This window comes from Triturus cristatus, chromosome 1_2, assembly GCF_964204655.1.
Source record: "Triturus cristatus chromosome 1_2, aTriCri1.1, whole genome shotgun sequence".
In the NCBI taxonomy this organism is placed as follows: domain Eukaryota; kingdom Metazoa; phylum Chordata; class Amphibia; order Caudata; family Salamandridae; genus Triturus; species Triturus cristatus.
Window position 1 is genome coordinate 719,819,962 of NC_140580.1, and position 72,089 is coordinate 719,892,050.

At 44.7% G+C, this 72,089-nt stretch overlaps 1 protein-coding gene across 1 annotated transcript; it reads right to left on the minus strand.

The window, feature by feature from the left end:
• Positions 1-22,851: 22,851 nt before the first annotated feature.
• Positions 22,852-44,389, minus strand: ERRFI1 (ERBB receptor feedback inhibitor 1). Its single transcript, XM_085608612.1, has 4 exons — positions 44,014-44,389; positions 29,041-29,236; positions 26,661-26,737; positions 22,852-25,645 (listed from the first exon to the last, which is right to left on the minus strand). Exons 2-4 carry the CDS (start codon positions 29,160-29,162, stop codon positions 24,471-24,473), a joined length of 1,374 nt encoding a protein of 457 aa, XP_085464738.1. The 5' UTR covers positions 29,163-29,236; positions 44,014-44,389; the 3' UTR covers positions 22,852-24,470.
• Between the last annotated feature and the right edge of the window lie 27,700 nt (positions 44,390-72,089).

Genomic DNA, 72,089 nt, shown 5'->3' on the forward strand with positions numbered 1-72,089 from the left:
TCTTATAGCTTTGGGGGCTTGAAATAGTCACAGTTGTACAGTGTTATGGTTGGTAGTTGCATAGGTATTGTCATTGGCCGCGCAGGCAAGGCAATGGGTGGGTGGTTAAAGTTGTAGTGGCCTACTGGTGAGGTCCCTGACACATGTTTTATTACAAATTAATCACTGCTCAGCACCCACCCCAGTACTCCCTCTCTTCCCCTATCACTGCTGTCCCTCACCCCTGTTGCATCAAATTACTTTTAAGGTCACAGATCATCTCTCAGCTATCTTCTCACAGTTTGACAGTAGCCCTCCTCTGTGCCCTCAACTTTCCCTCACACTCACTTCTTGCGTGTCCGCACTTCCCTTCAGCACTTCACATTTCTCCTCACTCCTGACCGCTTCAATCAAATTCTCTCACTCCCTTGCTGTACTTTCTCATCCTCTCATCTCTCCTCACCGAGCACACGGGTTGGACCCGTATGCTCCTCTTGGCCTGTGCCACTCTGCTTATTGTTCCCTAATTCAGGAAGGTATGAATTGTCTGTCTTGCTGTTTTGGTGCAGGCCACACAGTTATGGAAAGTGCACCCTCCTTTGCTTCGCTCCACCAAGAATCTATTATCCTTTAGGAAGATATAAAAACCTGGCTCTCTGCTCTGTAGGTCACCCCATTTGGGTGGTTCTCCTTCCCCTTCTGTATGTTTCTCATTTGCCTTCAGGCAGCAGATGGCTATTAGCCCCAGCACAACTTTTGGTAACAGTAGCGCACTACAAATGTAAATAATAATAGTAATAGGCAGAAGCATGAGAGCCACTAAACCCAACCTTCGCGGGGGCCTACACTCCCAGGCAGGGCTGGCCATAGCACTGGTCACACACGGCGCAACAGTCTTTTTTGGTGCCCCAACCCCCGTTTCCTCCTTCTCCATAAATTCCCTCACTACCACTCACCAGCAAAGCACCTCATCTCTCTGTAGCACCTTTCTGACAAACAGTTGTTTTTTATAGTGCTACTCATTGTTTACTCACACTCAGTTCTGTGATCTGTATAGTACATGTTCTTTGTAGCAGGCACATTAACCCACTGCACTGTGTGGATGAGAAGAGTGCCCATGTGAGTGCACGGTGAGCAATGCAACAGTGTGAGAGTAGGGAAAGAGGAGTGACTGCAGGGTGAGTGAGGTGACCATATGAATTTGGGTGCGGATGTAAGTGCGGAGTGGGACGAATTAATGCATGGTTAATGATGGGCTTGTTTGAGCGAGTTGCAAATTGAGCAGTGAGGGGGCAGGTGAATGAGGTGTCACATGAGTGCAGATGAGTAGTGTGACTGCAGGCTGAGGTACAGGGTGAACATCGCAAGTGCGTTGTGATTGCAGAGTGATCACTGTGAGTGCAGGGTGAGAGGGTGAATGGTGTGAGTGCATGGTGATCAGTGTGAGTGCATTGTGATCGCTCCGAGTGCAGGGTGAGCTTGAAAGTACGAGAATGAGAAGTGAGTTCTCTGAATGCAGGGTGCATTCCCAAACACTTGAAGTAACTCAGCATGTTATTGACGGCGGCGTAGGGTTTAAAGATATAAGTTAAACTATTGCTATTATGACATTAATCAGGGATCGAGGGTGGAGGAAATAAATAATACTGATCCTGCAACACACTTCCAGTCCTATGGTTAGGGTTGCCTGCTCGTTATTTTGATGTCCCAGATGGTACAAAAATAAGCAGTCACCTAAAGCTGTATATTTCAGCACTTATCTGTGCATACTTCGAACAGCAAATATAAATAGAAAGCACTTTTAATTGTGTTCTAGGGCTGCCTCACTGATCCATGACTGATAATTAAAGGGAACAAAGACAGAAAAGTCACATTACGAATGAATGCATACGAATTTATTTACAATCCCATTTAGTGTCAAGAGGAGGCCTTTGCAGGCTCTTTAAACATCAAATGGCTGGTATTTTCCTTCTTGCAACCCTATTTTTTATTCAGTGGCGGCTCCCCCATTGGGGCGTGGGGGCGCCACCTCACTGCTTTCTCGCAGTGCGAGAAGGCAGAAACATAAATGGTAATAACTACCACCATTTAAGTTTCTGCTTCTCGCAATGCGAGAAAGCAGAAGTGCCTGGTTGGGGGTGGGCGGTCCTGCTCGAGGGCAGGGGGGGGAGTGGCTTGCCCACTGTTGTGCGTATTTACTGTTTGGTCGGCCCTGGGGCCGACCAACCAGTCAGTATGCACAACAGTGGGCAAGGCACTGCCTGCCTGCTTCGAGCAGGACCGCCCACTCTCTCTTTTTCTCTATGTATGCTGCTGCATGCAGAAGCATACATAGAGAAAATGACCCGTGTGGGGTGCGCTCTGCTGCGCCTCACCAATAATAACGCTGCCATTGCAGCGTTGTCATTGGCGGAGGTGAGGGAGGGAGGTTGCCTTTCCTTGATGTCGATGACGAGGGCTGCAGGAGTCGGGACAGAACCTGAGGTGGCTGAAGGTAAGTTTTATTTTATATATTTTTTTCATTTAACCCTCAATTCAATGACATCTGATGCAATGGCCAGTCATCTACAACAGCTGACTTCATGGTTTGCATATTATGTAAGAAGGCTTGCTGCATGTGGTAACTGTTCCTGGTGTACACAGGTTTGCAGTTAAGCCACTTCTTTCCAGAACTTCTAAATACGCCAGCTGGGGGGACCTGTAACATGGACCTCATTTAACCTCTCCCGCCTCCCCCCCTCGACGACCCCATTTCCACCCCCCGTACCCCACCCGCCCGTCATGATGGACGCGGCCCGCAACTGATAGAAGTGCGCCTTATATTCTTAGGGGCAGATTTATGAGCCCCTTGCGCCACTTTTGCGTCACTTTTAACATGGGAAAAGTGACGCAAAAGTGGGGCAAGGGGCTCATAAATCTGCCCCTTAGTGTTTTTTCACTGTGCTGGGCCTCGCTTATGGAAAGCCTGCCACGCCACCCAATTGCGTGAAAGTGTGGGTGCCTGCTCGTGCATGTGCTAGAAACAAGCCTCAGAGGCTGCCCCATCTCATTTACAAGGCACAAATGCTAACTGCGGCAGCCTTTGCAAGTGCAGCAATAGCGAAAACCGTCAATCACCCGCTGTCTATCTCCGACCCTTTGTCCGTCCTGCAAGTGGAAATATGTCAACAGGAGCGCAAGAGAATACTAACACGGACACATTCAACCCATGGCACAAACAGAATCGATCACAGCTCCTGCTCCTCGCTGTGTTTCAGAGGAGAAGGCTGTGGTGTGGTTACTTGTTGTCTGTAAAATGTCACATCGCTGAAGGTGTGTGTTACATTTGCGGGATGATAAATGACAACAATTATGCCGACTTGTAAAAGTTCCCTCACTGTAGAAACGGCAGGTGATGTGTGCCGGCGCATCATTGCTGCGATCCCAAACGTGGATATTTAAGTCCACATTTCACAAAACATTCTCTTTATTTAGGTATTCATATATCTGTCAAATCAAACATCACGCCGTGCTGAAGGACTGGGTTATTTTTAAGACCCAGCGGTGCCAGGGAACAACACCTGAAACCTTCGTGGGTTACCTGTTCTGGCGTACCAAACACAGAGACACGGGACACTTCCAGCGACGTCAGAGATCAGCGTTTATTTACTGCAGGGATACAGAGGTCACAAGAAGTACACAACGTGTAGGTTCTCGGAGACTGCTTCAAATTCGTAGAAGTGGGTCGCTCCTTTTATACAAGTTTTTGCCATAGCACAGTATGGCGAACAAAGGTTACAACTCAGTTCCCACAATAAACTTCAAAGGGTCGCGTTCATGTTTCAGGGTGCCGGAACATAATTACACCCGTCTTGCCGGTTCCCAACTGTAAAAACATATTTCCTCCACAATAAACACATTCCATCCCAACCATAAACACATTAAGAGGAAGGACGAAAAACAGATGCAAGGAAAGGACAAGGATGGACAACAGGTTAGAAAAGAGTGTTAGGGGCAATAAGGAAACTTGATAGAAGGGTCAAAAGACCTCGTGTCTAATGTATGCGTGACTGAAACAATAGACCGGAGCGGCAAGATGAGCCTCGAGCGGGGCCATCTGCCTTAGTCGTGTCATTTCCCTCATCGTAAAAGTCACTTCAAAGGAACACGTGTCCTTCGTGTACGCTTGAGAGTTCCAGGGTCACGAAGCGGACAAAGCCCGTTCGCTGACTACCTGAGGGCAAGAAACAAAATGGATGCTGTATCTAAAATGGAACCCGAGGGTCCGGATGAACAAACCCAAAAACGAGACGAACCATACGTGGCTGCGTAGCGAAACTTCGTACACCCACTATGCTCGTCATTTGCGGTTCGTAGATACCAAACTCATCCATATTCGTCACTACTCAAAAAGTGCCGTCTCGTCTCACACGGAACCTCAGACGCTCCTTTTGCCCTCATGTAGGCAAGCACTAGTCACGATCGGAGTCTATGTCGATATTCATCAGATCGTTCAGCTGCTGCTGGAACATCATTCTATTCATCAATGTCTCCTTGGTAACAGATGGCCGCCTTATACACGTCGTAGCACACAGGCCACATAGGGCAGGACCACACTGTACACAAAGACAACACGTGAACAGAAACGCTACAACAGCCCCTACGATCATTAGAATCTCCCAACCCCAGGTTGACATCAGGCCCCAAAACCATCCTAGGAGCGTCCAATTACCTTCGTCCACGTGTATGGACTCGGAAATCTTGTGCAACTTGGAGATGGCTTGGTATACAGTTGGAGCATTGTCAGGAATAAAAATGCAACAACTCGAATGGATAATTTTACACACACCCCCTCTATCTGCAAGAACAACGTCTAGAACCATACGGTTCTGCAACGTCATTAGTCTATCCGCCTGTAGTTCAGCTGTTAGATTACCAAGGGCATTTGCAGTAATATTAGCAGTCGACTCAACCACACGGGTCAACTGTCTTAGGTTCCTACTATTAACCATAGGTCCCCAAAACGGCAAGAAACCCTTAAAGAAGTCTCCTGCTTCCTGACCAGCAGTATCCTCTTTGCTAATAACGCCTCTCACAACTCTGGTTTTGTGGTAGTCTGAAGCAACTGTGAAAGTTGGAGGTAAAAGATTCGCAATATAGCAGGTACCCGAAAAGTCGCGGGTAACCATGTATATGCGCGTTCATAACATACAAAATAGGTGCCCTTGGCAGTCAGAAAAACAGGGGAAGAGAGCATCGGTAGAACATACGTATCAGTGCAAGCACTGTTCCCAAGTTGTGCTCTCGGATTTCGACCCAAACCTTGCAAGCAGAAATTACCAAGGTGCGGTACAATCCATATCGGGGACGAGCTCTTAAGCTGTCTATTACCCACTGACGTACTATACTCAGCCTCGCTCAGATCCTTATAGGCCTGCACTTCTTCATCTGGAATGAGTGATGGGTCAAAAACATCTCTATCCAGATCCGCTATTGCTATGGCCAAAGGCTTGTGGTACGGCCCAGGACCGGAATTTACAGATCGTGGCTCTCGACTGGGGTAGGAATCTAGTGCACTACGGAACATAGTTTGAAATGCTCGAGCTGAACCCTGGGAGCTGTAAGGAAGAACCAAGTACGGAATACCCCTATCCATGGTGTGTGGCATTAACCCACATACCCAGCAATTGGTAGTATTCACCACCAACTGATGCTGATGTAGGAGTTGAACAAAGGAATTATTCATGAATTCCGCACGTCTAACCTGCTCATGTTGAGGCAAAGGATGAAAGGAATGTGGGGAGACAGTGGTGAGGGAACTTGAATCAGGAGAAAAAGTAGGTGAAACAGAAGGCAAAAACAACTGTACTCCAAAATACACTCCACCCACCAATAGCATAGATACAGTTAGGAACAGTAGAAATACCTGGAACAAAAAACATTTCGTTCGTACAATCCTCCATAGCTCTGATCTCTGTGCTGACACCCTTTCTTCTTCCACTAGCTTAGAGAATGCCATCCTCTACAAACCGTCCGTGACGTACTTGACGCACTTCGTTCTGAGTAGCAATTATCAATCCCCAGGAGTTCCCAGGAATCGACAAAAGTAACCAACCTAACGTCAGAAACCTGCTAAGCAGAAAGAAGTACCCGCACGGCCCTACGGTAACCCGGATGGAGAGGTCTCCCTATTACGAATCTCTTAGCAGTGGAAAAACACAAAAAAACTCAAAAAAAAGAAAGGATGTAATTGTTCGCAATATTCGTAACGTCAAAAAAAACAATTATACTACTAATTTTTATTAGTCCTTGAACGAAGAAAGTATCGACTTCTTCCAGGTTGAGTTTGCTCTACAAACAATTGTTCAGCTGGCGCAACAGTGTTCGATGAGGTGGACAACGAGTCAGACCTTGGGTTCTCTGTTACTGATGACTCCACATGTGAGTTTGGCAGGGACGAATCCTCCTCCACGAGTTGAGCGTCGCTAAACGGCACAAAGTGCAAAGGAGTCTCAGTTTCTGTAGCCAAAATCCCAGTCCTCACCCAACCGTCAGTTGGTAAGGGGATCGGTACCTTCTTTGTGTGACTGGCATGGACCCAATGTTTCCGGCCCTCCAGTCGAACCGCTGTCCTCGTTGTCAGCAAAACTTGGTATGGTCCAACGAATCTTGGCTCCAAGTTACGCTTCCGACCGAAGTTCCGGGTAACCACCCAGTCCCCTGGCCGGAGCTGGTGTCCAGGACCCTCTGTCTGCGCCGGTAGAGCTTCAAGGACCTGTTGGTGAATTAACCGTAGTTTAGTGGTCAAATCATGCAGATAATCAATCAACATTGGATACTCAAGACTATCAAAAGCCCTCGGCCTCGGGACACCCCAAATATTTGCAGGGCGGCCGAACACAATCTCATATGGGCTAAGCCCTACTCGAGAGTGTACAGTCGCTCTGGTCGATAGGAGAGCCAGAGGCAAGGCATCAGGCCATGACAGTCCAGTCGTAGCTTGGATCTTAGCGAGTTTCAGCTTCAGGGTACCATTGTACCCTTCAACCAAACCCGCTGCCTGAGGATGGTTGGCACTGTGGAATTTCTGTCGTATTCCAAGGCCCTTACACACACTCTGCATTACACTTCCCACAAACTCGCTTCCATTATCCGACCACACAATCCGTGGCATTCCGTACCTAGGAAAGTACTCCTTCAGCAGGATTTTTGCTGTGGACAGGGCGGTATTATCTTTAAGAGGATAGGCCTCGATCCATCTGGAGAACGCGCAAACCACAACCAAAACATACTTCAGGTTATTGCATCTCTCCATATGGATAAAGTCCAACTGGATAACCTCAAAGGGACAAGCAGGAGGAGCGAAATGACCAGGTGGAGTGGGAATGCCCTTTCCGGGATTGTGCATCAAACACACCATACAATTCTTAACCACTTTCTCGGCACACTTAGCAATACCATCATTCCTCCATACAGGAGACAAGAACTTGCATATTCCTTTCGCACTAATATGTGACAACCCATGAGCCATCGTCACAACAGCTAATACATACGCATCTGGTAACATCCACCTCTGGCATTCCGTCAGGTCAACCCAACATCCATGCGTATCCAGTCTCGCTGTGTTTTCTTTCCACTTGGTCTTTTCAGCCTCAGTGGCCTCGTTCTGAATTGCTTTCACACTCTCAACAGTATTCTCACACATACCAGTCTCCATCGGCCACCTTGCTGAACTCGTGACATACATTCGAGTCGCAAGATTCTTAGCCGTTTCCTTAGCAATCTCATCCGCGAACGCATTACCACGGCCAACATCATCCGTTACTTTCCGATGTGCACTACATTTCACGATCGCCACTTGTTTAGGCAATGTAAGTGCATCCAAAAGGTCATTCACAAGCTGCCCATGTTGGATCTTTGTACCATGCGATGTCATGAATCCTCTTTCTTTCCACAGTCTTCCAAAGTTGTGCGCAACACCAAATGCGTACTGACTGTCGGTAAACACATTCACTCGCTTTCCCTTAGACAAAACACACGCTCTCGTTAATGCAATTAATTCTGCCGCTTGTGCTGAATTCTGGTTCAATCTCGCAGTTTCCACAACCGTGTTCAACGTCACTACAGCATACGCAGTCGTCACATCACCATTCGGCAATTTGAAGCAAGAACCATCCACATACAAGGTACCATCGGGATTCATCAAAGGAGTGTTTTTCAGGACCACACGACCTTTTGTTTCCTCCTCAGTCCGTAAATAACAATCATGTGGCAGCACATCATCTGATTCCATATTAGTCGGCAACAATGTCGCCAGATTCAGTACATTACAACGTTTGATCTGTATGTGACTTGCCAAAAGGGTCAGCTCGTACCCGGACAACCTTGCACTCGTCAGATGTTGAGTCTTTGTCCGATTCAAGAGCGTATCAACTGCATGCGGAACCATCACTATGAGCATATTATCCATGACCAGACCTGCGGACTGTCGAATAGACGCCGCCGCTGCCGCTGTTGCCCTTAAGCAACTCGGCAACGCTCTAGCTACCGGGTCTAAGGTGGAGGAAAAATATGCACACGGACGCTGCTTATCACCAAATTGCTGCGTTAAAACACTCAACGCACAACCGTCCCTCTCATGGACGTATAATGTGAAAGGCTTACTGTAATCAGGAGTACCTAACACAGGGGCCGAACACAGTGCATCACGCAGTTCAGAAAAACTTTTCTGACATTCCTCCGTCCAAGGCAAAGGAGTTGAAACGTCCTTGCACGTGAGAGCTACCAATGGCTTCGCTAACAGTGAAAAGTTCGGGATCCACTGTCTGCAGTATGACGTGATACCTAGAAAGGCACGCACATCTCTCTGAGTTGCTGGCACAGACATTCGAACAATTGCTGCAATTCTTTCAGGGGTCAACCTCCTTCCCGCCTTTGACAATAAGTGACCTAGATAGGTTACTTCTTGACAACAATATTGTAGTTTGGAAGGTGATACCTTATGATGTAAGTCACAAAGATGCTGTAACAGTGACACTGTAGCTGTTCGACAAAGCTGTTCAGTGTCAGCAGCTACCAACAGATCATCAACGTACTGAATCAAGGCCGCACCAGCCGGTAATACAAACGCATCAAGTTGACTTTTAAGAGCTTGACTGTAGATCGATGGACTCTCACAGTAGCCCTGAGGCACGCGTTTGAACCTGAAGCTGCGACCACCTAATGAGAAACCGAACAAGTCTCTACTGTCCTCTGCGATCGGAATGCTAAAGAACGCATTCTTCAAATCAATTACCGAGAACCATGATGCAGTGGCTGGAATCAAAGTCAGTAAAGCAGTAATGTCTGGTACCACAGGAAACTGTGGGACAACAATTTTATTCACCTCTCGCAGGTCGATAACTAGACGATACACGGGAGGCTTGGAGGGATCCGTTCGTTTCAGAATAGGCAACACGGGACTATTGCACACATTACCCCGTGTCTCTTCAATAACATCTTTACCGATCAAATCGTAAATGATCGCTAATAGTGCCCGTTCACCATCAAGGGAAATACGATACTGGGGTATGCGCGGCAAGCGTTCACCAACTTTCAATTGAACAACATAAGGTGGAATATCCAGCAGGCCCACGTCGTTGGGACCTGACGCCCACAAGGAGGCCGGAATAGATCTCAATTCCGATGGGAGCTTATCAATCGATAAATACATAGGGGAAATCACGCTCTTACCCAACGTAAGCTCCACACCTGTAGGAGAACAGTACAAAGTTGCATGCAACCTTTTCAGCAGATCTAGGCCCAAAAGATTCTCACCACAACCAGTAGTCAAAATCAAAGGAGCCTTTAGCTCATGAGACCCAATCGTAAGGGGCAAAGGGCTTGAAACTGGATTGCTAACGGGGGCCCCAGAAAATCCAACGGAAACATTCGTTAAGCCAGTCAAAGGCGCGCCAGGGAGTTTCGAATGCATGATAGAACTTTTTGCTGCACCGGTGTCCAACAGAAAAGGCTCAACGACGCCCAAAGTGGCTACTGCAACATAAGGCCCTCTCTGATCAACCGGAACTGATACTTCTCCCTTCCTTTGTCTATGGCTGTCCTAGTAGATATCATCCGTATCAACATCACATCCAACATAGCGGTCATCAACATGATACTGTGCAGATCGACTGGACGGCGGGTCACGCCGATCGAAACAATTTTGCGAGTCCGCAGACGTTGAAAAACGGTCAGCCTGATTCTGAGTAACTCCACGACCTCTACCACGGGAAGCCTGTTGAGGGCCACTACGACCTCCTCGAGCCGACACACCATTGTTCCTATCACGGAGAACCGGACAGTCAAACTTCAAATGGCCCTCCCCACGACAATATGCACATTGATTATATCCCAACACAAAGCGAGGTGCGGGAGAGGCATTTCACGGCTGCGATCTAGAGAACTGTGATTGGGATCGATTTGGCTGCTGGGTATCACTGAAATTCGAACGCGGGGGATAGGCTTGCTGCAACAAGACCTTTGTTTTGAGATCCTTCGTTTTCTTATCTGCACGCTCACTTTCCTCCTTTTCCCTATTTTCGTAATATTGGGCCGTGGCCAATATTTGAGCGGTGGTAGAAACAGCCCACGAACTCTCAGAATTCTTCAATTTGTTGCTAAGCTCGGGCAACAAGTTCGATACAAACTTATCGACAAACAGCCGCTGACCACCCTCAGAACCCATGTCCTGACCACTATGATCAACAAACGCTTCCTCAAATCTCGTAAAGAAATCAGAAACACTTTCATCCCTCTTTTGCCTGCAGGCTGATAACTTGTCCCAATTAACGCGTATTGCTGGCATAAGCGTTTTCATGAGGGTAATTATCCTCTGAGGCAAATCCGCAATAAGCTGTTCAGGCTTAGCCCCACCGACTTGCAAAGCGTCCGCCGCCGTAAGGGCAGCCCAGTCACCGCCTAACTCGGCTACATGATTCTCGTGACGAATTTTCGCCCAAATCGGCTGAGGCACCACATTGCCAAACAACATGTCGATATCAGCCAAGTTCATCACAGTAGCATCCACCAATTGGGATAACTCCTTATAATAACCTGCGGGATTCTTACGGGGATCAGGCAAAGATTGCTTCACTTGCAAAACTTCCGATCGTTTCCAAGGGAGGTGTATCCACACTCGCTGGAAACGGCCTGGGACAGCAGGGACAGCAGTAGGATCACCTGGCATCCACACTGGGGGAACTTCTCGCATAGGGTATTGGCCAGGGTGTGCCATCCATTCTGCGGTCGCGTCTTTAAACAACGCACGAGGTTGCACTGTACATCGAAAGGATAACAAGCGTTCTAGAGCCTCTCGAACCTTATCACCTACTATCACACCCGTGGCGAACTGACGCTGTAGCTCGGAAACCTCAGGTGGTATATCATCGGCCATATCGTCGTCCCACTCCTCTTTCAATGACTTACACAATTCTTCGAACACAAATCGTTGCGTGGGCACATTAAACTGAGAAAACGTTTCAAACACTACACGTGGGGTGTATTTAACAGGGTTACGAATCCATCTACGTGCCGTTTTCACCAATGAGTCACATTCCCTACCATCAGGAAGCTGACTACGTCTTTGAGCGACATCTGAGAGAGTCGAGCCAAGTATCGGCCCAAAAAGCGGAGAATAAAGAGAGGCAACAGCGGTCAGGAGACGACTACGAACAGAAGGAGAAGAGGAAGAGGATGCAGACGCAGCAACAATAGGGGTGGAAATAGTAGAAGCCGACGCGGCAGCAGGAGTAGCGGGAACAACAGGCACTTGGAAAGGCGCAGTAGGGAGAGAAAGCGGAACGGGAGGATGCACGATCTGTGGCACAAGGGGATTTGGGAGAGCGGGAGGAACGGCGGGCTGACCGGCAGCCGCCACAATAGCAGGTTGGGGAAGGGGTGGATGTATGGGACCCATAACATCGGGAGCATAGGGAGGTGGCGATTTCAACAGATAAGACAAGAGCGAGTCTTCCACCGCATCTTCTCCTATTCTGTCGATATTAGAAGGTAGCACCGGATAACACTTATCCACTGCCATATGGTGAAGCCGAGCACTCACTTCCTGCTATTTCTCGTCTTTGTCTAACTGATACTGTTCTGCATTTCGCATCACCGTGATAACACCTTCTTTTTTATTTTTCTTATTCTGTTTGATTTCTTTCTGTTTGGCCTCTTTCCGCCATAACCGGAAGGAATCAAACATGGCCGGCCTAGCTTTCTTCTTAAACAATTTAGCTTCCAAATTATCCAGAACGGCAGCCTCGAAACTACCATGAGATGGCCAACTAAGGACGCCATCGTTTTTAGTGTAACGGACCCAATATTCATTATATATGATAGGACCCACGCCATGACGACTATAGAGCTCATAAATCGGAGTTCCAACCGGAGGTATCGGACACGAATCCTCCAGCCGGGAATCCATGGTACAACATTTGAGAAACCCAAACAAAGTACTACGGCCAGGCATCGTGCACACTAGCCAAGTATACAAACTTCAAGGGCTATCGAAGTACGATGTCCTCGCAAAAATGCAAGACCCTCGGTTTTTGGCAATTGCAATCGTCAAATAAAACCCAACAACTAAGAACCACGAATGCTATGGAACCATGCAAACAACAAAGCAATACTGGGAGCGACCCACAAATACTTAACTGAGAGAACACTGGCGTCACCAGGAAGGCCCGTCGATCGTCTCGCCGTACAAAAGGACTACGCCAGGCGCCAAAACAGGTCGACAGTCAGGGCATCGGTCCGTCGCAGCCGTCAGGAGGCGGGGATCTTCGCGGGAAAAGACGTCGGGCCACTTATTTCGACAACTGGATCGATGAAGCGGGGTGCACCTTCCCTCGGAGATTTCACACGAAGTTCCTCACGATCGTCGGGCTTTGGACCGGTACCGTTGATGTCGCCCCACGCTGGGCGCCAACTGAAGGACTGGGTTATTTTTAAGACCCAGCGGTGCCAGGGAACAACACCTGAAACCTTCGTGGGTTACCTGTTCTGGCGTACCAAACACAGAGACACGGGACACTTCCAGCGACGTCAGAGATCAGCGTTTATTTACTGCAGGGATACAGAGGTCACAAGAAGTACACAACGTGTAGGTTCTCGGAGACTGCTTCAAATTCGTAGAAGTGGGTCGCTCCTTTTATACAAGTTTTTGCCATAGCACAGTATGGCGAACAAAGGTTACAACTCAGTTCCCACAATAAACTTCAAAGGGTCGCGTTCATGTTTCAGGGTGCCGGAACATAATTACACCCGTCTTGCCGGTTCCCAACTGTAAAAACATATTTCCTCCACAATAAACACATTCCATCCCAACCATAAACACATTAAGAGGAAGGACGAAAAACAGATGCAAGGAAAGGACAAGGATGGACAACAGGTTAGAAAAGAGTGTTAGGGGCAATAAGGAAACTTGATAGAAGGGTCAAAAGACCTCGTGTCTAATGTATGCGTGACTGAAACAATAGACCGGAGCGGCAAGATGAGCCTCGAGCGGGGCCATCTGCCTTAGTCGTGTCATTTCCCTCATCGTAAAAGTCACTTCAAAGGAACACGTGTCCTTCGTGTACGCTTGAGAGTTCCAGGGTCACGAAGCGGACAAAGCCCGTTCGCTGACTACCTGAGGGCAAGAAACAAAATGGATGCTGTATCTAAAATGGAACCCGAGGGTCCGGATGAACAAACCCAAAAACGAGACGAACCATACGTGGCTGCGTAGCGAAACTTCGTACACCCACTATGCTCGTCATTTGCGGTTCGTAGATACCAAACTCATCCATATTCGTCACTACTCAAAAAGTGCCGTCTCGTCTCACACGGAACCTCAGTGCACATTAAAATTTTACAAGCTAAATATGTTATAGGCGCATAACCGTGCAGTTCCATTTTGGAGAGGCTCGTCATAGAGCTAACCTGCAGAAAATAGTCCACCCCAACAAAAACCGAAATAGAAACAGAAGTGCACGAGCCAATGTTATCAATGAGTCCTATGAGGTGGGATATTTGAAGGTTTCACAAAATAAATGACAGTGTGGGACAAACACCATGTGGGCGAGAACTCTGGTGTCTGCTGCTGTCTTGGACCATGGCATCATGTTGTTAACTTAGTATGTTTTGTAAATTTGACGCCTTACCACTTTTAAATGTCACCAGGCACCACTGTTTATATTTCTTTTCATAAAATGCATTCTAACACAATACTGCTGTAAATTATAAAATACAAATGTAAGGAAAAGGCAGAGTTGGGACCCAGGGCGTACTGGAACTAGAAAAAAAAACTAAGCCTCAGTAACCAGTTTACTAAAGGTATGTAAACATGCAAATGGTCTTTAACGACCTATGAAAAACTCAGGCGTGCCGGGCTTTGTTGGAGATAAGACTACAGACACAGCTCAGCGGAGCCCACAGCAGCTCGAGCTGAGACACACTACGGGGGAGGAGGGGGGGCTGAATCCCTTGTTGTCCGATGGGCCTGAGCAGAAGTGTGACCGGGAATGCGCGACCCCCTTTCCATCACTTCACGGCCCCCCTGGGGGTCGCGCCCCACACTTTGAAGACCCCTGGTCTAGACCCTTCTGACCTGAGCCACTGAATAGACCCATGGGGAGCCTTTATGCTCACTTTTGGACCCCATCTGGAAGCACCTAACCATAACTTTCTCACAGATGCATCTCAGTAGGTAGACAGTACCACAATGGCAAACAAACTGATGTGACCCATTCCACCCCTTGGTTCAGACTTTTGCCCTCAACCCAAGGTAAACACTGCCCATATGGACAGCAACCAACAAAGGCCACTGACAGCAATCAGTATCAGGAGCCAGACTCCAGGCCATCCACTGATAGCAAAAACAAATTTAGCAAAAAGTGGAGGCTAATGGCAAAAAATGTGGGAGTGACCATGTAGAGATGGCCATGTCCAACAACCAAGACCAAGGCGTAAAATTGAGAAATATTTTTGTCCCCTCGTTACTTCCTTTGTCTACATGAGATGCATTCTGCATCATACATAGAAAAAGGAAAATGCCTTTAAGGATTGTTTTTGTGCAGGAAGACGCCCTTTCTGCACATAAACAATACTGCTCATCCAGCCACCCATGCATCATGGTAGAAGGGTGCCTGTGTTGACGCTAGACTGGCAGCCATCAGAGGAAGCAGAAGTGTTCATTTCTTAATAGATGTGGAGTATTTCTGCTTCTTTATTTCACACAAAGCAGATCAGCAACTTTGCTTGCTGCCCTGAATTAAATGAAACCTTCGTAAATCTGCCCCTAAAGCCTTGTACTCACATCCTGAGTTTCTTTTTGTCAAAACATACTTGAATAAAATCCTTTACCTTAATGTTTGCATTTTCACCTTCTAAACCATCAACATGTATGCAAAAGGCACTGACTATAGAGGAACAAAAGTGCAGTTAAGGAAGAGTGAGAAGGGATTGACACTTGACTCTCCTAACACCTCGCAGTTGAGAAGGGTCAAAAACAGACTGTCAGTCTATTTCTTTTCAGGGTCACTAGCAGAAACTCCAGGAGAACTGACTCAGATATGCATTCTTTGGAATGCAATGAAAACTGGCCTCAATCTTAACGAGAGACTTTAACCTGCAATACAATCCAGTTTGCACAGATATTGTCTATGATCCAGGTCTTTTAGGCACTCTTCCCACAATAAATAACATCATGTTTTATTGTGCCAAATGCAAGTTTCCATCTTCAGGCGTGTAACCACATTCAACCTTTTGCCAGGTCTTCGTGTATATAATTAATTCTGGTGTCCTCAGTGAAAATGTTTGTCTTGCTCGTGTTTGCACACACACTTTCATGGCAAATGTCACAGTAGTCAAGTGGGGCATACAGTGGGCACTCATTTATTTAGTTGGTTGGAGATATCATAGATGGCTATGGTGATAATTTCCACTCGTTTGTGTTCGAACAAATACTTTTGTGTTTTACACATCTGGTTCTTCTTTTCTTGGAGATCAATGACTAATTTGAGCCGGTGGTTTCCAGGTGTGCAGCACTGGCACTTAATTGTTAACAAGGCACTTATGATAGTTTGCCACTTGGTGGTGCTGTTTGTGTAATTTGGAGATGAACGCAACAGTTATTTATTAGTTCAATATACATTAAAATGACTAATACTTGCCTCCAAAGTCAACATTATAGCTTTGAGGGCCTGGAATAGTCACACCTGTAGGATTGTGAAAGTTAATAGTTATGTTGTTACTGGTACTGGCTGCACTGTCGGGGGCAATGGGTGGTGAAAGCTGCAGTGGCCTCATGACGAGGGTCCGACGCTTATTTTTTTACAAATTAAGCACTATGCAATGGAGACAGTTTGGTGATGTGGCAGTACTCATTAACCCTAAACTTTTTATTGTTCTGCAAAGTGTTTGCGCACGTGGGTTCACCCACATTAGCATCCAGGGCCGGCTTTAGCGCTGGTGGGGCCCGGTGCGACAATCACTTTTAGCGCCCCCACGTCCTTCGACCGAATCCTCGGATTCTCACGCTTTCACCTGCAAAAGTGCCCCTCATCTCTCGCATCATAAGATATTGCTATGCACCTCGCCCCCCTGAGGTCACAGCGCCCCCCTCCACAGGTCAGCGCCCAGTGCGGCTGCATCAGTTGCACTGCCTACAGCCGGCCCTGTTAGCATCAGCATGTTCACAGTATTACTGCCACTATCCTGCACCTTCTAAACACAGTTTGAATATTAGGGGGCAGATTTACAAGCCCCTTGCGCCACTTTTGCGTCACTTTTAACATGGGAAAAGTGACGCAAAATTGGCGCAAGGGGCATGTAAATCTGCCCCTAGGTTTTCAGTTACCATTATCAATTACTCCTGTTTGTTTACTCATACAAGTGTTGTATTATACGATTGTATTATTATTTTCAGTATATTCCCTCTGAGGAAGGACCCGATAAACCTGAAATACATAGGGGACGTTTCTTGTACTTGGGCGCCTTTGACTCTTCTCGACGTGCTGAGAAAAGCAATAATATTGATAGCCACTGACTCATCTTAAAAAGAAAGTTTAGAAAACAGAGATAATAAAAGGAAAACAATGGAAATGAAAGGATGCATAAATTCAATCAAGGCTGAGTATACCACCAGTATTAAAAGGAATAAGGCAACATATCATAAGTCGAATTGGGAGGAAATGCTTAGAGTGATAGTGCCAACCTACATGTGTGGCTTTTATTTTAGATTAGTCCATAAAGGGAAAAGAACCGGTAGGATTGCCCCCAACATGTATGGTTTCAGAGGAGTGCTGGGTTAAGGTTCTGAGAGGCCTGTATAAGGGCATTCAGCAGGACAGCAAGGAAGATTTGCATATAGTGGAAGAAGACTTTCTGGCATACTTGTCTGTAAGATCACTGAAAAAATAATTCCAACAATCCTTATAACAAGTGCTGTATGCCGTGATGATTTGCCAGCAATAATAATTAACAAGCATTGGCAACACCAATAGGTCTCAGCTATGGGACTTCTAGCCATGACGTACAGCAGAGCGGTTGAAAATACTGTGCAAATAAACCCCACAAAAAGCTGTCACGTCAATTTTTAGGCGTACACCAGCACACTTACATGCGCCTTCAAAATGAGGCGAGCATTTTTTTTTACTTACCTGTCTGAGACATTAGTAAATAAAAAGTTGTTCTAAATGCTCGATTTTCATACTGTGTTAAGGCGTTTTTAAAAAAAACATACAAAAGCAGGAGTGGGTCAAGTGTGGAACAGAGGGCAAGCAACCATGATGGGAGGGCAGGAGAGAAGGATGTGGATGGAGGAGAAAGGCAAGCAAAGACAACAATAGGAAATCTATCAAACAAAGGAGGGTGGGTGGAGATAGTGAAGCAAAAGGACAATGGAGGGTGGGTAGGTGGGGAGGAGGGAGCACACGGATAACAGAGGGCGGGTGGCCAGCGATTGGACAGACAATGGACGGTGGGCAGATGGGAATTGAGAAGCATGCTGTCAACAGACGGTGAGTGGAAGGGGAATAAAACAGACCACTGAGGGTGGCCGGACCCTGAGCAGACCCCCAATGGGGAGGCACACCCTGCCCACAATGGGGAAGCACACTGACAGTGGGGAAGCACACTTACAATGGAGGGGAGATGAGGAAGCTAGAACAGTAACGGGAGGTGGGCGGGTATGGAGGAAGAAAGAACAGCAACTGAGGGAGGGAGGGCTAAGGGTGAAACACAATGCTGAGAGAGAGATGAACACAAAGAACATGAGGGAGACAGCTGGAAAACACATGAACTCTCATGGAGTGCTTAACCAAAAAGAAACAGTAGGGCTTGGAAAGTGAGCAATGGAAGGATGCAAGTCATGGTTCCATACTCCAGGAGTGGGAAAACACCAGAAGAAGAAGGAAAACCCATAGAGGCTAACACACAAGAAGTAAGCAAATGAGTGCAACAATAGAACTAGCCAATGGTAAGAAATGGGCAGACACTAAGTCTACTGTAAGCCAACAATATGTCTCACAACAGACAGCACATGTGTGGTGGTTTAGGCAAGACCTATATAGAAGATAACACACTATCTTAGAAACCATTGATCAGAAGCTCATGCGATGATTGATAGCGCTGAAAGAGTGGGAGCGAACATGACATTGACAGGGGATGCTAAGAGCAGCATTACCTGGATGACACTAACTCTGCTTAGGACTGCCCACCTTTAGGACCATGTTTTTATGGACCAGCCTGTATTTTGGGTAGCAGCAAGCTACACCATGTGCTTTACACAGATATCTCCCGGGGAAAGTAGCACTAGGTAACATTTTTGCCCTTGGAAAAGTTAAAAAGGTCTGCACTTGGTGCGTTTCATTCTTACTTTCCTAATAAATATTCAATTCTTGGGTATGCATGTAGAGCATACTTTTGCCACTGTGGCTAGCTTCTATGCTCTATTGAGAATTTCAATTTAAAAAAAAAAAATCTAATTTGTTAAAATATGTGGTCATTTTGCTTATCTACCCATGGCGGTTCTTGGGCCTGATTAATAAATCATTCAATTACATAATCTGTACATAAACCAACATAGTCTCAGCTGAAAAATAATATCCTAAGTCGTAGATTGTCCACCTGGACCGAGCAGATGTACATTGGCAGAGCTCTAATACCACTTTGCTCTCTCCATTCCACCACCTGGCACAAGTACCGAGGCCATTTACGGCCAGTAGGGGTGCCCTGCTTGCATTTCATAATCAGATAACACAGATGCCATGCAGTGGTGCTGTAACAATTTTTTGAGTGAGGGTGCTGCCATCAATGTTACATCGCTGAAATCATAGGGTATCTAAAAAATCCAAGCATCACACAAAGAACAAGTGTTGCAAATGAGCCACACCCATTCAGCAAGAAAATGTGAAAGGTGTGATATGTATCTGATGGTGTACTTTGGAGCACACCGCTGCAAATACATTGCTAAAGCATGGTTAGGGTAGCCACTGTATTTTTTTCTCCATTGACATGACCACTAAGCTTGCACAGACATGGCATTTTTACTGATAAACCTATATAGCTTAAAAATAATAATGTGTGTAAATTGGGTTTCAGCCAATATTTGTCATTTGTGGATCACCAGGTACAGTGTCTTCATTTGTTTTGATCCTATTAAACTCTTTGTTTCCATCACACTTCTATAGGTACATAAATGTTGTTGTGTGTTAGAAGAAACAACATTTGCTTTCACACCAGCAAAATCCTCACACTTTGTTGTGAGAGAAAGAAAAGTAAATACACTTGTCTACATGTTGAAAGAATAAGCAACAATTTGTCAGTAGACTTGACTGACATTTTACCTCTTTCTTTGAATGCACAGCAAATGTGACAAGAAAACAAATTTAAAGTAATCTTTATTTCTCATTCACCTGTGTTAATGCCTGCATGTTTATTTTGGGGGTGCTCTCCATGCCCCTACTTCCAGTGCCTATGATGCCCTATGATGCCAAGTGTGAACTGCACTCTGCCCAACTTGCGGGTGTTTTTCAATAGCCAGAAAGCTCTTGTGAGATGTACCCTTTAAGGACTGGGGCTACGCTTCCCAAGTAATTGGCGTAGTTCATTATGACAAATTGAGTGCCGATACATGTTCCTATATTTGTGTATGGAAAATGCAAGTTCCAGCATTTTGTCGTCTGTCTCAACTGACGAGGAGGACCAACTGTTTTTTGCTAAAACTTTAAGGACTCCCGAAAAGCGCAATGGTTCAAGCTATTAGGATGGAAGCCAATTTAAAATCATGGAATTGCTCTACAAAATCCTAAGTATTTGCTTTTGGCACAAATAGTTAGATCTCCCAATTTTAGAAGTTGTAAGTTATTGTGTAAATAAAATTATGGCTAATGAACTACAATGGGCAAGGGCATTAACGGAGCGTTTTGGGCAGATTACAAGTTACCTTAAATTAGAGAATTATAATATTAACCCCTTCCGCGCTCATGACGGAGCCGCTCCGTCATGAGCCACGGTGGCCGTGTGCTCATGACGGAACGGTTCCGTCATGTCACGGCCGTTGGCGGCCGCTCCGCCTACGCGGCGCTGTTTCCCCGCCTGTGCGGGCGGACAACGCAAATGGGCGGAGTCATGACGGAACCGTTCCGTCATGAGCACAGCTCAACCGTGGCTCATGACGGAGCGGCTCCGTCATGAGCACAGCGCCACCGCGCTGCCCCCCCCCCCCGCACCCCCCAGCGCTGCGGCGGAATTCCCGCCGCAGCGAAAGGGTTAAGAATTCACTATTACCATTCAGTAAGGAATTAAATGGTAGAGGTCTGCCAGAGTTAAAGGCCAAGGATATCGGCTACTTGTCCCTGGAAATAGTGACAGTACACCCGAGAGCCTCTTGGGAGAATTGAACCACCTTTCCATACTTAATGGAGTTACCAAAACTCATAATGCATAATGTCCCACTGAAACTGCGACTAGGGCTAAACCTGCTCTATGTCCACGGGGTTGGTGTGAATCAAATCAATTCAAATACAGAAAGTGCTTTCAGAAAAAAACATGGATATCAAGAAAAAACAGCTTGATACATTTAGAATTCATGAGGACACATCAAGGCCCTCCAGATTGCATCATTAAAATCCAAAGTCCTAAAACAGACATAATAAAATAATAATCAATTCAATTATGTTTGAGTATATAGGTTTTGTTAAAGTTTGAGCATGACACCACACCCTAGAAGTAGACAATTTCTTTTTTTTTTTATAAAGTGCATAGTGACTTTGACCATAGTGCCCAAGAGAAAACAGCTTAACACGTTTAGAATTCATGGGCACACACTAGGGCTATCCAGATCAAGTCATTGAAAATTCAAAGTCCTAGATCAGACATAACGAAACAATAATCATTCAGTTGTGTGTAAGTATATTAATTTTGTTAAGATTTTTCAAACATGGCACCACACCCTGGTGTAAATCAGCTTTTGGGTAAGGACGGAAAATGTAGCTGTGGCCTCCGGGTATGATGTTCTTCTGGACACGTCTTATGCGATTATTTGCATTTTAGGCCTTAAGAGTTAAGTTAAAACCTGTATTAATCAAATATGGGATTGAGGTAGAGAGAGAAGCTATAAAGTTTTTATTTGACATGAAAGTTTGATATATATTACATGTGCTGTGGGTAGATTTTTAAAGATTATAACCTCACAGAAAGCTTAATTGATTTTAAAAGATTATGCCTTTTAAAATGCTTGTAATAATGTTGTTATATTTTCTTTTGTATAAATGTTTAAAAGATCTAGCTTTCCTAAATAAAGTTAGTTTGTACTACTTAGCCTCAATTTTGATTTGGAAACAATAAGCATAATAAATAATATATCATATTACTATTATTATTTGTAGTATGCGACTCACAAAAAGGGAATTTCTTTGTTCAATTGTATTTTTATTAACCATACAAGTTCTTGCATGTAGTGGATACCAAATAGGAGTGGTTTTCTAAGGCCAGCATTGGTACCAGCGGGCATAGAATAATTCTTTTAAACGTCACATAAATTGAAAAAACTGCAGAGCACAAAAATCTAGAACAGCTAAGAAAGTGAATTAAAATCTGTGAAGTGTACTGCGGGAGCTTGGCTTTATTTCTGATTAGATTTTCATTTTCCCATTCACCAACAATTTTTTCAGGAAAAGCATAATAGTGCATATCTATAAGGCTTACACTCAATTACAGGCCACAGTGCTCACCAAAAATAACCCATAGATGAAGCACAAATATACAATAACTCTTTAATAAATGAGCAAGTGTGCAATAATCATTTTACCGGGAAGTGGTGGGGGCCAATGGTGTGTACCACCCCAAGAAATGTCCCACTTTGCCTGTGTCTTAAAACTTCCCTGGTCCAGAAATTCTCTGTGTAGAAATATCAGTTTGGGAAAAGTACATGATTAACGTGTATGAGAGTGAAAATCTCCTTGTTCAAATCATTTTTTCTGAAATGTAGAATGTATAGGTTGTTATCTCGAGATTGTACTTCAAAAGTTATAAAACAGAAATGTAACAGAACTATTTGCCTTATTTGTACCCAGTTCAATGTTATTGTACCCATTAGTAAATTGAAAAATATAATAAATAAATAACAATGTTGGTAAAAACAAACACAACGAAGGTAACTAAATAGATAAATCAAGATTACCTATTCCAGGGGATAATGCACAATTGAATGTGGGTACATTTTTAGGTAACAAACTCTTGAGAAAGAAGTGATTTGTTGTATAGAGTTTAGAATTTGTGCAATGGTTTGAACGTACAAGCCACGTTTAAAAAGTTGAACACAACAAAAATGTGGACTTCTAAAAGAAGAAAATAGGCCAAGCTGAATTTTTCATATTTCATAAATAAGTATATTATACTTTTATTAAAGTCAAAATTCATGATAACACACAGTATTATCCAATACAACTTTCAATGAAATGACTAAAATCATTTTCATGTCAAATACTGTACACACAATTTAGTAATAACAGTGCATTTGCTATAGCATAACGTTTTCGCCTTCATTTAGTTTGTACTAAAAACAAAAAATGTGGTAAATTTTAAATAGTAAAATATATATATATATATATATATCTAGCAGTTTTCAAACTGTAAACAGCATGTTTATCACTGTGTTATGCAGGTGGAGATCGGCATGGCACTTGCCCATATTAATTGGCCACGCCCACTCTTTCCTCCAACTAAAGTACCTTGGGAGTGAAACACCACCCAACTATTCAACACATCTTCTCTCGAAACCTGAACAATTTCAAAGCAGCCTGTGGAAACATATCAAAACACAAAGAAGCCATATCTGGAACTAAAGTAGGCGGATCCTCTTCATACCATTGTGCGCACACACATGCGCACACACACACGTACACACACACACGACGCACATATATGTTTTGGTGTATGACAACGGTACTGTGCTGTTCGTCTCTGGAATTGTATAGTTCACTTAAAAGTCAAACACAATAAAGAGACAAATACTGAAACAGTGGAACAGCAACACAAGACCTGCTCATGTTGTTTTTCTGTTCACAATACACTGAGAGGAGGCAGGGGCGCTTTAGCATGTGCAGTAGGCAATGTTTCTCATTGACAGTTCACCACAAACAGCCACCTGCAAGAAGGAGAACAGCATTTCTTCATTCAGGTCTTTGGCTTTTGACTCCAAAGAATATTTTAGACGAAGGTTGCAGCAGCTGCACTACAATTTCATTTGAAAAGGTGTTATGTTCCTGTGAATGTTTTGTTGGTGTTTTAAAAGATTTCCTTTAGACATGAGCATATAACTATGCACCCTAGGTCATCTTACTTTTGCACCATTCGGGACCATTTTCACAGTGTATGTGGTGGGCATCAAATTAGCCTACACAAACCAAGGAACATTCACCAGCTGTGAAAAAGGTCCAAAGCAACAAGTTTGGCACACGCTAGCACTTGCCCACACGTTGTTAATTTCCTCTAATATTATTTATGATGAATAAGTCTTCTCAAATTTGTTTTACATTAGGAACAAAGTTGTCATCACACAGCTGAGATGAGATGTATGTATTTCACATTCTATGCATTTCTTGGCACTATCAACGCAAAGCCTGAGCAGTGAAACTATCCTTTCTAGATTATTTTTTCTTATCAAATTGATTGTATATATTATATTGGTATGATTTAGAATAGTAGTAGATTGGTCAGTAGTGACTAGGGTAATTTAACTCATTTACTGATGCTGGAACGTAAACTTGTGTGGTCTTTTAAAGTGTACTTTAATATCCACATTTAGAGGGGTCTCTTGGTAAAAAGTCCAGTAAAAGACCTCTTGCACCATCTTTCCTGTCTACAATTTCCTTGACACTAAAAATACTCTCTTCTTTAGAAGAAAACAATTTCTCATGTGAGAACCAGTCTCTAAATCTCAAACTTAGTAACATGTCAAAAATCTATGAATCTTTCCCAAAAGTTTATGGAGAGACCACAAAGGATAAGTGTTTGCACTTGACATGGTTGACACCGTCCATTTTAACTTTTGAATCAAGCTTTGCTGCAGCTGTGCTGCAGTTGTTGGGCCACGACTGAGCCTTTGTGTCAGAACTAATTTCTGCTTCTGTGAAGTACTTCTCATACCTGTGGAGATAAGGAGGCTTCTCAGGGAGAAGGTAGTAGTGCGTTGAACTCATTTTTTTACCGTTTTCGATTACGGGCAAAATGCAAGGGATTTTGTTGGAAGACCCTTCACTGTGCTGTCTTTGTAAAGCTTTAATGCTGACATATTTAGGGTCTGGGGCAAAGCTCTGGGTAGGGGGCATAACCCCGTTGATGTACGTCGGTAGGCTCTTCGGACTTGGCGTGCGAGAATTGCTTCTTGAAAGAGGTTCTCTTGGTGGCACTTTTGGAGGTCTGTCATCATCACTGTATGTGTTAGACGTGACCTCAGCTGACCACCTTCTGTAATCAGGTTTCACATGTCTTGGAGGAATAGGAATCCTGGGCGGTACCTCTGGTTTATCTTCTTCAGAATTAGGGGAAGCCCTATTCATATGGTTTGACAGTCTTATTGCTGGCTTATTGTATGACCCAGCAGGTCCTGAATGTGATCTTCGCAACCTCCTGTTGGGCTGCTCAGGTTTCTGAGGTTTTATGTTTTGTGCTTGTCCATCTTGGTTCAGAATTGTATTAATTGCCTTTTTGGGGCCCATTCCTGAATCAAAATATGCATAGTTTGTTTGTCCGCACCCGCGGAAACTCCTTCGACTTGGAACACCATACTTGAATGCTAATGGTCTACCATCATCAAGAAGAAAGTCAGTGTCTGAGCTAGTCAGAAATTCCACCTCACTGTCTACATCATCAATTGTCTGGTCTTCTGAAATGGGGAGTGGAGGCAGTGGCCTGCACCCGCGGTCATGACACCCACTGGCTTGGAACTGTGGTGGCCCACATTTTACAGGTGTGTGAGGGGGAGTCCTTTCTGAACTAGAGCCACCATTCACTGAGAGTTTTTTAAAAGAAGGGGCAACTTGATCTTCTTCATAGTTTGGGAGGAACTGCAACGGAGGTGGGCTGGACTTTTTGCCTTGGGTTTTCATGCAGTTCATCGTACAGCAGTGTCCATTCATGAACGGCTTAGAGGTGTGACCTGAAAAAGAGAAATATTAAGAAAATTGATTTTACAAGTCCGCACCCTTGGTCTTTGTACACTTAACATAATGGAGAACAAACCTTTAGGGTATATTCTTTATTAATTGTGCATGCAGCTGTTACAATTTTATAAACGAAAGATCTTGTGATACAAGACATCATATAGACCCTCCAAATTATCCAACTATTTCACTTACCACAAAATAAGGCTAAATTTGCCATTTTCAAATGTCCAAAAGAATTAAAAGAAATTCTGATGAAATGGCATAAATTCACCATTTTCTACATCTGGCCCTACTTTTAAATAGCCTGGGGGATACACGAATCTGTGAATTTGCTTATTTTAGTTTTGAGTACAGCCCTTTAACTGTAGGCTATGCAAAATTGAGAGGCATGCAAAAGGCAAGAAAGACTCTGCACTAATGAAGGAGTTTTGCAAGATTTCCTAGAGCACTTGCAATTTCAGCTTCTTTTTAAAAATGCAAAATTAGTAGTCATGTGTGAGGGTGGTTGTTCTAATCTATGATAGCATCCACATAACTGGTGTTTTCCTCTGAAATCATAGAACTTAATCGTGGGATTTTGGGAGATAGTTCGAAATTTGGCATCCTTCATTGAGTAAAACACAGCACTTTCTTGGCACTGTCATGATTTAGTCAAATCAACATATTTGCAATTAGAAGAAAATAAGGACATCAGTACTGGAATTCTGCAAGTCAAGTTTACAATCCACGTAGCTCTATTTTATTAAAAAAGATTAACCTCAAAATGCAATGATTGTGTCCCTGTACATTCTTTTTCTTGTTGAATTTTTTTTATCTGTGATTTAATATTTTCGGCTTCTAATTATGAAGTATGTTCAAAGGCGTCTTTGTGACTTATGATTAACTGTTCACTCTATGGTGTTAAGACTTTTTTTTTCATTATTATAATTCAATCACATGATCACGTCTCTAAGAAAACAATCTTTAAAAAATTGTAATCTGAAGCTACAAAAAGTGAGAAAAACTTACCAAATGATGAAATCTGGTGGGATGTTGGTGACCTCAGCTCGTACGCCATCTCTAAGGGGTTCATATTGAAGTCAGCACTGAAAAAGAACACCCACTAGTAAGATTAGCAACACGAGCAGAGGCGTAGTTTTTTAAGTAGCCAAATACACTGTAGCAAACTTCCTATAGCCAAGATATTCCATCTAACCTATGACACAATTGTAAAAATTGTCATAGTCACAATGAAAACATGTTTTAATAAAATGAGAGCCATCAATGCCAGTACAAAAAACAGACAGTTAACATATATACTTTGCCCCTGTTTCCGTAGCATATATCTTTGTAAAGAACTCGGTACCTACTCGAGCCGTGTACGTTATACATAAAACGTAGAACTGGTATTCATTAACCCCACTAGGGAACTCTACATTAGCCAAGAGTGCAGTTCATTGGCCATTTTTTCCATCACTCAACCCCCTTTCTATCCCCTGCCCTTTGAAAAGTCTAAAGGCACAAAGGGTCCGATGTACTAATCGGTTTTGTGGTTGCAAAGCGTGTGAGTCGCAAAATCTCAGATTTGTGATTGCAAAATCTAAAGTAACAATGTCTCAAAGGGACATTGCCGATTTTCAAATGTCTGTGCCAGTTTCAATATACGCTTTGTGATCCATTACCTCTGTTAGGGAAATGGAGCATGAAATTGTCACCGCCTCTGCATAACCATTAGCAATGCAATTGCAGTCACAAACCATTGATTACCTATTGACACCTCAAAGAAAGTGGTATCAATTCGCAAAGAGGAAGCTATCCATGAGTGACAGCTCTTTTGGAAGATTTAACACATGAGATCCTACCTCGTGGATAGTAATTGTACAAGAGTCTGGGAATACTACTAAAATTGTATTTTGTCGTGTGATTGATCAATACGTGTTGCAGCACAAAATAGGCACCAGTTCAAACACTAATCACAGTACAAAAATAGTAAAGCATTGCTTTGCAACTGGGAGTATTTGTAAATAAGGCAGACAGTTTGTATACTGAGCATGTCAACAGAAAGTACGGAGTTGATGGGTTTACCTTAGTTTCTTTGTGTTTTGGTGTGTGTCAATACATGAGCATATAGGTGCTGGTGTGGACATTAGAGCATTTGATTATTCTTGTACATAATACACAAGCATCTATGTATACAAGAGAGTGTGCACTGTTGTATAAATCCATACATGTGCCTACCTGTGAATACATCTAAGTGTTTGTGTATGTGTATGCTTGTTCACCCACATTTTACATACATCTGCATGTTTGAGTGTGTAAACTGCTAAGTGTGCTTACCTTTGTGTATAGTCCTAAGTGTGTAAATGCATATACTGGAGCTTGTGCTCTTTTTTTTACATCTACCCTTCTGCATCAGTGTGTGTGAGTGTGTGTATTGCATGTGTGAGTGTACTTTGTTATCCAAGGGTGTGTTAGACTGTTTTTTAAATCCTAACCGTGTTATCTTCTACATTCTGACTACAGTGTATATGTTGTCTTACATTTAAGAGTGCTTCTGTATACATCTCAGCGTGTGTATGTACGTTTGTGTATAAACTTATGTACGTCTTTAAAGTGGATTTAAGTTATTCATTTTCCGTGTAGAACCATATTTTTTGTACACCATTTTCATCTTCTGTGATGTGTTCAGGCTATAATAAGGTGTCATTAACTTTTAATTTTTTCAGATGCAATCCAACACTGGCTTGCACACTAAAGTAGCATTATACAAGTTACCAGACAATACGAAAAACTTTAAAGTAGTACAGTCATATTATCCTACCAATTAGCAGTACAGCTAGAAAGAGAAAAATCAAACAAACCAAATATCTGAGGTAGCGATGTCTTAATATTATTCCTATAACTTGTATATACTCACTATAGTATGGACCTAGCTTCAATGAGCAAAGGAGGACTTTACAGAGAACATATTAATTGTACAATGAACATATATAACACTAGGTGATGTACAGAGAACATATACTAGGGGTTGGAAGACACCAGCCTACAGAAACTAAGAAGTGATGGGGATACTTGCACCCATTGGAAAAGTTGTAACACAAGAAGACAGTAATTTCACTAGATTCACAGGATGTTTTTAGGTAAGTGATGTAGCCGAGATTACACAACCCAGGTTTTAGAGTTCCAAGGACAAATCCTTCACCATATCTCCTCCCTGTTTTTCCTTGAAAAGCAATTAAATTCACATATTAACCTGCAAGGCCACCCTCGTGGTATATCAATGCCATCTCAAGTCCTCTATTATGTTTGCTAATTCCATCAGTCACTGTCCAGCTGTACAGTTATGTGACACTGGGGGTATGTTATCTGGAGTATGTCATAAAATGTGCAGTCACTTAGTTCAACTTACTCATCAAACCCGCTTGGGATGGACCAAGATCCTTTGGGACTCCCTAAGCCTTCTCCGCTATGCAGGAACCCACTTTTCAATGAGACCGGAATCTCTTGCGCCGCAATTCCCGCCATTGACATTGTGAGGGCTTTGTGGGATGTGCTGAACGTTCACCAGCCCACAGTGCTCAGCAGTAAATCAGTAGAGTTCATTCCTACAAAGCAGAAAGGAAAACACGTTAATATCATACATTACAACAAAAGCTGAATGAACTACCATATTTATCAAACATCAAGGTCAATGACAAGTTCAGGGTCTACAGTGCCAAAGATTCACACTGAAGTTACATAAATCAAGCTGGACATTATACTTAGAAACATCACTACACAAGCAAGTGTTTCCTTATAATATATTGAGACATCACACGTGCGTTTGTAAGAAACACGTTCACCTGTGTCTTGGTACTGAATAACAGATTTTATTGTTATGCAACTCAATGGCACTCATTTTATCGATCTATGGATGATGAACAGCTGAATGGACTGGCAGTGATTTCAACCTAAGGTTAACATAGAGGTCTTGGGGTCAAACACATAACCCTACCGTGTATGTTATTATAACAGCAGAGATCAGAGTAAATATTTTCCCTTTAGTGGGTTCCACAGAATCACACACAGGTCAAGTTAAGGGTTTGATTGATGCTTGTGTGTAACACAGACTCACACACATTCTTACACAAGCCAGGATGCGGGTTGATTTGAGGCTCGTGGTGGGCTACATGGATTCAGTCACATGCCAATGCAGGTCAGGGATGGGCGTTGATGCAAGGATTGCGCATTGATGCAAGGGTTGCGCATTGATGCACACCTAGAGAGAGACACAGAGAAAGACACACTCCATCGCTCTTTGCCTCTCTCGAACACCCAAAGCAGGACAGGGTTGTGCTGTATTTAGACTTGAGCAACCAAGGCATGTCAGGGTTGTGCTGTGTTTGGAGTTGAGCAGTGCTTATTTTGAGTTGGTGATTGAAGGTGGGGCCCATCGACACTCGTTTTTGGGGACTAGCACTTATTTTTCCTCATGCGAATTTCTCCTAGACTAAGAGAGAGAAAAAACAGAAAAGGGGGAAAGAAAGAAGAATAGAAAGACAGAAAAATAGTGACAAAAGAAGAAAGTGGGTTAAAAAAGAAACTGCCAGAGTGAGGTGAAGGGAAATGGGGGTGTCCGGTGGTGGATGAAAGAGGCATGAGGTGGGATCAAGACTTTGCAACCTTGGCTTTAGGCATCTCTGATATTCATTGGCCCCAGGGTTCTGAGCAAAACGATGGTACCTGCACTTATTCTTATACAAATTAAGAACTGAAGTTGAGTTTGCAATGAGACGCATACAAACACACACACAAAGACCACGCACAAACCCACACACCCATACACCCATACACACACACACTGCAGGTCAGTTTGGCTTTGTTCAGAGGCGCAACTAGAGCCAAATTTCGGGGGGGGGGGGGGGTGCTGAGCAAAAATTTCGGGGGGGGGGGGCTGAGCAAAAATGTCGGGGGGGGGGCTGAACTTTAAGCAATAGACAGAGTGGAGCTGCAGGGGCTCTTAGAAGGGGTGAAACAGCGAGGCCTCATTAACATGCAAATGGTCTTTTAAAGACCTGTGAAGTGCTCGGGGGCGGCTGCTTTTTTGCCCGGGAAGCTGTCTCATCCCGGGCTGCCACACACGACGGGGGGGGGGGGGTTGGGGGGGCTGAAGCCCTTTGAGTCCAATGGGTGTTGCGCGCCTGGCTTTGTTTGACGTTGGGGTTGAGCATTGACAATCACAGGCACACCCTTTGCAGGTCAGGACTGGACTGTGGCAACCCTCTGTTTTTATTCACAGACATACATAACAGTTCAGTTCAGTTGTATATGCACAACAAGCCTACTCCAGCCAATGAGAGAAGTCCAACATGCACCAAGAATTACTAGAGCCTCTAAACAGAGTCCATTCTCCTCAGATTGGCCTTCCCTCCACACACATCCGGGCATTTTCAGTACTAAGCAATGTCCAGAAAACTTTGAAAGGAACTGAGCGCCATTTGTTGAGGCTCAGAGTAATGAAGCACAGAGACGGCATTACATAACAGAAGGCCTTTATGGCTGCCAAAACACACAGCCCTCGGAGTAACCTTGTGGGTAGACAATCGGCCCACTTTGCCGCATTGTGCTGGGGGGTAATGAATGATTCATTTTGCGCTCGGTTTTGACATAAATTGAAGGGAAAGCACAAACAGCCTTGCACGAAATGTAACCTCATGAAAGAGCCCTATTCTGTGAAACCGGAATATACAGTTACAAGCAAATTAAAGATATCATCAGCTAACATGGTGTTCGCCGGGTGAAGGCTTTTCTGCAATACTGGCACAGACTAAGGCAGGAAGTTGGAAGTAACTTTGGAATCTTCCGCTGCTTTTTACTAAAAATGTTCACATTCCCCGAGCTGACTCATACCTTTTTTAACAGCTTGTACAAACCCAGGAGGCGGTGTCAAGTGAGTGACGCGCCGACGCTTCCTGGCGCGCGCGTGCCCTTATTTGGAAAGCTGGATTCCGGCACGAGGTACTCGCCCCGCGAAACTAATCAAAGGCCGATTTAAATACAATGACAGAGACCTGCGATGGCACCCGGCGGCTGGAATGCGACGAGTGGTTTAGTTGAGGGCACAGCCGGTGATCATGCACCCAGGATTCGACAGGAATTGGATTGAATGTTCATTTATTAAAAGAAAAGTGATGACTGCAAGGTCCGAGGCCTTATAAAGTCAAAGGATTTATTGCCTGAGTTTCAGAACTAAATTTGTTAAATAAAATGTGTGCATGTCTGTGTGGGGTGGGGGTACGGGCTCAGAGTTCTTAGGTGCACCCCGACAGTGCTCCTGAATGCCAAGGTTGCCCAGTACCAAGGATGCCTGCTCATTCTACCTCATGCCTTTTTCTTTCATTGCCCTACAGCTCCTGTCTCTCCGCCCCACCCCCGCGCCCTCAATGCCTTTTTTCTTTCTCCCTCCTTCTCCCTTTCTCTTTCTTGCTCTGGGTTAGTTTCTGGAGATAGGTACCCACAAATGAGCCCCTGTGCCCACCACCTGCAACCACTGTGATCCATGTGTGGGATTCATACAGTGAGAATGAGACCGGGGCAGTGGGCTGGCCTTTTCTTGAATGAACACATTCCACAACTATGCAATTCCTTTTCAAAGGCGGGGAGGATTGGTGATGAGTCGGTCTCAGTCACACATTTCTGCATCTCAAGTTTGGATCACAGTCGGCTGACTGTATTCATACTTCCATGATGACAAGTGTAGTCCTGGTGCGATGGGTGAAAGAAACACCTCCCACTAGTGCAAGCACCAACTCAGTTTTCAGGCGCCAGAACTCTGAAATTATTTAAGGTCTGACTCACAAAAGCGTTTATGAGAACATGAATAAGTAGTACCACAGGTGTACCCTTTTACATCCTCTTAGCTGTCTTTGTGAATCATCACTAAAACCTCTAACTCCGTATCAGTAAAGATGCAAAGGGGACACAATCCTTTCTACTTGTAATAATCGTATTTGAATGTTCCTTGAATACTCGTATTTTGCTCTCATGTGAGATGTTTTTGGGCCACTTAACAAAGGAGTGAACAAGTGCGTAAAAAAAAATTCTACATAAATACCACTTTACATACTCAAAAATGCCTTTGTAAATAGGGCCCTTCTTGTCAGTGAGAACTAAATAAATAATCATTGCTATTGGTAATTGCAGATTTGAATCTATGATACATGTATAGAGTGGGTGTGAATTGTGAAGGCATAACTTCACCTTCCGAATAGAAGGGACACTGTATTTGTCCCAGTAAATAGGAGGGAAATGTATCCTTCAAAAAGAATTTCCAAACTCTTCTTTGGCAAGGCAGTTCCCAGTGGCGGTTCCTCTGTGGGAGCGGAGAAGCGTCGCCCCCCCCCCCCCCCCCCACACACACACACACTGCTGGGCATAAAGAGTCAAAAATGAAATAGTAGTAAAATGATTTTATCAGCATTTCATTTTTGACCCCTTCTGCCAGAAAATGAAGTGCGAGGGCAGGGTAGGGCCAGTGCGTCAATGCTACCAATGGTTGGCAGCAGTTAGGAGTGGCCACTTAGGTTTGCATTGTGCATGTTGGTTTGGCCAGCTACCTTGCAACACCCAAACCGTCATGTGCAATTCAAACCGCTCCTACCAGGCTATCTTGGACAGATAGGTTGGCGAGCAGGCACAGGCCTACAGTGCCTTTTGGAACGTGAAGCCAGCCCGTTCTAGCCATCAAGACGCTTTAGAACAGCGCCTTGATTGGATGAGAGAATTGGCTGCGGACTTCGCGCTCGGAGGATGAGTTGCAGAATATCGAGCGGCAGTGTAATGTAAGTGATTTTTTAATGTGTATATATGTTAATGTGTATATTATTGAGTATTTGTTATGTGTATATTTTTTGCGCTGCCCCATGTCATTTGCCTCCAACTACAACTTGCATTTCCCTGCATCAGCAAATTCCTCTAATTTGAAGGAATACAGAATTATGTCCTGTCAGAACCCATCTTGTGTTGTTGCTTAATTCCTCTCATTGGTCTATTTTTAGGTTTTTCTTATTTCTTTAGTCCCAACAACCACATACAAATTATCTTCAAATGAAACTTTTCACTTTTGCAAAAAATAAAGGAAAAATCTATTTGGAATGTTTCTGCTGCTTGAGTAATAGGGGATGAAACAAATGATAACTGTACGAGGGCAAAAAAATAAACAGTTTTCACATTATTTATAAGCAAAATCAGCCAATTACCTTTTGTGCTACATAGATTGCAAATATAGTACAAAATATGATGATGTGTGACGTGTAACATGATTTTTCAGCAAATAAATTGCTAGTTGTTGTTAATTAGCTCTTTTAGAGTACCCAATTTATTAGACTTCAGTCTGCTATGGAAATTTTTGAACAGTCCCACACCCAAATACCCAACTAGTGAAGGGCTCAGATGCTATACGAGCGGCAAAGCCTTAACAAGAAACCAGCCATATTTTCTTATAAATAATTTTACTAGATTTTTATGTATGATTCGCCCTAGTTCCATCACTAAATTTCTTGAAGTTTTCCCTTGACAATGTGTTTTTTCAGTAATATACTGTGCAAAACTAATTTGCTCCTTTCTATATTTCAGAATCTGTAAAATGGTGCAAAATGGATTTGCCCTGTTTGGTTTTTGGACCAGTGCAACTGTTCTGTATTACCGCCTCTTCCGCCCTTCGAAATCATGAAATGGAATCTAATCTAAGACCGATTACTGATCATGAGATTTCAGGACCTCATACACACATATGTTTTAGAGATCCCAAGCACAGAAGGGTAGCGTGTGGTCACAATTAAGCAGATACTACAACACTATTGATAAATATCTCTAAAAACCTTGAGTACAAACAGAAAAATAGTGAAAGGAAAACAAAGGCGCTAGAGATGACATCGTCCAATCTGGTAAAGAAAGTACTTTGAGGCCAACATTTTAGTTAGAGGCGCTTCTAATTAAGTTTTTGGTAATACCACTGATGTTGAGCTACTCGCGACACGTGATGACATTCCCAGCACAGGCTCCAGACTATCTCCCTTAAGGACTCCCCCTCTCATCTAAAAGAGCCTTTTGTATCCTGTCCCGAGTGGGGTTCTCTGTTGCCACTGCTCCATCAGACCCTATACTCAAGCCACAAAGAGCTGCCAGCCTACTCCCGCCCTTCTCACATCTCAAATCAATACCACTCATTCTCAGGCCAAGGCTGCCTAACCTGACAGGACTGTAGCGGAGGCCACTCCATTGACAATTTGTTGTCCTAGCAACACCTTGAAGGCCTTCCTGTTCCCCAATGCCTTTCATGCCATACTTCTGACTGGGCCTTGGAGCTCACACTATTAAGTGCTTCGGAAAGTCGCTGTCAGCAAATACTGCTCCATCACAAATGGCATGCGTGCGCGGTGGTAAAATAAAACCCGATTATAAAGTCAGCAAGAACAGACCATGACAATGTAGTGGTGGGTGATGTACTGGGTGTGATATTATTGTTGGCTGACATTATAGATGTTGATAGCATACCTGCCAACTCGCATGGTGCTACCGTGTGACACACGATATTGGCTTTCACCACACGGTCTCCTTGTGAGCATCAGATATCACACGGTGGCAGGGAAAACGGTAAATAGTGGTTTTCCAGCTTGTTTACCGAGGCTTTGAACTGCCAATGTCCATTAAGGAGCGTGAAAACACCCTAGGACATCGAGACCAGCCTCAGCAAGATTTACTTTTTAGGGAGAGGAGGGGACTTGGGAGCTGGGTGGGGCTCAAAAGGGCCTCTTAGGTACTTCTCAGCACGAGGCCCCGCCCCCCCCCCATCACATAGCTAGATTGTTCTTCAAGTTGGCAGATATGTGATAGTTTCATACAACGCCATTTTGAGCCCTTAAATCCATGCTGCTGGCACATGCCAGTTTGAGTTAAAGGTCATAAATTGATCACTTTTGTATTGAAATGGAATGTGGTTCACATAGTAGCACTTCTGAGTAACTCATCCCACTCAGCATCTATGTCTGAACAGACAATCTGTCTGTTCTAGGTACGATCAAAGGTAACGGCTGGCACTAAATTCTCTGCAGCCACCTCTTAACATGCTTCAGTGGATGTACAAGGTAACCATCTACATGTCGGCAATGCTGTTGATAAGAGGCGAGATTTCCTGCAAGGCTGGGGCAGAGTCAGTGAAATTCCACTTGTGCATGCCCTGATTCAACCCGATAGGTAAGGGTTTTTCACTAGCACCTGCCTGTCCTCAAGTTTCACGACTTCCCTAAGGCAAGTCAGCTTCTGAGTGTCCTTTTTCAAGAACAATTTTTTTCACTTAATTGTTTTGTAAAACAGCAGCGCACGTCTCTTTCTGTTCCAGTATGTCGTTCGTCAACTACGAGTCATTTCGAAGGGAAGCTGCACATATGTATCATACTACTCATCCAGCTCTGTATTCAGTAGTGGTTGGGTGAGCTGTCGCCATTTCCTCCTAAAATTGTTTCCACCTCGACACTGGCGTTGACTAAGTCTGACAAACGCTATTAGGTAAGGACGTACAGGAAAAGTTCATTTCCTGGGGAGTCTGAAAAGCGTGTCCACATTCTTCATATTTCAGCAGATCTATTTCCTGAATTGGACCTGCAAAGAATGGAAACTCAACTGATCAAAAACCCAATTGGAACAGTGATCGAGCCACCCAAAAAGTTTATCCACTCTAATGAGAGATATTCAAAACTGTGAGCCACCAGCATTCCTGACTGTTGACCCCAGAGGGCTTGAAAACGACTGTGACCAAAAGCTTCAGAGTGAACTTCATGCACTACTAGGTTTATGTTTGTGATTTTTGTGGAGCGCATAGCTGCCCAAGGGCTTCCCAGTGCCACGGAGCAGGAGAGAGCATGAACCAGTGACTCAATCTGGGGATAGCCATGTCTTTAGTTATTGTCTGAAGGCAATCTCATCGGTATGGAAGCTTAGTTCTGTGGGCATGGAGTTCCAAAGTTTTGGTACTAAATGCGTGAAAGATCTTCCTGCCCATCTGGATCGCCTAATACTAGTTGTTTTGGCCAGGCGATCTGAAGAAGATCTTAGGGCTCTTCAGGGTGTGATCAGGGCCCTGAGTAAAGTTAGCCCTTTTCTGTTCAAGGCCCGACTAACTTGAGAAGTTGCATTTCTAGCAAATGATGACCATCAACCAGCCGCATTAAAGTTTAGAAAGTGGCACTGGATCGAGGAATCAGCTATCCATGTTCACCACTGGCTGTCAGTGAAACAGTGCATGAAGTTCAAGATCTTGTTTTACAATCATAGGCGTGACTTAAAAAAGAAGAAATTGACCAGTTATCTGACTTTACGACCTGAGCCTGAGAAGGTCTTCTGAAAATTCCACCCATTGAGAATACCCGCTGTGGAGGCAAAAGTTTCTCTGCTTTTGCTTCTGGCCTATGGAACTCATGACCCAACTTCAGAAAGAACTTGTAAAAGCATTTATATTACTATCTCTGTAGGTAGTGCCATGAAGCCACAGAGGGATCAAGCGCTTTATAAACAATTTTTATATCACAGTCCGGGCGGTAAGACCATGGAAGAGATGTGGTTTATCACTTGCTAAACTGAAGCATACTTTTCTGTCACCAATGAAATGTCTCCAACAGGCAACACTGGATAAAAATCAAGGGTGTCCAAGGTAAACCCTCAAAGTAGGCAGCCAAGCCAGGTTTCAGGATAGCCCCAGCATATGTAAATGATTCCCACGTAGATGCATTATATATACATATTTATCATGTTGATATCCTGAAAATCGATCATAGCCCCGGGCCTCGAGAACCATCGTTGCATGAAGTTTCTCTGTCTCCATCTCTGCCATCCAGTAGGTGACAACAGAGATCATGCATTTTAATCACAAGTCACCTTTTCACTTGAAGGCGATGTTGGAGCTAGCGGATTTATTTTTGCTCATGAGACATCTTTGAAAGCTACTACAGTGTCAATCTGCAACCAGAAAAGCCCCCGTGAATGACACAACTAGAGACTAGACTGTAAGGCTCACAGGAAGTGACATCACTCGTCGAACTATATACTCTACCAGGACTAGAGGATGAAAATCTACGGACAAGTCAACTGCAAGTCAAGCCAGTGTAGGGACTTCAGTGACTCATATCCAAGATGGCGACTTGAACTCCTGAAGTCCAACCCACTCATGAAGGTTTCTGGTTTCATCTGGCTACAATTAAACAGTTATCAATGAGAACAAAAATAAAATGCTAAAAACTAGTATATAATATGCTTCTTGAAAACACTCTATAGGGACATTGCACAGGCCTCTTGCATAAGAGAGAAAGCTGTCTTGGTTTGCAAAGCAAGCAGTTTCTCCTTTCCACTTTCCAAACCACGTCATAGACACAGCTTGCAAGCAGGTAAAAACATTTTTTTGTCATAATGGTGTTATTTCAGAGTTGACTTTTCTTATACGCTTTTTTGTTTTGCGTGAAACACAGACATGCTCCCGTCTAGCTGATTTCACGCCGACTTCTCGAACGTTACCCCAATAATCCAGATATTTTCGAACGGGTAATGCTGAGGAAGCAGTCCACGCAGGTTGGCCGTCTGCCCGAGGGCGTGCGCCTCTGCAGCCCCGTGCAGGTGCGCAGCTCCGCGCTGTTGTTTACACTGTCACCGGTGATACTGCCTCCTATCTCGGGGAGTGAGTCAGGCTAATTGCTCCCTGCAGATCATGTCAAATCTTGCACGCTGTAAATCCACGTTAATTATAAACCCTAATATTACCGGGTGAGCTCAACGTAAACACCAAGTCTGTCAGCGGAACTTGCATCTGGTTCCGCAAATCTGTTGTCTTTTGAAGCCTTGTGTCTTGCAAACCATCAGTGAATCTCTTTTTTTTTCTCCGAGAGTGAGCATGTGACGGCCTGCAATGTAAGTTGGTGATGCTGTTTTTGCTCTGTGAGGTGGCATGTGTGTGTGTGAGGGAGTAGGGCTCTATGACTGCCTACATGAGAAGCCAGCACATTGTTTGTTAATAGTTGGCCGTTTATATTACATACCCCCTGCAAATGGAATCGTCTCTTTGTGTTTAAGTATTGCATGTCACTGACATCCTAGGGCAGTGGTGCTTGTTTTTTTTTTATCGGCCACGGACTGTCAAAGGGTTGAGTCGACCCTGCTGTGATTGGAAGCTATAACCTGCCGGCTGCATGCCGCGGGCTGCAGTGGGCGCTCTCGACACTGAGCTGCCTTGCAGTCGTGTCAGCAATGAGCAGGGCATTGATTCTGCGCGAGGACTAACAAACGGCCACGTTGACTTGAATCTAACAAAGGTCTGGTGGTGTGAAGGGGTATCCAGCTACCGAGGAGTGAAATATGTACACCCAAAAAATCTTCACACCTCAAAGCCCCCTCCCACACCCCGCAGTCAATTATCGAGAGGCTTCCCACCTGGGTCACAGCACAAGCAGAATTTGCAGGTACACAATGTATTGAGAATGAACGTTCTCACCCCCTTTTTCTTCAGAAATTCTAGCGCCTGTGGACGATTCTGGGGTGAAGTCAGTTGACCATGGTGGCTGTGAGAAGGCGTGTGGAATGCATTTTTTCTACTTAATGGCGAGTACAGCCCTCGCCCTAATACAGTGAGGGTAAACACTGCCATGCCCCTGCAGGGAAGATGGCCGCCATTTGTAGCGGAGGCTGTGTTGGTGTAATTATGCCAACTGTCAGAGGCAACTTTGATACGTACAGCCTTAACAGGAAATGCTTGCAGATGATATGTGCGGGTGTGTAGAAATGAACAACGTATAAACATTGGGCAGGAAAGTCTGCGTTGATAGTTCGATATATCATGCTGTGTAAATTATTATTCTCCATCCAGTCTCAACGAGTGAGGCAATGATTTTGGTAAAAAAAACAATGTGACTGACTCTGTCCCAGCCCCTCTACGTCCACCGGCCTGCAGGGAGCTTTCCAAATTTCCCAACAGGCCACCGTGCCTAAACTGTAAAGAAAATGCATTGCAGAGCATATTGACAACTATAATACTATAATGTGGGCCACTTGTATTTGCTTGAGTGACAGTGTGTGGGTTTGGTAATACCACATACAAAGATATTTTTTCAGTCTCCAGGCGTGTTGGCTGCTGGATTTGCGGCTAAAAGCAGCACGGCTGCGGCCTCGATAATGAGAACCATTAACAACATGACGGCCTCACCTTTCCTCACCCCTGACAGTTGCCTGGTTACCATTCCTGCCCTACCAGTGTTGCAGGTGCACGCCACGCCGCCGGCACACACCTCCTTAAAGCTGCAGTCCTGCCCTGGGTGTACACCGTGGGGCCTGTGAGTCACTCGCGGCCCGGGCCCACCGAGGTCCGCCAGGATTCCTCCCTCGATGATGAAATCACAAACGAGTCTTTACCAATGCGTGGCAGGCGCACAATCACACCCGCGAAGCCAACAAGTGGCTCTTGGCCTCTTGTCAGAGAGAGCGCGCTCCAAACCATGACTTGAGCCAGAGAATGTCAACCAGCAATCACAGGCGTCAAGAGCCATGCACCTCTATCTCCAGTAGATAAACACGCAGTGCTGACGCAGTCCTGTCTACGGACCAACCAAACACCACACAATCAAGGTAAACAGGGAGACAGACGGACACACGCGCGCACACACAATCAGGTAAAAAAAATATAGAAACATGATACAAACATACATATCAAAGGCAAAGCGCACTAGCTTATCTATATACGTTGACCGTTTGTATAGCGAGGGTGCTCCCAGAATGCAGTAGTATTGGGATACTCGCACCACACACACCAACGCACACACCACACCCTGTTACCCCAATTAAGCATATACAGGACAACGACCAATTACCGGATGGTCTATAGTGAAATAGGGACATTTCTTGAGAGGCTGGGTGCATTACAAATGGGGGAGATAGGGTCACGTCACACCTCAGTTTTTCAAAAGCTGCTTTAAAATCACAGCCTCCCTTGAGCACCCCACACACAGAGGAATCGTGTCTCCAGGCAGGTGGCCTTAAAAACACCTCCAGTGCTTGGAAGAAACCGGTCCTTGCAGGTGGCGGGCCTTACACCAATCCTTATTACCGCTATAGGGACTATCTAGTGAAACAGAAATATGAAACCTTCTTTTAAAGAACATAAAGAGGGTCTTTCTGCGCATATTGGCCGCGGGGCGTATTTTAATAAGATTCTCGAGAGGCAGGAAGGCGCCACGCGAGAGAAGACTAAAGCGCTTTAAAAACAAGTGTCACTGCTTCCCCGCAATATGTAACTAATTTTCATCGAGTTCTGGGAGAAGGGCGCGCGCGCACACACTCGTACACACAGAGACGCACAGGCGCTCTCTCAAACACGCAAATCTCTGCAAAAATAGCGTTAGGCGACCAAGCTATCTTTCTAGCGCCTTTAACTGAGTATTCATTGAAATAACACAGAATAAGATGAGAAGACTGTGTAGCCACGAGTAGCCCTTGGGGGCGAGTCTGAAAGGTTATTTGTATTGATATGAATTTGTGTGTCACTGATTCTGTCTTTGTGTCTTCTGGGATTATACATTGGTTGATGTGCATATCCAAACACCTCCCTTGGGGAGTGTTCGAGGGGGTGTGGAATTAAAGCACCCGCTTCACCTAACCACCAAAAGCTTCCAGGCTTGTCGAGCGCCGAGCTGCACACATTCACTTTTAAGCTGAAAATGCAATGTTATCGTAAGGTGTCTGAGTGTTTGGTGCTCTCTCTTGGTCGTGCAGAATCTACGAAACCGGTGTGTTCTTCTATTAGGGAAATGGCTACAGAGGCAGGGCTCCAACGACGGTCATGGAAGGAGAAAGAGGTAGGGGAGATATAAACAATGATAGGCAAGGCCCACCAGAGACAACCAATGACAGGCACTGGGCAGGAGGCGCAGACAGGGACTACGGGTGTTGGAGGTCAGACAGAGGCCAAAACAGACAGAGGCAAAAACAGACACCATGAACATAAACACGAAATATAGTTAACACGGGCCAGGAATTCAGACAAAGACGGCCAGGAGGGCAGTGACAGCGAGCGAGAGAGGGGAGTCGGACACCACGATGGAAAGCCAGAGCCAATGATGACTCGAGGACAGGACCAGAGGCGCAGCCACGGCGCCGCGCGCCTCAAAGCACGCAAGGGCAAACGCCCCCCCCCCCCTCCCTAGATTTTTAAATAAAAAAATCAATTATAACGGGCACAGTGGGCTCCTCATACACCCAGCCCCGGTGCCACTGCACCTGCGGCACAATTGATAGCTCCGCCCCTGTTCAGGAATGAGATCAAGGCCCGCAGAGATAAGCACAGTAAGGGCTACTGAAGAGTGGGCAGGGGGTAGGCAGGAGTGGGGGGGGGGGGGGTAAAGGAACGGGAATCCCCACTCGGAGACAGATTGGTGAGGTAGCAGGCAAGAAAACACCGGAGGCAGGCAAAGTCCAACGCAGAGGTACCCGGGTGCAGGCAGAGGCCGCCCGAGCAGCAGCGTAGCCGGTGTCATATGCCCTGGCGCAATGAAGGAAATGGGCACGAATTAAATAAAAAAAAAAAGAAATAAGGGGTCAGTGTGCGCCTGTGGGCTCCGGTGCCACTGCACTCGCTGCACCAATGGAACCTACACCTGAGACTTTGGAAGCGAAAGGGAAGGCAGGAAAGCAAAAGTCAGGGATTGGTGCAATGTGAAAGTCGACAGATACCACCTGTGACAGGGACTGCGGCAGCGATAGGGTGGCAGACAGAGACAGCCAAAGATAGGGAGTCGGGATGGTGTGACAAGATGGTCAGCAGAGACCGCCAGAAACAGTCAGTGACAGTATGTGTGTGAGAAGGAAACGGTGCACCGACCACCAGAGCCCGCAAGCCCCAGGGTCTGAAAAAGAGATGGAATCGCAGCGGGTAGAAATAGAGGCTGGTGTTGCACGGGGTAGGTAAAGAGAACACAAGGCAGGTAGGAGGTTTGAGGGCGGACAGAGACATTTAATGGCAGGGACTGTATGTGGCGGGAAAGAAAGAAACAGTCAGTGACAGGGACAGTGAGAAGGAGAACCGGGAGAAACAGCCAGTGACAGGGTCTGTGGGCAGGAGTTCAGAGAGAAACAGCCAGTGACAAGGACTGTGAGTAAGGGGTCAGCGCCAGACAGGGACAATGACTGTAAGTGGGGGGTGGAAGGGGTGTAGACAGCTAGTTGCAGGGGCTACGAGTATGGAGAAACGAGAGAAGCAGTAATTGGCAGGGGCTTTGGGTAGGGTGTCGGGCAGAGACCGCTGGGCCTGGTAGGCAACAAAGACAGCGTGCAGGGGGTGTGCGGCTAGAGACGGGAACTGTGAGTCGGAGGTCAGACAGACAGCTTGTGACAGGGACTGCGAGTAGGAAGTCAAGCAAAACCAGCGTATTTCAATGAATGTGATAAGGGGATAGGTAGAGACAGCCAGGCACAGGGGCTAGGGAATGAAATGAAAGGAGTGCAATCAGAGACCGCCAGACACAGGAACGAGACAGAGGTTGAATGAGCGCGAGTTACATCGAACGACACCAGGCAGAGACAGCTAATGGCGGTGACAGGGCAGGGAAGACAGCCAGTGACAAGGACTGTGGAATCAGGGCCGTTTCTACCATTAGGCAAGACTAGGCGGCCGCCTAGGGCGGCAAAAGGGGGAGGGCGGCAAAAAACATGAGTTTGGGAATATCTAATGCATTAATTCTTCTAGCCTGATTGACAGGGGGAGAGAGAGATGGTAGTAAAATGGAGGGGGCGGCATTTTTCAATTCTTGCCTAGGGCGGCAAAACACCTAGAAACGGCCCTGTGTGGAATGAGACTACAGAAGTTACAACCAGTGACAGAGACCAAAATGAGGAGGGCAATGCGAGGCTCGAGGAAGCAGCAAGTGCCTGATGCGGGGAGAGTGCAAGGACAGGCAGGGACCAGCAGAGGGAGCCCGTGGCAAGAACTGAGGCTGACAGTGAATGACGCCGAGGGAGCAGGATGGACAGGCTGAGAGAACAAGTGACAGGGACTGAGGGGGACGAAGGATGCAGATCTCACCACATCAGACAGGCAGGGACAGATACTGAATGGCGGTGGTGGCTTTAGAGTGGGCAGACAATTCTCTAGTCTGCATAGAATTGCAGAGACTAATTGTTTGAGTCTGAATTCTAGGCACGCTTATGACATTTTCAATGGGTGATGGTTTTACGTCAGTTGTGTGGAGTTACACGGTCACTTATCTGGTGTGTAAGGACCAAAGCCCTACAGTTCTAAAAACGCAGGGAGTTGACATCCAACAGTGCCAGTCTGCCAGTGCCAGACACAAACTGTCACACACCTTCAAACGCTTACCTCTTTCTGCTCTGTTCGTGCCTCAGCACATCTTGGCCTGCCCCCCGTTCAGCCACAGTCCAGACAGGGCACAGCCCTCGCCCCTCAAGCGCTACGCAGCTCTCTGTGTTCACACACACCACCGTGCGAGCTGCGTCCACTGATATCCAAGAAGTACGGCCCGGCGCACTCCTCTTCGTTGTGCTCTTTCTTGATACCCTGCCTCCCTGCGCCGTTTTTAATCTGCCCTCCAGCGCTGCTCTTCCCCTGTGCCTCGTTCCCCTGGTGGCTGGTCTGCACTGTGCTGCTCTTTGCTGGCTTGCTGCTGCACTATGTGCCGGCTGTGTGCGCCTCCTCTGGCGGTGTCTCGCTCTGTATGAGCCACAGTGTGCCTGTCAGAGCCGCCAGCTCCCAGGTTTGTTATATGAGGGCCGGGCTCTGACGTGCCTGCGCCCCGCCCCCGGAGTGTTGGTCACCCCAGTCTGCGTCTTAAAGCGGACACAGCAGCCGAGAAGCACCGTGCCACTGCACCACCGCACAGCAGCATGCCCTGGTAGTGGATACTCATCGTAACAGGGCAGCAGAGAGGCACCGTGCCACATGTACCACCGCACATTCCACGGCAGCAGAGAAGCACCGTGCCACTGCAGCACTGCACAGAAACATGACATGGTAGTAGATAGGCATCATAATAGGGCAGTAGAGAGGCTCCGTGCCACATGTACCACCGCACATTTCACGGCAGCAGAGAAGCACCGTGCCACTGCAGCACTGCACAGCAACATGGCATGGTAGTGGATAGGCATCATAATAGGGCAGTAGAGAGGCACCGTGCCACATGTACCACCGCACATTTCACAGCAGAGAAGCACCGCGCAACTGCACAACAGCTTGCCATGGTAGTGGTTAGGCGTTATAACTTGGCGGCAGAAAAGCACGTGCCACTGCACCACCGCACAGCAGCATGTCATGGTAGTGGATAGGCATCATAACACTGCAGCAGAGAAGCACCGTGCCACATGCACCACTGCGCAGCAGCACGGCATGGTAGTGGATAGGCATCATAACACTGCAGCAGAGAAGCACCGTGCCACTGCACCACTGCACAGCAGCATGACATGGTAGTGGATAGGCATCATAATCGGGCAGTAGAGAGGCACCGTGCCACATGTACCACCGCACATTTCACAGCAGAGAAGCACCGTGCAACTGCACAGCAGCATGCCATGGTAGTGGTTAGGCATCATAACACTGCAGCAGAGAGGCACCGTGCCACTGCACCACTGCACAGCAGCATGGCATGGTAGTGGATAGGCATCATAACACTGCAGCAGAGAAGCACCGTGCCACATGCACCACCGCACATTTCATGGCAGCAGAGAAGCACCACGCCACTGCACAGCAGCATGACATGGTAGTGGGCACGCATCATAACACGGCAGCAGAGAGGCTCCGTGCTGCTGCAGCACCACAGTACAGCAGCATGACAGGGACACGCCAGTAGAGAGCCACCGTGCCGCAGCCGCGCCGCACCACAGTATGACATAGTAACACTGTGGAAAGGCAGACACCTTACCTCAGCAGCAGGGCTGCATTGTACCAAAGCACGGCAGCATATCGGGATCATACAAAGCTCACGAGCACATTACACCACAGTAGTGTGGGCACCATGACACAGCAGCATTGTACAGTTGCCCAGGAGCAAGGAACACAATCTCAGTAGTTCACCACAGCATCATGGTTCTACCACAGTAGCAAGACACGGCTTTACAGGAACACGGCGCCTCAGCTTGTCACCACAGCACAGAGTACCACAGAGCTGGAGAGCTTCCCCCGCCCGACAGGATAGCTGCAGCGGCTGCAGTGTAGAAGCACTGCACGAGAACTGCACCTGTTCAAAGCAGCACATACGCGGGGTGCATCAACACAACAACTGCACACCAGTGCAGCGTCGCATCAAAGCGCCGCAAACCAGTCCAGCAAATATACAGCTGCGCTACAATGCAATGGTATGCCTCTGTTACCACAACTGGGTCCCCTGGGTGATGCCCACGTGCCACAAGTCAGATGTCACGTCTCGTCTCTAGCACCCGTGGAGCCGTTGAAGCATCAGTGGCAGGTTCGTATGCTCTTACCATTTTGTGAATTAAGAGGAACAGCCCGCCCCCCACCCCTCCCCCCCCCCAATACTCGCTAAACAAAACACGCTGTTTTTGTCGACGGCTATGTGCGTGCGGATGCCGACTACATCTTCCACTTGCATGGTTTGGGTTTCCTAACATAGCGCCATACTTCGTAAACGTCTTCTAGGCGCTCGCATTAAGAGGCGAGGGGGCGTCTTCAATCTTATTCCTATCAGGCATTCCTCCTGCTAGAGTGTACGGGTAATTTCATTCTAACCTCTATAGTGGGATTTGAGAAGCGGGGTGGAATATCGTGGAGGTGTTTTAAGCCTTTCATGTGAGACCCCCTTGGATTGTAAAAGTCATAATCTGTCTGATTACGCCACACATTGGAATCTGTTTATAGCTTGCAGTGTGTGGTAAACTCTTTCTCCTCAGACTAGCATTCGCTTCACTAAAGAGTTTGGATCCGGGCTACGTTTGAATGGAGAGCTGCTATGAGTGGGGTGCTGCTATGAGTGGAGAGCTGCTATGAGTGGAGAGCTTTTCTCCAGCAACTGTAACACACTGTGTCCAGTTTCTCGGAACAAGATGGCTACACAAGAACGCCGCGGTGCCTTGGACTTCTTCTCTCTATCACCTGGTGCTGGAACCCTACAGACGTCACCGAGCCCACCGCAGTCGCCTGTAGCTCACTACGCTAATGACTATTACAAGTGACGCCATGTCTTTCGCACCCTTCCTTACGTTTCGGCATGCCAGACCTGCAAGAATGTAAATACTAGGAAAAGGTCCGATATTTACCAGGTCATGCAGGTTTTGGTGCAGTAAACACCAAATCTGCATGTTATGATAACGCAACCCACACGACTCAACAGTAATAGTTTGCCTAGGTTTTAAGCAACTGTGATTATATATAGTACCTAACGATAAGGGTAGAGAACACGTAGATGTGATTCTTATATTTATATCTGGGCATCTGCACGTATGGTTTATGCCATCTTTTTAATGGGTAATGGTTATAAACATTGGCATCTGGCCAGAACTAAGATGTAAGCATGGTCGGACTGGTCTATACGGCAATCAGCAGTAGCGTCTGGTGTTGTGGAAGAGTGGCGTGGAGATGGATGGGAGGGCAAAAAAAACCGCACCTGCAGCCGGCCGCGCTCTTCTGCTCTTCTTCTCATAGGCAAAGGCTCCCAGACTTCACTGCAGCCAATCCTGATGCTGCTCTTGTGTCATGAGAGCAGAGCAGGCGCGGTGCGTCCATTGGGGCGTGGGGGCGTAGCCCCCCCGCCCGCACCCGCAGCTCCCTCCTCTGTGAATGTCCGCAGCTCCCTCCTCTGTGAATGTCAGTCAGCATGACGTCGGACCGTGGGCGGTCCGGCGTCATGTTGACTGACATCATTGTCAGACGCCTTTGGGAAAGGCAGCACAAGTGCGCATGAGTGGGCATGGAGCTTAATTTTTTACTCCGTGCCCAGTCATGCGTACTTGTGTTTTTGCTGCCTTGCGCATGCCCATTAGGAGCCCCTCGGTCTCCTAATGGGCAGGCGGCGGGCGAGGAGTAGGCTGTGCCGTCAGCCAATCGCCAGGATTGGCTGAGGGCCGGGTTGCCAGTCACTTGCGTCACGTGGACGTGGTGTTCCGGACCGTTTGAAGGGGCAGAGAGGCGCCAACGCGGGCCAGGAGAAGAGGCGGTCACCGGTCAGGTAAGTGTTTTTTTAGTTTTAGGGTGGTTTGGCTGGGTTGGGGTTGGTCAGGTTTGGCTGGATAATCTGGCCGGGTTGGCGCCTCGGCAGTGCTAGGCTTGCTTGCAGTTTTGCTGGTACTAGTAATGTCGGCCTCCATGTTTAAGACTGTCTTTGCTCTGCATTGCTGCCAGGGCCTAAGTTCGATCTTGGCAGAGGGCCTTTTGCCTCTTGGGCTGCAATAGCTCTCCGGTGTTTCTTCACTTATCAATGTCGCCTTGGATGTCTTTGGTAATTGGTTTTCTCCTGGGCTCCTACCGCTTCATGTTTTTTTAGCCGGCACAACTTCAATGGAGACAGTGCTCCAGTCCCTTCTGGCAATTGGGCATTCCGTGCTCCTCTAGTTTTTGCAAACTAAGCTGGCTAGTGTGTACCTCGTGACTCTTCCAGTGCTCCGTTACCTGGATTTCAATCACCTGTCCTGAACAATATCCCTGTTTTTTTGTACCTTGATGGAGTTCTAGGGAAGTACTCATACTGTTCCTACCCAGGGACTACAGTGGGGTGTGAGCAAGCAGTAGAGTAGCAAGGATGCCATAGGCTCAAGTGTAAGCAGGGGAAATGGCCCCTTTGCTGTTGGAGCGATTAAATCCAGCAATTACTAGGGTTTAATGGCCCTTTCAATTCCCTAGTGCGACTGCACCTGCTGCACCCATGCAAGGTGACATTGAAAGGGATGGAGCAGAGCAGTCGATTCTCAGGTCTGCTTCATTCCCCTGCTGGCCACGGTTCCCTTTCCTTGTCTTAGGCATTTATTCTTTACACTCTCCATCCCCTCAATCTACACCATAACAATCTAATTTCAAGAACTGCCCAATTTCTTAGACTCTGTGTAGTATTTGAATAATGTCTGCATACTCACCATCACGCTGTGTTTGACAGAGCAGGGTCCATTCAGGCCCTGTGCTGTCAATCATATTCACACTATTGTGTGCATTTGTGCAAACACAGTCATCATGACAGTACCCTGGCAGTGCCAATTAAAAAATCCATGGTAAATATCCTCGACAATGCGCCATTTGCACACTATTTTTACCCCCCAAAATTGGGGGGGGGTTCTACCTTATGACGGTCGGGCTTGCTCGCCGTGCGAGCACACCAACAGCCACTCATCCCAAACCTTTACGCCCCACTATTTTCAAATGTCACCAGCCGCCCCTGGAGCAGAGTTAGGATTGGCTTGAGCGCTCTCTGTCAATCAGGGTTTGTAAAGCATGGCTACTCACCCGTGAGGGCCTCAATGCACTGGGGGTGGCTCGCTGGACCGTCTGAGCGCTGGGGTTCAGTCGAAGAGCCAGGTCTGAGGTCCTTCCTGAATTGGGTTAGCGAAGGGCGTTGTCTGAGGTGGAGAGGCAGGGTGTTCCACAGTCCCAGGTCTTGGTAGTGAGGTAGATCTTTTGTCTACGATAAAACAGTAAGGGTGAACAGAATGTGTTCTCTCTCATTCGCTCTTTTCATTAACACATGTTCACATCACATACACAGTTTTCAGAGCTGCCGTTATACACCCACGGGCCACTCAAATTTTAGAAGAACCTAATTTTTTTTTGCATCTTTTTTATGGTCCCAAGTCTTGAATCCTAAAATACCTGCCTCATAGTGAGAAGAATAACTGATCAATATGAAAGGTACTATATTTCTCTGCTGCTTTGTTATTTTAATGAAAAGATATACTGCACAGTTTGTCTTCCATTGCCACATAATTTAGTCAACACTACCACCTAACTCGGTCTTTCACACTGGGCATACATTCACTGGCCCACATACAGAGAGAGAGCAAAAGATGCTGTCAGACAACAACATATTTAATCCTGCCTTAACGCCCAAATGTGCTCCAAACGCATCAATATGCCATTTCCCAGAATCCTTTTGTTAAATGCGTCACATTTGTCCAGGTCCAAGCTCATTATTCCACTGCCAGGACAAGAAAGAGGCAGTGCCGCGCGCTGGTGTTTGGAGGACTGTCACGTACACGCCAGCACGTGACGGGCATGGGCGCCGTTCCTGCTCCGTAAACCTGTCTGCCGCAGCGCACGTCGGAGAATGTCCTGTTCTCCGGCTGCCCTTTCATTGCTTCCAGTCTTTGCTCCTCTGGTGTCTTGCCTCAGCGGCAGCCCCACACAGCGCCCACCACACCCTGCCCTTCCCCAGCCACGCTTAGCCGAAGCTGTTGGATGAGGTAATGCCCTTGGTACATAAAGTTGTGGAATGTCTGAGCCAAGGGAGGGCTGCCCTAGACAAACAGCAGTGTGCCGGCCAGGCAATAATGTATTCGCAAGCTGCGAAGCAAGGGTGGGGGCGGGTGACGTCAGTGATAGCGGCCAGGGGTGCAACAGGTCACCATCGGCTGAGGGAGCCTTTTGGCAGGGTCAAGGGGCAGACTAGCGGGCAACAAAGGGTACAATTTCTCCATTAAACACTGTGGAGTTGCGGGGGTCCAATGTGATTCAATGCGCACAAGGAACATGCCCCCTCAGCCCCTGCTGTGTAGGAAGAAACTATAAACGCGATGCACAGGGCCCTGCAGACCCCTGGGCCCTGGTGACACTGAAAGCGCAGCACAATTGATAGCTGTGCCCCTTATTAAATATGTTAATGAATAAATGCAGACCACTCATATGTTTTTAAACCGGTATAGAAATATCCATATTTATACATTGCTCAGTTTTTGAAAACCCCCTAAGAACCAAGCGAAACACAAACAGTTTACGTTAAAAGCACCAGACGGTGTGTGATAGCTTTAACTTTCATAGTAATATGCATATGCGAAGTGTGTAATATGCTAGTTATTAAACTGTTGAGTGTGGAGAGGGGGCCTTGATTCCCAAAAGTGAAGCCTTGATTGGCTCATGATGTATTTCTCCCTCCCACAGCTATTGTAATAAATCCCATGTTATACTACAGGAAGACCAGATAACTAGAACGAATACATGTTCCTTTAGCTTGATGGAAACATTAATTATTTTTTTTGAAGAAGAAACTTTAGTGTTCGATTAATTATAATCTTTACAATAGAAAAATACTTTAAAAATGATATAAAAAGAGATTTGGTAATTACAATTTTTAAATATTTGACGGTGCTATATTACACAAAGTCTGAGGTCCCAGATTTGAGTTTTCATGATTTTCCTAATGGCGTGCGTTTTCTGTTAAAAATATGTGCCAAGAGGTGCAGAATAACTTTGTTACTAAAAAGGAGCTATTCCGTTAAAACAGAGTAAAAGAGACGGACAGGGCACAAGTCCAGAGAAGTCCAACTGTCCAATCCACTCACTTTAAGGCTCTATCTAAAAGGATGGTGGTCTCTGCGTAGAGAAGGATAGTGACTCTGGTGCCTTCGGCGAAACTCAGGGCCATGAAGTGAAGTAAGCAGCCAGTAAACCACACAGGGCTGCTAACAGGTTGGGCCAGAAAAGAGGTGGCGACTGACTGCATTTATGAGTGGGAAGCGACCCAGTGCAATAAGATGGAGATTTGGTTACTGGCACTCCCACCCCATTAAACTTTTTGCCGCTCTTGTGATGAACTTAGTGACCCGGATATCGAGCATCGGTTTCTCTGGGTTCATGGCTGCTAAGATGGCTTGGTGGCAAGAGCGAACACCGAGTTTATTCCATTCGCCCCTTAGCAGCATCCTTCGATCCTTGAGTAAGGCAGGGCAAACACACGTCACATGCTCAATCGACTCCGAAGTACACCCACACCCTTGCACACTGTGTTGTAATTTGAGCGGCGCCAATCTGGTAGATGGCGCAAGAAAGGCCTTTCACCCATCCTGAGTGCCACAAATCTTTTTCTTTCCATGCTACTGCATAGGTGCATGATAGATATGGCACCGTAATACCTGGCTGAAACCCTGATAAAACAGTCCAGGCATGTTTGCGATTTGCCAATTGTGTCCTATCAGAGTGAAAACACCAGTTCCAGACTCTTTTTTTAATGTACGTTTTGAGGGCCTGCTTGGATGGGTTGATTCCACAGATTTCAGTCGAATCCAGCATTTGCAATAAGTGTTCTAAATAGCTGCAGTGTTTTCGTCCCACTTGGCTGGTTGATATTTCTTGCCACAGCAAAGCCTCCAGGCTTCCTTCGCTTGATGTGCGCAGTTTGTTGCACAGCTCAATAAAAGCGCCAGCCAAACCCCTAATAGTATAGAAGGCCGAACTCAAGTCTTATCTGAGCTGGGTATGAGGATTTCGGTAGACTCCATTTTTGCTTGAAGATTCTTGTTATTATCTTGTTCACCGTATGGGACTCTTTCCCCAGCATAATCTCCTGGCCATGCGATAAATAATTGGAGGTTTTGGCTTTCATGATGGTAAGAAGAGGGGTCAGGCTTGGTCCGGATAACAGCCTTGCTAACTTCATTAGTGCTACTTCGATTGACAGAGCATTTGCCCCGAACACTTCCTTCTGTTTGGAGAAATGGCCTCTTGAGTCCATATAAACCCCCAGATATTTGTAAGAGGCAGTGCTTTCTATGCTTTTGCCCTTAAATTGCCACCCTCCACTTAGCAGCTTACTTTTCCCGAAGGTAGTTGTCTTTGTCTTTGATAGGTTTCATTCCAACTCGTTGCAAATTGTGTAGGTGAGCAGCTGATGGAGAAGCTTCTGTAAACCGACCCTTGTATGGCTGAGCAAGACAAGATTGTCTGCGTATAGCAGATTGCTTACGTGGGTACCGCCAAGTTTTGGAGCGTGGGAATTAACATCATCAAATATCTGTGGTAAATCTGGGATAAAAAGGTTAAAAAGAAGGTGTGCCAGCATGCACACACCCTTGTTTTGCACCACAGATGTTTGTATTTTCCTTGAGATATGGCATCCGTCTCCCAATTTTATACGGATTCAGGTTTTAGAGTGAAGCTGGATTATGGCCTTTAAGAGGGCAGAAGGGATTCCCAATTTCTGCAGTTTAAGCCATAGTAGACACCTGGGCACATGGTCGAAGGCTGCCTTGAAGTCGACGAAGCAACAATGGAGGGGCATTCTTGAGGCCGATGCTTTCTCCATCAGTACAGACAGTGCAAACAGGTTTGTTGAAGTTCCTGATTTTGCCACAAATCCAGTCTGATTGAAGGGTAGGAGGTGATTGTTGCAGGCCCAGGACGACAGATTTTCGAGCAACAGGGTAGTGCAGTATTTGGATTCAACATCCAAGAGGGCTATCATCCTGTAGTTTTTAGGGTCAGCTCTATTACCCCCTTTCAAGATTGGATGGATGATGGCTCCATGCCAGGATTCTAGTATATGCTGACTGGACCGACAAAAGGAGAATAAGGGTGCCAGATGTTTGGCCCACAACTCAATGTCCACCTTGTACAGGGCCTGGAGGAGGCCATTTGGCCCAGGGGCCCCATCCGACCGGCCGTTGCTGATAATTCATGCTATTCGAGTTATCAGTACTTCAGGTGCCTTTGATACCTGAGACAGAAGCTCGTCTTGCTGGTGCGGGGTTTCGGTAATGTTACATTAATTAAATCTGCCAAGTTGAATAGATGGGCGCTCTTTAAAATTATCCAAATAATAAATTACGAAATTATCGAGGAAGCAGACCAAGAATATAATACAAAATTTAAAATAGAAATGATGAGCACATAAAGCAATATAAATCAGAAATAAAGATTTAAAAAAACAGAACATTTTAAGAGAAACAATACTACAACTTGGATGAGGAGCACATAAAGCAATATAAATCAGAAATAAAGATTTAAAAAACCCAGAGCATTTTAAGAGATAAGCCATACTACAACTTGGTGCACGTATATACCTTTGCAAGACAATTTGATATGCTAAGAAATGATTGCAAATGTGGCCTAACGGCTAGGGCGGTCGATCTCAAATATGGGGAACCGGGTTCGCGTCTCGGCAATGACGCTCAACATCCTGTGATTCTGGGCAAATCACTTAATCTCCCCCTGCCTAACAAAAATGAATGTGTCCTTGAGTAACGCAACTGGTGCTCAAGTAAAGCGCTCTGACACCTGATGCTCAAGTAAAGCGCTCTGACACCTGATACCTGCGGGTCAAGTTCGAGCTATATAAAACTCAGAAAAAAAGTATATATCAAAAGGTAAGAGATGTTCAGAGGTCAATACTGACAAGCACCATCTTAGAAATATCAGAGGTCAGCACAATATTAAATGAAGAACTATAAGACCATCTTTCGACCAGAGAAGAAGATGTATTACAATTAGGTCTTACTTTTTGGCCAGTACGCCGCTTGAACTATGCGCAAGCCAGCATACACACCTTCAAATTCATCAGAAAGCTGAAGTTAGCAAACTATTTTCAAGCTTACAAGAATTTACCCCTGGGACGGAGCAGGCGTAGTGCCTCTACGCGAAGTTCCATGGAGTTGGGAAACAGCTCAGTGGAACTTGGCTTCTCTATGCACCCTCCCAAAGTAATTAAAAGTAATGAAACGGCTCTTAACTGCCATGGCTGCCTCCTCCTCACCATGTCCGCTATCCTGCCTCCTCCTCGCCTTCCATCTTCACTGATAACCCCTATGTTGTACGTCTTGCGCCTGTGCCTGCTCCTTCGCATGGCCACGGCAGGTAAGTACCTTTTTAATTACTTTTAATTATTTTGGGAAGGTGGAGGGGTCGGCTAACTACGCTCCGCCATGGAGTCGTAGTTGTGCCTGAACTCTGCGTTCGCAACGGAACGCGGAGTAGGAAAAACTACGTAAACTAAGCTGGCGTAGCGTAGTTACCCATCCGGGCTTAACAAGAATGTCCAGTAAATGAGGCAAAACATAAGAACTGCAAGAAGTGTGAAAATTCAAGGACTTAGAGACCGTACAAATATTGGAGACATTTGATGTATCATTAGCCTAAGAGAATAATACAATCACAGAACCTTTAACCTTCACTCCATGCCTACACTGTATGCCACTGAACATAGTGGACTCAAGAGAAAATCTATTTATATGGCGAAACATATAATAGATGCAATCAAATATTTCAGGACAGGATAATCATGGGCTTTAAAAAACGAAGGAAACATGACAGGCATTAGGCAGACTAACCAAAACAGAGACACAAAGTTATACATCTGGTGTGTAATGATAGCAATTCCATTTTGAAACTCTTGACCAAGGAAGGAAATACTGAACTCATGACAACAAAAATGCATGAATAAGAAGCTTACTCCCAACTATGCAACATGGAAAGTTACCAGCTGTGCACATTTGAGGAACATAGAGAAGCAAATCGGCAACGTCATAAGAAACTCCTTGGTTGGAAAGAAGGAGGGCTGATTTATTGTGAATACCATTATCTCAAAAACAACTATAACCACTTATTTGATCCCTAAAATCAACATGAACCCAATCAAACCACCAGGTCATCTGATAGTTTCATCCATAACTAGCTTTTTGGAGAACATCTCAGAACTTGTGAACCACTTTCTGCAACTACATGCTCTCACACTACCATAATACATATGAGAAAGTGCAGACTTTATTCTCAAAAGCTTTGACATCCCTTGGCAAACAAATTATCTCATGATAACATTAGATGCCACTGCTCTGCTTACACACATCAATCACCATCATGAAGTCTAGGCATGTGAGTATTTTCTCACTCGTAGACCACTGAAATATCTGCAGCTCAACAGAATGATACAGGATGCCCTGAAGAATACCAAGAAAAACATCTTCTTATTTCAGAGCAAACTATACAGGCAAGCATGGGGAACTGCAATGGGCAGAAGGTTATTTCCGAACTATGCCAACCTATTGATGGGTTAGTGGGAAGAGAACGTTATGGATGGAGCAGATTGGGAATTTCACTAAGTGTATGGCAACATGGCACCAACACATAGAAGATCTATTTCTCATTTGGTCAGAAAGCAAACAAGATGCATATCATCTTAATAAATAATCAATAACAATAACCTGAATCTAACATTTATAGGAAACAGAAACAGCAAAAGCATCCATTTCTCATATCCCAAGATCAAAGTAGAAAATAAAGCTCTAGAAACGTTTATTTTGCAAGGCCACAGCACAAAACAGTATACGCCATGCAACAAACTCACACCCTCCTAGCATTAAATGCTGAATCCCATATGGAGAACTAATCTGTATGAGAAGAAACTGTAGAATTGACATAGCTTGCACAAAACAAAGAGACCAATGGCAAAACAGATTCATAAATGGAGGGTATTCAGTATCCCTATTGACAACAAGTGAAAGAAAAATGTATTTGTTCTTTAAAAAACAAAGACAGAAAGTGATACTCTTTATAATGAATTTCTGCTTGGAATCTAAAGTCATCACCAATGTCATCAATAAACATTGAGGTATTCAAGGGACATAAAATGCACTAAAAACTACTATTGGCAATAAAGCAGGCATCACATATTGATGATCAAAATCCCTAAAAGAAGAACTAATACATAATTTTCTCAAAATGGACCAAGTGTCAGAATTGCTCAACGAGACCTAAAGGATTGTTCCCTTGCAAATAATGTAATGCCTGCACCAACAGTGAGAACAAGAGGATCTTTTTTGTATCGTTTTTTCTTCACTTGTAAGACACAAGAGAATGCCCAAGAAATATGTATGCATGCTTGAACCTGTAAAAGAAAGAATACAGTAGCACAAATGAGAATAAAAGAGAGATTTTAGGTATCTGATGATGAGGCACTTACACCAGGAGCACCTGGTAAATGCAGACACGTTGACATATTTTAGCATAGATATAGCAGAGAATGCCATCGGAGTTGGTAAAAGAACTTTGAAACTCTGACAGTTGGAATCACTATATAAGTTCACTACAATCTGAAGTACCATAGGAGTGAACTATGATGAGAAACTTAATGTGCACTTTGAGGTACATTTGAGGTACATTGATAATGTCAAAAAATGTATGATATTTTTATACAATCCAATGATGTGATCAAGGTTTAAGCACTTTACAGTAAGTTAGTTTGCAAGACACTTCTTTCCTCCTAGAAACGCATGGCCCAAAATCAAAATATTATGTTTGCTCTAAGCTGATTCACAACAGTTATTTCAATAGTGGTGCATGTTCGTATAAACACGACTCAACTGAGTCAATCTAAAAATAGCATCATACAGGACTTGAAATAACCATTCTCACAGTAACCAGATTATTGTAGCAATTATATTACCATGATGTACAACAAATGCTCTCGTGTAGATAGTGCAACATTTGAATGAAACATTATTATATGGATACAATTAGGAACCAATGTGATATCATAATAATAGTTGATTAATTTACATTTACCTAGAATGTTTTGTAACTTACGCTCGTATGTTTGATTATTATGATGAAGTATACCTTAGACTTATTAGCATTACATTTTTCTGATACATACAGCCAGAGCGAAATCCGCTTTCACTTGATTTTGCTAGACTTGACAGAGCCCTGCGTTTAGTTCAATGAAGATTTTGTTTTGCGCAGTGGTTTGGGCGAAGGTATACGTATAGACTAAAGTGAATCACCAACAGCCTTCTGAATTTTGGTATTGTATTAATAAAAAATGAATTTGATGACAAGATTTCCCTGAGTGCTTTTAATAATTAAGGCTTACATTGGCAGTCGGTTGTCGGGAACATGTAACCACTGGCCTGGCAATTCACCTGCTAGGTGACGTGAGGAATGACAGAGTGGCTGTTTTGACATGTTCTTCACCCAACCACTGCCATCAGCGAACCACCAATGTGCACAGCCTTTGGCCAAGCACTGCAAGTGTTGGACACAAGGACTACACCCAACCTTCTACTGGCAGCTTTGAGTTTCCATGCCTCTACATCCCCGTAGTCATACACTGGTTATAGTGGCTCCTGTTTTCTGTGAATTTTTCCTGCAGTACAAAAGTTACAAGTCATGAATGGTTTGCAAGGCACTCACAAAATTGAAGTCAAATCCAACACCTGAAATGGCGGCTTGAGGGACCGTGATTCCTTTTTTGATTTTAGAAAAAGCGCTCCGGTCTCTATGTTTCCCCTGGTTTGGGTCTTAAATTTCCCACCCCTATAGGTACCCTAAGTAGTGCTCTGGGATCAGATACCTCTGAGTTTGCCCCCACATAGCTGTGAAAATGTTTTTCCACAGCTCAAAAATCACGAATCAGAATCAATTCAAGATATTCAACATGGCAGAAAAAAAATGTCTGCCCTTTTGTCCAGACAATCACCTTTGTCAAAAAATTCAAGATGTGACTGATGGAAGTCTGGAATCATAATTCCTGATTTTGAACAGCACCAAAACGTAAAGTGTTAACCCTTTCAAGCCCATCTGGCAGCTTTATCAAAAACCCTTATTTCAAAAGCTGTTGAACAGATGTACACAACATACATAAGAACACATTCTGAAAAAAGTTCTACTTTTTTCTAAGTTTGATATTAACTGTTCAGCAGTGTGGGCTGTAGGTGCAAGCAAAATTTCATATGGTAGCTAAAATGGGAAAGCACAATTTGTATCCCCCTATAACATATTTTTCTCCTGCATGAATCTGCATGAGAAGTGGCATGCCAAACCTCAGCTAACTACGCAGAGTGATAGCCAAATCTGGGGCAAATCCATCCACGGGGTCAACAAAATAAATAAAGGTATTTTCAGTGAAAGTAAGGCTGAACCATATCTACATAGGGAATACTGCCACTGTGTAATATCGAACTCCATTTCTCTTGTTTCTCGGGTACATCAGATGTGTATGCACACAGTTGTAAGTGTCTACTGATTTATTTCATTTCAAAGGTAAAAAAATAGCCTGGTATGGGTGGTGTATCATATTTAGGTCTACACAAAGTCCTTTCTCAGAAAAGATGCCAATTCAAGCTGCTGTCCCATGCACTCAAGGTTCTACACAACCAAGGACAGTCCTACATTAACCTCTGCTTGAACTTCCGTCAACCATCGTGAAGACTAAGCTCCGCCTCACTTTCACTTGCCCATACTCCCTGCATCTTCCGAAGCAGAAGTAGAGGACGCTCCTTCTCCCACATCACAGCAAAGACCTGGAACAGCCTCCCCACACATCTTCGGACCATCCCCTCACTTCCGGAATTCCAAATGGGATGTTCGAATAAGCCTTTATGGCCTACAAGCACCTGGATACCCTACTGGCTTATTAGCCGCACTTTATGAATCCTGATTGATTGAATACATTTTCGTACATGATCATTGCTAGACATAGAACAGTTGAGTCTGATATGGCCATACATAGAAAAAAACTCTTTCATTTCTTACAATTTTTTTTTTGCCACAGTGGTTTGAGAAAGAAAATTCTCAAATGAGGGTATACATTCAAATATCCTATTTTCTAAAAATGAAAACATGGATTGAAGTTAGTAGTTGTTACATTTTGTGTCATATATCATGGGTTTTTCATTTTCTGCGAGGAAATCACTCATTCCAAAAAAGAAGAAAGAAAGGTAAGGCAGAATTGCCCGCCAAGCATCCTTGTGTGTTGCACTTAAAATAATTATTGAATTGTCAGCAACAGGTAGAGAAAAAATAATTTTTCAAACAACAGGCTACATAGCTACTATTTTTCTAGATACTACATAGTACAATAGTAGCTATGTAGCCTGTTGTTTGAAAAATTATTTTTTCTCTACCTGTTGCTGAATTTGGTTATGCATGTTAAAGTTTTACATAGCTACTATTTTTCTAGATTATCCCAAATAAATACTAAGGGCCTGATTTCGATTTCGGCAAATGGGTTTCTCCATCACAACGGTGCCGGATATCCAGTCCGCTGAAAATATAAGTGCCATAGGATATTATGGAATTTATATTTCAGTGGACAGGATATCCATCTCCACTGTGATGGAGTAACCCATCCACTGAAATCCAAATTAGGTCCTAAGTTCCTCATCCAGGTTAAGACTTGTTGGATGTTTTGTGTCAAGGGATATTATGTATAATGCTTCAAGTCTCCTTATTTTTGGTTGCCTGTTTCCACTTCTGATATCTGATCTCACAGTGGCAATTGCAGAGTTACTCAATATCTCACTACCCCCCCTAGTTTTCTGACAAAGTGTGATGTACACTGGATATTTCATATCTTTATTAACAATTGCATGTTTCTGCTCCAGAATCCTCTTTTCTACTGAAAGACAGCCTACTTGTATATATTAAATAGCAGTGGCATTATATCACATATGCTGGTGCCGCTATAGTTAGTCACAGTTTCCATAGGAAAAGCATTTTTTTGTACAATAGGGTTAGCAGCCTTCTGGGGGGAGGGGTGGTGGTTGGGTCAATTCCTGGCTGCTCCTCAGGGCTCAAGTTATTCAGACTCTTTCGCCAACAAACACTGCACGGTTGCCCTGTGCGGGTTGGGCAAAGGGCCTGGCCTTGGCAAACTGATCACAGACATGATGGTCTGGTGACCCCAGCAGATGCCCATATGTGTGATGGCAGCCAATTGGTGTAGGTTGCAATTTGAATACGGATGTGATAGCTAGGATTAGGACCTACTGTGATCCAGTGTTTTGTGAACTAATCTATTAGTAAATTGCAGAGAGTGGTGCCTAGATTGCAAACACTTTTTGCAAATCTAATATTACCACTTCTGGACCCAGCTCCAATGCAGCAAACCTTCATAGTTACGGGCAGACATGACAAGCAACATAAACATTGATTCTATTTTTGAAATACTAGAGCTGGTTCTAACAAGAATATTTGTTTTGGGGGGATCAACTAAAAATAACAACAAAACTGGGTGCCAAAACTTAGGTGCAAAAATATTTCTTTTTTGCAGGTGGCTTCATTGTCAAACACCTGCTTATCACGAGCAGTTGCACTCTGCTCACAAACAGAAATTATTTTGCCACACTGTATTGCCCAATTTGGGAGTAAGCATGACTCCAGTCCACTTGTTGGGCAGCAAGAATAGCCGAGGCAATTGTATCCTCAAGAGCCACCAAGTGCTGTAGAGAAGTGCCACATGTAGAAGCACCCTGGCCAGATGTAGACTCATCCTGCTCTACTTCCCATCTTCTCTTTGCTGAATTTAACTACAGGGAATGCAATGCTTTTAGATGCTTCTGCATTCTGTAAGTTCTGAAGGCATTCTTCTTCCATGTTTCTCTGCTGAACTCCTTGTCATATATTTTTCATGTCATTTTCTTTGCAAAAACCTTCTTCTCGCCTGGTGGAAATGAGAAGAACTCCCGAATAATGGAGTCGTGGGCTTCTGCTTTCCTCCTGCTTATCCTGGGGATCTTGAGGCCGAGGATGGTCTCCTTCTGATGCCATTCTTGTAGTTATTTCTGGTGTGAACCCCCACCAAAAAAGAGGGAAGTTCAAAAAAATATAGGGACACACAAGGTGTGGAAAAACTGTTATTTAAATCCCTAATGTAGGAAATGAGGGAACCATTTTTAATTTCACGAATAGATTCACTTCATTGAATAAGATGTGGTTTTACTGTGAGTCACTAGTGCTGCCATCTAATTTTTTAGGTACCGTGCTACAGCGACGTCTAAAAACGCAGAAACTGTAAGAAAATTCAAAATATATTCGTTATTGGATCCTACCAGCAAACCCTTAGGCTCAAACTTGGAAAAAAATGACCCCATCCTGGTAAACTAATTTCTTTGAAAACTTCCAGGTGCTGCAGTATGTTTTATGGTTAAGTGGGAAATGGAAAAGGAAGTAAAGGCCTCACAAGAATAATTCAACGCTCAATCAATGTTTTTATGGGTCCTACGGGAGTACTGTTGACAAACAGGACAACAACAAAAATTAAAACAGCCACCCTATTGGCCAATCACTGCATACACTTAAAAAGTAAGCCCAAAGCCTGTAGGAAAAATCCTCATAGGAATTTCCTTGACATCATTAGCACATTGATGCTTTGCAGAGGCGGATTGCTGTGTAGATATTTCAAGTCCATCATGGCCTCGGGAAAAACTCCAGACCTGCAGCTATATAGCACAACATTCACCAGCCCTCCTACACCTGGGACATCGTAGGATGAGAAAGTGACAATCCTGCCATCCACATCTGCAGCATTGCCCAACAAGCCCTAAAGGGAGTCAGAGGTCTGGATATATTTACATTTCCTGCTGGGCCAACAAAAAAGAAATGCCCAAACATGTAAATGTTCCTTGTGCAATCCGGTGCAGCCTAGGGGATGCCCTGGCCAGTACTCCATGGGTGCAAGTGGGTAGTGGAAGCACCTGCGAGCTCTGCATTCCACTCACATAGTTAATGAAGGAGCAGGAGGAGATGAAATGGCACCACTTAAAGTACATCATCAACAAGAAGAGGAGAACAGCAAGATTATGCAGAATGGTATTTTCCTGCATACTGTAAACACTGTCTGAAAGTTGTAATTTCCGACAAAACTAATAAAATAATCTTCACGAAAACAATGCGAGATCATCTGAAAAAATACACAAATACAAAATAATGAGACAAAGAATTAATTAGTTAAAAAATACAGTTCAATTCAGTTAAAAAATAAAAAATTTTACAAAAATAAAAAAAATAAAAAGGTTTAAAACAAAAAAGTTCACAAAAATAAAAAACTTTAAGAAAAACAAAAAACTCAGATTGACTACAGATAAAGCTCTGCATTCCATATCCTCTGGACACAACTTCAGGTTCTGTGCAGAGGGGATCAGGTTGGATGTTTGCAGAGAGTTGGCCCCTGTCCATGCGTTCAGCACCCATCTACACATGGCCAGAGGACATGCGCAGAGGGGTTGGTTGCCTGAGGAAAGTGTTTTACAGGCTAAATTTAGAATATGTTAAGAAAAACTAGAAGTACACTGAAAAAACAAAGGTTAATACAGTGTTACAGTTAGGTGTGATGCAAATCATACCTAACTGTTGTGTTAAAAAAACATAGGGGATTATGATTGCATTTACACCAAATTGACACTCTTAAACACCAATCTGGTAATGGTAGTCAGTAAAATCATGTGAGGCTGTTTCTAAGGGCTGTGTGTTCAGTTTCTGAGTAGTTTGCACTGAGTGGCTAATCAAATGGCTGCTTTATTTTTTATTTTGATGACTCATGTGTACTGCTGTACTCCCGCTGGATCCGCAGAACCAATGAAAGAGTGCTAAGTCACTCATGTGGGGTCTTAACTTCGTACTCTGGGTCCTACAAGAGTGCCATGGGATCCAGAAGTTTAAAAGCAATTGTGTTTACTATGAAGAAGTAATTTTATTTTAAGTTTGATTCTAATGGTTTCCTCACAGGCACAAATAACCAAGGGCTCTTGTAGTTTTTTTGTTAAATTTGTTGCATTTTTACGTATTCCAGTACCACATGCCTGGAAATGGTACTGGGGTACTTATGTATTTTGGTAAAGTCCATTTTTATGGGTTTTTTATCACTGGATTCTTAAACTTGAAGTAGTTACTCTCTCTAGGAAGTCAATTTAGATGTGTTTCTCAATGAGTGCAGACCTGCCTAACTGCGAGTAAAAGGGCCTCATTAGGATGGCCTAGTGACTGCCACCATGAGGCTGTCGGTGGCGGTCTCTCCGCCAATGGACCATGAAAGACTGCCCACCACATTAGGATTGCGGGTGGATGGTTGACAGGCTGCGAGACCTTCCGACACAAATCCGACGGGTTCATGGAGCCTGTTGGACGGTCTGTAACACCTACAATGTTGGTGGTGCCTGCTCAGGCACCGCCGTAGGGATTACAACGTCAGTTTCCGCTGGCCGTTTCATAGCTGTTAACCTGCCATGCAAAAGCTAGCGGAAAGTGATTAGGGGGCACATAGCGGGCCCCCCTTGCCCCTTGGCCCTCCAATATGGGCCCTGGGGAGAGCCTATGGTGCCCCCTACATATCCCTTCACCATGCGGTGCCTGCAACATAGTGCAGGAATCTGTGCACTGTGTTAATTTTGTACTGCCGCATGAGCTGCAGCCAGCAGCACATGCCGCAACACAAATTATACAGATTGCGACCGCCTTTATTCCTATGGCAGAATCGCTGACAGCTAGTCGGGTGGTCCCATTTCCGAAAGGATGGCGGTCGGACGAAAGTCCGAATGCCATCATAATGATCCCTTATTTCTTTTGTTGTATTTTCAAATTTTTGGGAAAAATCACTGAAACTATTACTTCTGGAGGAGACAATCCATCGCACCAACTTCCTCAGGAGGTCAAAGAGGAGCAAGACATTAGGACAACTCCTGAATCTGAGATTTTGGAGTTCTTCCAGGTTCCTGTCGGAGAGAAGAAAGGGAGTGCCAAGATCATCACTTCAAAATATGTAAAAGGAACATTGTTCGTTGTACAGGAAAAAAACAGAGCTTCGGTACCAGTGGCGTCTGTAAGCATCTAAATGCCTGACACCATCCTGCTATTGGTGTACCTAAATAACGTTTAAAACCTGGAGTTACCATGCCTCATGACGTATTGCAGGCAACTCAAGTGTTACCGATCACATATTTGCCACCAATGGAATATAATGTATGGTGTGTAGAAACCTGCTTTCCATCAGTGAACAAAGTGTCACAGCAAGATGAAACTTAGGAGGCCATTACGATGGCGGACGGACTGAAGTCTGCCATCAGGCCCTTAGTGTGTACACATCATGCTTTGTGCCAAAAGTGTTTTTTTTCTCATGCAAGTTTAGAGTTCTTGTTTTGTACTTGTTTTTGTTCTCCTCCACAAAAACTGCACCAACCAAATTTTTTTTTTTTTCTAACACAAAGAAATCCTCGTTCTTTTTAGAACTGCCTTAAATGGTTAAAAAATGGAAAATAATTTTCATAATGTGTGTAATGTCTGTCAATACAGCACTGATTACGAGTACGGTGGTCCAAAGACTGCCGTACTATTAGTGGCAGTCTGACAGCGGTTTCCTTGGTGGTCCGATCGCCCAATCACGAGCACGGTGGTCCGACTTGCCAGGAGGCTGCCACCACCACCAGGTTCTTAGATCCCGTGTTGGTGGGGAAAGTGGCGTGCCATGGAGGCAGTGCTGATGCAGGCACCGCCGTGCTAACCACGAACTGCCTTTCCACCGACCTTTTCAAGTCATGAACCCCACCAAGAAAAGTTTGGCGTAAAGGCAGGGAAGGGGCCCAGGTTTTTTTTTTAGCCCATTGGGAATTGTGGCTGGGTGGGCACATGTTGTGCCCCCCTATGCCAGCGCTGGTGTGTGTGCACTGTGTGAAGCGTTCATGTCTTAAAACTGCAGTAAAATGTGTTTGATCCATTCCTAGTTACATCAATAAAAGTAGTGCAACAGTATGTTTTTATGGTCTGGCTTGACAGTGCAGCTGTCGTCAGGCAATAATGTGAGCATCACTAGAGAGGGGCTCTGCCCCCCCCCACCCTCACAATTTGGGAGGCAGGTCTACATGTTTTGATTGGGCAGGAGTTGTGAGCTTCCACACAAAAAGTGTTTGCCCTCCTCACAGCTGTGATAATTGTGTTTAGCTATCCAGCTGCCTGAGCTTAAAGTTTCAGGGGCACACACAAGCAGTGCTTTAAATGGAAAAAATAAGTGCAGGTACTCACCAAATTGAGATGTGGACTAGGGGGCAGGGTTTAGGGCGGGGCTATGGGGGCGGGGCTACTGGCAATGCTAAGGGACCCGGCTAGAGGCATACATTTAATTTGACTGAGATTCAATTGATACGCAGATGTGCATAATGACACTGAGATGCAAAACATACATTCACCTGAGCCACTCAATGCAAATTTGATTGTAATCTAGCCTGAGAACAATTTGATTACGCTTCCCTAAATAGGCCAACAATCTTCTCAGCAGCTAAGTCTACTCACAAAACCCAGCAAAAAGCGAGGAAAGCGGATTAAATCGGTGTAGTTGTCCTATTACAGGGTCGCCCCTTAGGCTGTAGTGTCTCTGCCTTCTCAGAAGAAAAAGAGTGGGTGCCAAAAATAACACTGTTGGACTACAGCACTCGGTTTTCACCATCTCCGCGCAAGTTACAGGGGAATCTTGGGGAACAAAGAGATAAACCAGCTTGGTCAGAATATCAAGGAAGCTTCTTGTATTGAAAAAGTTCACAAAAGTACAGCATTTAGGCTAATAAAGTACGAGTTTTGAAAATCCAAAGGACTTTGGTTTAAAATTCTATGTGCTTTATGGTACAGACTGCCAACTCATGGTCATAGAGAATTGTTCTGAACACAAACTCTTTTCCCACAAGTTTTAAATTCAGCTCGGAGTATTTCTTACTGAACAAGAACATTTTTGCTTCTGGTTGTAATGCCCCCTGCACCCTTCACATCCAACGGGCATGACAAAGGACAATGGGTTTCAAATGTGCCGCGACTCTCCATTTCCGTGAAGCACTCTGATCGAGCGCTAATCTCCCCTCCTGATGGCATAGCAGAATACGGCAGCATTTGTTTGGAGTCCGATAAAGGAGGAACGGTGGTGATAGTGACGATGTAGCTGGTGGAAATCAAGGTTTAGTAATGTGGGCAGACTCCCTTTATCAGACTACAAACAAATGCAGCTGTATTCTGCAATGCCAGCAGGAAGACTTCTTTAGATTTACGCAAGTCACGAGATATGCCTTTTAGCCGTCCCTGCTCACAAATATACAGCGCTATTGACTTCACTGCATGAGTGGACACTGTGTAAATAATCAAAGTGTGACTTGGGCTCTCCCAAACGTCCTGCCAGCTCTGAATGAATGCATACCGGCCGCTTCTTAACTGACACATTGTTTAGGGAGATTAGCACTCGATCAGAGTGCTTCACGAAAAAGGACTGAAAACGTCAGCTGTGTCCGGCTTCTTTTTTTGTATATGCTAAATTTCACTGAGCTTGGCTTGATGCCCCATGAGTACCGGTACTCTCTTTGTACAAAGAGAAGTTCCGGTACTCCAGCGCCGAAAATTTAGAAGTGCCGGTACTTAGTACCGGCGAGTACCGGCCCATTTAAAGCACTGCACACAAGACATTATAATGCAAATAAAATGTTTTAGATAACTACATGTATTGTGGGGGGGTTTCTGGCAGCAGCACAGATTGGAGGAACACAGTCATTAACCCACATGTGTTTAAGCTATCTTGACAGTGCAACACTCGCCTGACCTTTTAATCTACACCAATTTTATTCAACTGTTCTTTGCCTGACCTTTTAATCTACACCAATTTTATTCAACTGTTCTTTGCTTCCACGCAAATACAAATCAATTCCCATGCTATTTACCTGCAATGCTTCACATTACCATACAATATTCCCTTAAACTCAGACCTATTGGCAACACCAATGCTTGTTCAATATGCATCTCCCTCGCCATGGTTTAGAATTAATGTGGACTAGTCCTAAATACTTCCATGGGCAAAAGGCACTCACGAAATGGCCTCGCCACATTCGCCTCAGTGTGTCATTGAACAAATATCCCGATAAAGTAATTCTATGTTTCTCTTGAAAATAAACAGACGGGTGAGCCTTACACGCTTCTTTGCTGTTCCTTCAATCCTTTCGGCCATCAGGGCAGTAGAGCGTTAGAGCGCATATTTGGTGTTTTTTTTTAAAAAAAAGACATCTGTTGGTACTGGTAGTAGCTTCCTGAAGGCTCAGTCGTGTGGCAACATCCTTTAAAACGCTTCTGCGGCGTGGGGCCTAACTGCCACTGGACAATCCTATTTCGCAACGTTAACCCTTTGTAGATGCGGACGCGTCATTTAGGTCTCATCGGCAGAGCTGTCCCACAGCCCACTTAACAGCTGCTCCCCTTTCAGTCAGAATACAAGAATACTGTGCTTGGTTCGACTGTATATGGTAAACGGTGAACGTATGAAAAAATGCAGAACGCATCTGACAGGGCTGAATTACTGTGGACCATCGGCCCATCCCTCGTGGCCAAAACACTCCGATTTTTTGCGTCTCTTTTGTTCATATCTGTGTTTCCTCCTCTTTTCTATGCGGTTAATTATGTCCAGTTGTCCGCAGTCACCTCTTTTGAGTGAAAAACAATCCCTCCTACTACTTGTAAGATATTTGCAAATATTCGTTCGGAAGACAAGTTGATATTGTGTACAGCTATAATTTCTGCCAGCCTATTTTTTTTCAACATGGACAAGTTTCGGATTAAAAACTATGCCGTGTTATATAACTACGCAGCAGCAGCTCTCGTCAGATTTTGTACTACGCGTTTCTCATTGCTCTCCTTGCTCTCCGCTGTCCAGTAGGGGGCTCCCTTGCCTCTTACCAAGAACTGATATTGGATGAAAAGTGAGCCTTTCATCAAGAGTGAATTATCGTCTTTACCCTGCATAAGTGGGCACGACTGTGCAGTCTGTTATGGCAGATACATAGTCACTCTTATTGGGAGAAAGGCGTCGTATCTGGGAAAAGCCCCTTCCCGTTGCACGGGTAGTTTTCACTATTTGTGCAGGAAGCACGCTCCATTACGGTTGCCGTAGCAACGCTGCTAGCATAGCTCAGTGAGTTCATGCGTGCTGGTAAAATTACGACTTTCCGGCCAAACTTTAAAATCCCCGCTGGTGTGCCACACAGCTTTTAAAACCGGTTCTTCACTGTGCTGCCAAGCTGCAGAACTATCGTAGTATCGTATCAACTGTAGTTGAAAACACAAGGCGATGCCCTGACATACTGGTGCATAGGGAAGAGTGTAATCCTCTGCAGCAATAGATTTGCTGACAAGGTGGTGCTTCTGAGAGATCGACAGATGAAACAGAATCAGTTGTGTGTGAAACCAGGGCACACGTCCTAAAAAAAGGGGGGGAGGGGGGACTAACCAAGTTAGCTAGTATACAAGTGACATAATGGTGCATGATTTTCCAGTGTGACATCACAGCATGACAAGAAGTGACATCATAACCCATGACCTCACAGGAAGTGACATCAGATGACATGTGTTTCTCAGGTCCATCATGAGCACATTTGAGCTCATTATGAGATTTAACAAATTAGATTTCGCGACTGGGTTGTGCCAAAAAAGTGACTCAACCCTGACGAAAAATCAGGGCCTCAAGTTATAGATAGATAGATAGATAGATAGATAGAGAGAGAGAGATAGATAGATAGATAGATAGATAGATAGATAGATAGATAGATAGATAGATAGATAGATAGATAGATAGATAGATAGATAGATAGATAGATAGATAGAGAGATAGAGAGATAGATAGATAGATAGATAGATAGATAGATAGATAGATAGATAGATAGATAGATAGATAGATAGATAGATAGATAGATAGATAGATAGATAGATAGATAGATAGATAGATAGATAACTCGCATAGCAGTAAATCTATTCTGCTTATTGGTTGCAAAATCTACATTTTAAAATATCTTATGGGGTTAAGGCACCTGCTACAGAGACCTTTGTGTGCCAGTAAATCCCAGGGAGCAATAATAATGGTAAGATACTTTTGGGGGTAATGCATTTTCTCAAGACCTGTGATTTCTCTTGTCTCAGTTTTGAAACAAAGCAGTGTAGAGGGTAAATGTGTCTCCTGCAAAGCACATCTTCTAACATGCAGATGACAGATTTTTATTTTATGTAGCTAGGTAGGCGAGTTACTGCTTTGAACACAGAGGTCTTTTTGCTACTCACAATTCATACATTATAATCCTCCTCATATAGCACAGTGAGCTATGAAGGAATTGTAACCATCACGGTCTTATGTAACACGTTTTGTACATTGTTTACACATTTATAGGATTGATTGTCAACGTATAATGTGTACATGTGATGTAAAGCGCTCTGACACCCTGCATTGGGATGAGTAGCGCTGTAAAAGAAATAAAACAAAGTAGTAGTATTTAAATTGATATTTGTGTAAAGACCCCTAAATGACGTCCATGGATGTATAATATATCCTGGTTGGCTGGCAAAGACATATGCATGACGCATTCCATGGCATGTGCATCCTCGAGTCTGCTACAGCCCCAGCAACTTTTCTGAGGCAAATGCCATTCCCCAGTCTCTAGTTCCCTAACATCCGAAGGTATTGGAGCGGTTTACCTGAGCACAAGTTACATTACACAAGGAAATAATCATTTTTTAGGCACCTGCGGAGATTCAGCTATTTGCTCAGAATGACAGGATGTTGAGCCTATGCCAAGGCTCGAACCGTGTTCCCCAGTTCCGAAGTTGACAGCTCTGGCTGTTACCGCCATGTAAGGTGACCGCTTGGGCGAACCGCCCCAACCCTTCCGGCCATACACATTTCCCGGCTGCTCTCAGAGCAAACGCGTGGTATTTACCTATTGAGAATAACACGGATGTGCGTGGCGTGACTGAAAAGCGTGACAAACGTGTTGTGTAGTGAGTATGTCCAACCCATAGGCAGGAAGAGGGTGTGGCGTGCACAGGGGAAGATAGGTTGAGAAGACGGCGTCACGTGCACCGCAAACAACCGGCTTTGAAAGCTAGAAGCGAAATGTAGGTGGCAGGTAGGCGCTCTCTCCACAGAGACGCCCTGGTGCCAGGTGACGCGCATTCCAGGGAGAGCAGACAGTCCAGTCCCTTTGGTAAAAGGGGACGCTCGACATTCGGAGACTGTCGCGACCAGCCGCCCCGGCGAATGATGTCACGACAGGTTAAAAATCCCAAAGGAAGATCAAGAGTTAAACTCTACACTGTCATACTGCAATATTTATTGTAGGTAATTGTTGTTGAGTCAGGCTTGTTCAGAGAAAATGTAATATCCCCTTTCACTGGAAGCCTCGCGTTTTAGCTGCTGCGGTGATGCAATGTATTTACATATGCCAGTTTCAACATTAGTACTGTGTATATGGTTTCAAAAGCCCTACCTGTTGCATGGCTGATGCAATTCAACTACATGCCAGTTTTATGACAAAGCAGGTTATGTCATGTGTTAGAACTCCTTTTTTGGCTAAACACGAGCAAAAACAGATTTTTTTGTCTTGAAGTGAACACACGCTACTGTTGATCATAAAACATTACTCAACAACATACGGCAACTCTGTTTTGGCACATAGGTAAGGATGGCACTTTTCCCTGTCTCAGTGGTACTCATTTAACCCACCTTCAAAGAATGTAATTTGAGCCACACCTGTGACCTGAAGGATACATAGATATGTGTGAACACGTGCTCAATGAACAGACCTCTAAAAAATATCTCCTAACCACAGATAATGGAATCATTTTGACAGCCATCTCTTGGAAAAAATGCTGGTATTAAAAGAAAAAAAACGAATGAATTTGAATTTGTTGATTTGATTACATAAATGGGTTTGAGATCTGGTTGATTGATTATTTCGATCTACCAATTTTAGAGGGTTTCAGCAGTTTCTCTGCATCTAGTGCACAGGGACAGGCCATTTGTTTAGCTTCACAGGAAATTAGATGTAAGGTGGAAGTTGTATATGTTACACCTTACACCTTTGCTGTTAAAATAACACGTGCCCGTCCTTGTTTCACTGTATTAAGCGCGTTTTCTGGCAGAGAAAATGAGTTATTCTGTTATGCCTGATACGCTTGAAATTATGTTCTGGGGGAACCCCTCTTATCAACCATTGCAGCAGCCTAGCTAAAATAAGACTAGCGCACAGATCAAGGTTTTGATGGCATTGAGAAGTACGTTAGAGCTGATTTTGCAGATGTTCAGCGTTAAGAGTCTAGCAGAAATAGTAAAAAGAAAAAGTAACACTTTATTTTATTTAGTAAAAACAAGCATTTGCAATGCAATAAGTCTGGCATTTGCGAGAGTTTAAGCTATTGGCATTTTAAATGACAATACCTTCTAAATATCTGTTTTGATAATTAACACATAAATAAAAGGCATTGTCATTTACAATGCCAATAGCTCAAACTCTTGTAAATGCGAGACCTATTTCACTTCAAAGAAGCGGCCGCCATTGTTTCGGGCTGCTTGGATAGTGAAAGCGCACATGGCGTGCTGAATGTTGCAGGAAAAGCATGTCACGCCTGCAGTAGGAAAACTCATTAAAGAAAATAGTGGCTAAATAAGACATACCGTGTAACAACAGATGTAAACGGGCCAGTCCTCATGGGCGGTTACAAATGAAGACAAGGTGGGTACTAAGGCAGGACCAACAAGCTTATTAATGAATCAGAAGCCAGCGTTAACGAAGGACGATGACACAAGCCAATTACAAAAATGGGCGGAGAGTGGATTGGGCTTCATGTTGTGGAAAAGTGGATTTCCCTGATCAGTTATGTCCCCTATCTTGGACCCCAACGGTTCTATATGCATGTTACAAGTACATGTATGTTCCCTCCAGTTCCAGTTTCGAAGACGCAAATACATG

Coding starts and splice junctions, on each gene's coding strand:
- ERRFI1 (XM_085608612.1), bottom strand. CDS start 29,162: ATGTCAATGGCGGGAATTGCGGCGCAAGAGATTCCGGTCTCATTGAAA. Junction 26,738..29,040: donor ATCCCAAGCGGGTTTGATGA/GTAAGTTGAACT, acceptor GTTCTTTTTCAG/TGCTGACTTCAATATGAACC. Junction 25,646..26,660: donor CCACCAGATTTCATCATTTG/GTAAGTTTTTCT, acceptor TCTCTTTTTCAG/GTCACACCTCTAAGCCGTTC.